Below are 72,089 nucleotides of genomic sequence, written 5' to 3'. Positions count from 1 at the left end.
CTGAGCTAAGGTGGCGTTGGGCAAACTTGTGCACTTCGTGTCTTGGTTTCTCCAGCCAAGCAGTTGCACATCTCACCCTCACATACACACAGAAAATGCAAACCTTGTGTTTGCCGCTGCTGTAGTGAGGTGAGACCGAGCCTGTGCTGGGCAAAGTGAAAGCTAAATGCTCAGTGGGAAAATCTGTGTATCACTGATCAAATTCAACTAAGACATAGTTAATTTTAAAACTCTGCCTAAATGTTGGTTTGGGCAGGTTTGTTGAATGCATTTCAGGATGCGCCCTGCTTAGCCCGTATCAGTGCTGCACAGTTACAAAGCTCAGAGCTTAAGGAGGTGGGTTTGCATGCTTCCCTGAAATGTCTGAACACTGAAGGGATAGGGAAAGATGCACCGTGGAGCAAATCTTGATGTTGTGAAACCACTGTTCTTACTCCATTCTCAATTCTTGTTATCCTGCTGGGTGCTGTGTTTTGGTTTCTATATTCATCTGTATGGAGTTTTTCTTAAAGAATGCCTGTTGTGGTCAATGTGGAGACTTAGAGTTGGAAATCATGTGGCAATCAGTGTGGACAGGTCAGAGAGGGAACGAGCAAGCTCTCTGGCAGCATTCATTTCTCAGCATATCATCTGTGACATTTGTTTGACTGCCAGAAATACCACCTAGTTGTCTCCATTTACTAGTTTGTATTGCATTGAATGGTGTGAAGAGCTGGGAGCATGAGTGGAAATGACTTTTAGGCAGCAATGTCAGCAGAAATGCAAAACTGCAGAAATGAACTGTCAAACTCAAGCTTTCTTTGTAGCACGTCCTTTATTTTTGTGTTTGTGAGATGGTAAAGAAGTAGTAAATTGTTGTGTGTGGTTTTGGGTTAGCTGCTTTTGACCTGACAATAGCACTAGGGAAAAGCTGGTGTAAGTGTTGTGCAGTGGTTCTGTAACAAAGCTCCAGGCATGCTGTTTCTGCTCCAGGCATGCTGTTTCTGCTCCAGGCATGCTGTTTCTCTGCCACTTGCTCTTCTGTGCTAAATGTGACCAGAGCTCGTGTTCTCACTTCAGACAGAAGTGCCTTTCTGGTGGCAAGAAGCAGCACAGCCAGCACCCCCAGAGCCAGTTGCTGGATTCTCAGTTGAACTCCTGGTTTGCATGAAGGAGAAATGAACTTCTTTAATGACACAGTGAAAATTTTTTTTCTTTGCGCAAAAACTTCTTTACAGCGAGGGTGAGGGAGCACTGGCACAGGCTGCCCAGGGGGGTTGTGGAGTCTCCTTCTCTGGAGATATTCAAGTCTTGCCTGGATGCCTACCTGTGCGACCTGGTGTAGGGAACCTGCTTTGGCAGGGAGGTTGGTCTCGATGATCTCTAGAGGTCCCTTCCAACCCCTACAATTCTGTGATTCTGTGTGAAAATACCTGCATAGGGCTGTGTTTTTCCCACCTGCCCAGAACTGGTGGGCAGCATTTGCTTCCTGAACTTCTCTTGGCTTCTCCCTGAATGCCTGGAGGAGCGAGGAGGTGAAGGATGGCTGTGTACCTCCCTGACAGCCCCTGGGTGCCCAGCTGCTGTTGAGCTTACTGCAGTTACTGTCTGTTGGTTCAAATGGATTTGTTTCGTGTGCTGTTCAGTCAAGAGCATGACAGTGTGAAATCTCTGGAATCCACCGTCTCCTCTTTACGTTCAGGCGTGGGCCCACAGCCTGCCCTCTGTTAGTGCTTTGGGTGGCCAGCACCAAGATGAGCAGTGCTTTGAGAACACAGCCTCCTTGTGTTTCTGAGAACTTGCGTGTCCTCCCTCTCTCTGGCAAAATGGCTGCTCGCTGAAATCCCGCCTTTTGTCTTCCAGATTCCGACCTGAGCATGCGGACTCTCAGCACTCCCAGTCCAGCACTGATATTCCCACCGACATCTCCCGGTTTCCAGAATGGTCGAGGCTCCTCTACTTCGTCATCCTCAGTCACTGGGGAAACGGTGGCCATGGTCCACTCTCCCCCTCCCACCCGCCTCACTCACCCCCTCATCCGGCTGGCGGCCAAGCAGCAGAAGGAGCAGGCCCACGTCGACCGGCTGCCCGACCAGTCCATGATCCACATCTTCTCCTTCCTGCCCACCAACCAGCTGTGCCGCTGCGCCCGCGTGTGCCGCCGCTGGTACAACCTCGCCTGGGACCCCCGGCTCTGGAGGACTATACGCCTGACCGGCGAGACCATCAATGTGGACAGGGCTCTTAAAGTGCTGACGCGAAGGCTTTGTCAGGATACACCCAACGTGTGTCTCATGTTGGAGACGGTAATTGTTAGTGGCTGCAGGCGGCTCACAGACAGAGGACTCTACACCATTGCCCAGTGCTGTCCGGAACTGCGGCGGCTGGAGGTGTCTGGCTGTTACAATATCTCCAACGAGGCGGTCTTTGATGTCGTGTCACTGTGTCCAAATCTGGAACACCTGGATGTGTCAGGTAATGGGAAATATTTAAGTATGGATGCCTGGGAGTCTAAAAGCCTCATGCCAGTCAGACACCTGCTCCCCAGAACTGCGCACTTCCCCTTTCTGTGTTACGTTTCAAGCTAGGAATACAGATAAACTCACACTGTTTCAGTGTGCTGAGCACCACTGGGATCTCAGTGACCCACATGTCAGCAGCAGCTCACAGACAGAATGGCTCTGATGGAGGCATGCTGGCAGAGATGAGCCATTCAGACAGCCAGGACGCTTCTAGATGTTTGCATAAAGCAGCCTGTGCTAGGCTTTTTGTCTAGGTATTAATATCAAATGTCATTCCTAGTGAAACTTCAAAGTCTTCTAGTTTCCTATTCCTGTTCCTATTTTAACCAGGTGCAGCTAGCTGAGACTTTCTTTTATAGTGTATACACTTGCTTAGAGACTTCATCCTTTCACTACAGTTGCAGTATATCACTGCTGCTGTTTAGATCAGCAGAAATGTTTGAGACAGTTTTCCCCAGATGTGTCTGGGGGTACAAGATATTTATTTCTTTTTCTATTTATTTCTTTTTCCCAAGGTCAGCCACACACAGTTTCCTCTTGGAGAATGTGTTGGTATTTAATTAAAAGGATGTACTGAAGCAGATCTCCGAAGTAAATACAAATTTCAGTATTTATTTTGTGATCTCACTTTGTTATCAGTCTAATGCCTATAATAATCAGCTAGACCTGATGTCCAGATTTGCCATTGCAGAGGTATGGGTGGCTATACAAAAAGCAGAGCACAGTAGGAATTGCAAACGATGTTGATGAGTCACTTGTACCCAGATAAGCTGATTTTTCAAAAAATTTCCCAGCGGGTGCACATTGCTTTGCTTTCTTTTTTCTTTTTTTTTTTTTTTCAACTAATTTTTTCATCTCTTTCACTCGCTATTTCCCAGGATGGCAGAATGTCAAGGATAGCATCAAAACAAATAGTAACAAATCAAAATTATTCACTTGTTTTGTGACCTCTCTCTGCAGTTGACAATTGATTAGGGATTCTGTCCCAGAGAGTCTATTCACAGTCAGGTTATATCTGAATTAGTTGTGTCAGCATGTGCAGACAACAGCTGGGAGATGCTACCACACATTTAGGTTGAAGCATCTCCAGTATCAGGAGTAAATGTGTATGCCTGTGTAATTTAAACCTGGAGCTTCATATCACTTTGAAGGTTGGCTATATCCCATGCATATTTATATTTCTCTAACGTACATCCTCTCATGTGGCATAGAGAGGTCATTAGCCCAGTTGCTGAGCTGAGGGTGAGGTGTGAAGAGGGGAAACAGGTTTGAGGTAAAAGAAAGTATAGTTGGTTTAATGAGCAACACCTTAACGACCAGTGGAAGAGAAAGCCATGGATGAGCATAGTGATGCTGTTGAGCAGATTCAAACTGTTTCTTAACGCATCACCTTGTCCATCTCTGGGGATTTTTCTTATAAAGCAAATTTGCTTGCCCTCATTCTTTTTTTTCCTCTCCATTTTCTCAAACAGAAGGAATGATTCCTGAACTTAAAACAGGAACAGCCATCTTCCACAAAGGCTGGGGGAGCCAGATTCTCACTATTCAGCATCGTTGCAGTTGCTGAAAGAACTTACCTGCCTCGCTGAGCCCTGCCTCAAGCTATGCCAGGGCTGCTCTCTTTTATTTCTCTTTGGGAAATAAGTGTTAAAAAGAAGGTATGTCAGGGGAGGCCAAAAAGAAGGAGGAAAAAAAGACACCCTGCTCTTACTTTCATAGCTGAATGCCATATTAAAAGAATTCCAGGAACAAGATTTCAAACAGCAATTTTAATTGCTGTACAGACTGTCCCTGGACTTGTCTGAAATGGGGTTGCATTCTAGGGCCTTGGATAAATTTGGACTACTATTAGGAGATCTCATGTGAGAAGTTTGCTTCTGTAATCAATCCAGGGAGTAATTAGAAGGACAAGGCTTGCATACATGTTTGGGCAATTCTCAGCACAGAAGGAGTTCACTGATCTGATTTTATAGTGAACAAGAAAGGTTGGGTACTTGTGCTGGGGGCTAATGCTGTACTTGTAGCCAGTTAGTTAAAACCCAGTTCACATGAATCCCTCTCCTTCTTGGCTGGCTATTTGGCAGCAAGAACATACCAAAATCTTTAATGTCAAAACCAGACATTCTTATTAACTTCCAGAGTTCTCCACAGTGGAAGTTCTGTCACTTTCAACATCCACTTTGTGGGCAAGTCTGAGATATCTCCAGAAGCTGGTTGAGCTTGACTGCAAATTATTATCTGACACGCTTGCCAACAATTTTTTAATCTGTTTGGAAGTTACTCCTCCATTTTAAAAATCGGTTTTACTTCCTTTATGGAAAATCCTGCTACAGAAGTTTTGTTTTTACATTTTTTATTATTTAGGACAGAAAAATTGCTACAGACCGAGAAATCTGTCATTTTGCCTAAAAATCAGGTAGTTGCGTATCAGTATGGACTCTTTCTCTAGTGGAACCATTTTGAATACTCTTTCCATGAAATATTTCATGTTGCAGCCAAAGTAACTAGACAAGATGATGCTGAGCTGTGATCACACACTTATGCACCCTGACTCCAACCCTGCTGAGATACTTCTGACCTATTCACACTATAATTGTGGTCATTAATGTTCTCCCCTTTCTTGGATCCACAGCAGACTAAACATTCTTCTTCACCCCATAAGCCTTTCATTCTCACTTCACCAAATTAGAAAACTGAATTCTAGTCAGCATATCCAGAGATATCCTGAAATATTCAGACTGATGCCTTAATCCAGCAGCCTTGTTGTGCAAACACAACTGACAGATCTATGCCTGGGTGCCAGCTTTTTCTATGAAAACCCAGTTCAAGGATGGGGACACCTCCTGTGCATTTAGTATCAGCTAGTATAACGTGTGTATTTGGAGTGAAATTTTAAACCAGTCAATACTGAACTGTACTCCTTTCCTTCTACAAAAACAAACAAACAAACAAACAAAAACCACAAAAACTTTGCTTTATATCTGTGTAGTATTTATTTGAATGCAAACATTTACGAAAGTTGCACCATAGTATAGATGGATCTGCAAGGCAGTCTGAAGGGGAAATAGTTTTAAAAAGAATGTGATCATTGAAAAAAGTGTTTTGCTTCAAGGTCCCAGAGCTTCTACATGACCTGTGGACAATTTGCCAGTTCCATTATTTGAGGCCTAAGGTAAACTTTGCATCTGTTCAACTAAATTTGAAGCCTAAATTAAAATTCCAGCTGCAAACTCAAGTGAGGAATGTAGAAATCTTAACTATAGATCGTAAACTGTTTCAAGTCCGTATTCCACGCTGGACATCTGCGTGAGCCTCCTGGATTATCTGAAGATTTTTTCTTTTTTTTTTTTTTCTTTTTCTGAAGCATATGCAATCCTTCTAATAAATGTCTGAATAAGACCTGTTGTATCAAGTGATATGGGTTTGGATCATCCATGTTCTTGAGGAGATCTCTATACAAAGATTGGCATGCCTTCTTTTTTTTCAGATTACTGGACTTGTGCAGCATTTATGATCCATGGGGCTGTAAGGTTGTCATCTTAACTTTTCTGTTTTTTTCATGGCTCAGTTCATTGCTTTTGGCCAGTGTTCCAGCAGTACGGAAAAGCTCCTTCTATCCTTTCCTGAGGGCACTTCCTCAGGTATAAGTTGCAGAATTTGAGTAGACATTTGTGGCTGGAACTGTTGGGCCTTGATCACTTGCTGGCCAACCCTTCCTTCTTTCTTGCAGCTGTTTCTAGCCACGTGAATGCAGTGAGCCCACCTGAACAAGACACTTTCAGGGAAGACTTTCCCTTCAGTAGTCTGAGACTGCAAGTTTGCAATGGAGCAGAAACAGCATTTTCCAAAAAAGCTTTCACCAGTATACAAAAATGGAGAAAGTCTGTGAGCGTGTTTTTCCTTTTAATCTAGGTTTGTCTCTTTCCTTTGCAAGCTCTGGTCTTTCTCCTCTAGTCTGGTTTTATCCATTTGTGGCCGGACTTACACACTTCAAATAATCCTTTTCTGTGCCTGTTCATGTCCTCCCATGCCCTTACAAGTCTTAGCTCCTGCTGACTCTCCCCATTCTCGTTACACTACTCAAATCTCCACCCTTCTGCAGACCAATGGTCTTGCCATAGTTTTGCATCCTTCCTGCACTGTGGGCTTGGGGCTGGATTCACATCTGTTCTCCAGATGCATTTTAGACTGTTTGTGGGGTTTGTCTTCTTTTTTATCACAGGATTTGATGGTGCAAGAGTCTCTGATGTTGGTTTACTAACTCAACCAGTGAGCAATGAGAGTGCCTCTGATCAAAAAGCTGCATGGTTCTCATGTAATACCGTTTTCTCAAATTGACACTGAGTTTCTATTATAGTAACATGCTGTCGAGTTTCCCTAGGTAAACCTAGGGCCATTATTTCACATTTGTGATTCAGGCAAAAGTGGCCCGTGGTTTTGCTGGTCCTCAAAATCCAAAGAAACCTCACTGACTCCAGTGGAGTGCCTTTGCCTGGGTAAATGGATGCATCACAGCAAACCCAGACTAGTCAGTCAGGATGGCTGTTCTAGTAGATATCTGCTCTGGAAGATGCCTTTTTGGCATCCAGCATGCCGTGTCACGCGCACCTTTCTGGTCTTGCTGTCTGAGTTATCCTTACTGCTTGCTTAAATTGACTGTTTTCCCACATAGGCTGCTCCAAAGTAACATGCATCAGCTTGACTCGCGAAGCCTCCATCAAGCTGTCTCCCTTACACGGCAAACAAATCTCCATCCGCTACCTGGACATGACGGACTGCTTTGTCCTGGAGGACGAAGGACTGCACACTATTGCCGCCCACTGCACTCAGCTGACCCACCTGTACCTGCGCCGCTGCGTCCGCATCACCGACGAAGGTCTCCGCTACCTGATGATTTACTGCACGTCCATTAAGGAACTGAGCGTGAGCGACTGTCGCTTTGTCAGTGACTTCGGCATGCGGGAGATAGCCAAGCTGGAGTCGCGCTTGCGATACCTGAGCATCGCCCACTGCGGCCGGATCACAGACGTGGGCATCCGCTACATAGCCAAATACTGCAGCAAGCTGCGCTACCTCAATGCGCGGGGCTGCGAGGGCATCACGGACCACGGCGTGGAGTACCTCGCCAAAAATTGCACAAAACTCAAATCGCTAGATATTGGCAAGTGCCCTCTGGTCTCAGACACCGGCCTGGAGTTTCTAGCCCTCAACTGCTTCAACCTGAAGCGCCTCAGCCTGAAATCGTGCGAGAGCATCACTGGGCAGGGCCTCCAGATTGTAGCTGCCAACTGTTTTGACCTGCAGATGTTGAATGTGCAGGACTGCGATGTTTCTGTGGACGCTCTGCGATTTGTTAAACGACACTGCAAGCGCTGTATTATAGAGCACACCAACCCTGCCTTCTTCTGAAAGAACACCCTGCTGTTACAATGCAGTATTAAAAACACTGATGTATAAACACACGCTCCCATATTCAGTAATGCTGTTTTTTTGTAGCTCACGGGAGTCAGCTTTTCTTGTATGTCGTTGATGAGGGAGCATTTCTAGAGGACTATTTTGTTTGCTTTATGTATGATCACTTTTTTAAGGTGCGGTGGGTCTCCGTTGAGAACCTGCCTTAATGCACGACCAGTGAGTGCTCAGCATCCCTAGCGGAGTGCCATTTCCGTAACAGCCATGATCGTGTCCCAAGCTAACGTAGCTACCTCCAAAGGAAATAGCACATAATCCCTCCTTTGGAAAGGCTGCTAAGCTGTGTCAAACACATCTGAATTCCAGCTGTGCTCTTAAAGCTGACTATGCAATATGTGTCTCTGTTCTCCAACTTCTCCAATATGGCTGATAAAGCATCCCCTTATCTCCAAGTAGTTTTTCCTCGGTAGTCACTCATTGTAATCCCTCAGGAAATACTGGGAGGTGTTTTTAAATATACTTCACTGAGGCAGAAGACCTGCTGGCCTTTGCTGAGCACTCTGCTGCACAAGCCTGGAGATTGTGCTGAAGCATGGTTTCTCATGGAAAGCTCTTTTCCAGGTCACTTATGTATCATCACTACTTGCCTTCGGTTCTAAATCTGCCCTTACCTGCATCTGTAGTAGCAGCTCCTGGGCCTGATAAGCAGTGACATTTTCACTTGAGTGAAGGAAAACAGATGGGATATTGGTGGCCTTGCAAAGGGAGAAGCCAGCAATCCAAGAGGCTATTACCGTTCTGCAACAAGCTGAGTACACTGTGTACTGAGCACTGCAGTACACTGGGGCCCCTGTGATGCTGAGGAATGGCTGACACAGGCAGTGCCCATTGCTGCACTGTACTGCTGTCACCAGAAGGCCTGTCTGCTCCTTCATGGTGCCTCTTCAGCAGCCGTGGCACTGCTGCAGCTGCCTCTCTCTGTACAACCCAGGCACATGTGTTGTGGTGTATTCAGTATGTGCCTTAGTACATGTAGAAACCTCACCCCTTGCTGTGGCCCTCCAGTTTAACAGGTAGATGGCTGATCTCAGGTCTTCAAAGAGGTTAGCTTGTTGTTAGGTGACATCCTGGGAGAGAGAGGGGCTTAGAATGTTATTCACGTCAGAGTCTTGTGTTCCCAAAGGCTGGATAGATGGCTGCCAATTACCACACTAACATTGCCCTGTGACACTGCAAGCCCACTGTACTCTCGTGATCACTCTTGCTCATGCAAGAGCAAGCAGGGCTTGGAGTTTCCCCTCTGCTGCCTCTCTTCTCAGAGCACACAGTCATTTTGTGGTTCCTTTCTTCACTGTTTTCTGGCAGCCGTTTCTCTGCAGTTTCGCATTTACTGCTCAGATTGGAAGCCAAAGATGTGAGGGGGTGATGATATTTTCAGGCAGGCCCCCTGTGCGTGACTGACAGGTGAATTCATACAGTCAGCATTGTGAATTTATACATTCATCTCAAATGCTATAAATGTCTTGGTAAAGAACATAAGAAGGGAAGCACCGTGTCTGGTTTTCATAAGCAGTAGTTCCATCATCTCCAGACAACACTCATAAAATCATTGATATGAAGTGAAAATCCACATGCTCACGAAAAATACATAATTGCTGAGGAAATACTTGCAGCAGTGCTCTCTCAGATTACAAAAAAGCAATGCTTTGGGCACGTCCCTGCAGAGGGAACTTGTCCTGCTTGTGCAAAAAGTCCTGTAACGTACGTATGTTCCTCCAGTTTGGAGTTTCCTAACTTCTGGGATGTCACCACCTGTGAATTACAAATGCAATTGTACTGAAGCAAGGAGGGCCAAGGAACATGAATTTGTTATTGCTACTGTTACTGGTCAGCAGGTAGCAGAGAGTAATCCCATCCTTTGACCAGTTAACATCACTTTAGTTTTCCTTTCTGTGTTTTTAAAATTAGAGATTCTTTTCCAGCCAGTATTACAGCGTATTTTATCCGAGCCAGCTATACTCTCTGTTTATCCTTTATCTGAAAACGGCCCCAAGAACAGTTAAATGTTGAGCCCATTTCTGAAGATGGTGGGATTTAGAGCCATTTGCACTCATGAAATATAAGGCCTCATTAGTAACGTTTAACTGTTTATTAGGAAAAAAAATCTACTTTTCTGGCTAAGCTAAATTGAGTGAATAGTGCTACATGGTTTTTAAGGTTTCTAATGTTTAAATTGGCCTGTACTGTACAAATCTCACTATAAAGCCTTAATTTGCTACCAAGAAATAAAGCAATATATTGGTAACTGATGAGAGTGCATCGTCATTTGCACTAATTGATTAGCTTATTGTGAAAATGAAAAATTAAATACTTGTAAAACTTTGTTTTCTTGAATTCAAGCAGACAAATGAACAAATCATTGCAATAAGTAGGTGGATGATTATAAAAACAACAGAGGATTCATATAGGTTATGGTTTTGCCTATCTGTCTCTTTAAAATTTTATTTTCCTCATGAGGATCTTCTTTACTCTGAGACATAATCAGTAACTGGAAGTGTAAGTAAAAGAAAAAACAACATGTAAAAAGCTCACGTATAAAAGGTCCAGGAGGGCCTCTGCTCTGAATTAAAGACAAGCTAACATACTTATTCTGAAAAGTAAAAGGGTAAAGCACTTACTTATTAGTGCGGTGTTCCTTTTGAATGTCCCAGAAAACACACTCTGGGGGGCACTTGTGGAAGATGAATAAAAGTAATTTTTCAAAGCCAAACAACTTACACAATCTGATCTGCCATCCTGAGACTACTACATATTTCAAGAAAATGTGAACTTATTGATATAGCTTGCTTGTTTTGACTTCTAACCTTTTTCCAGTGTCTGTCTGCAAAATGACACAAGCAGAAAGGAAAATGAAGTATTATATCTGGAGCTGAGTTTCCTGGGAAGGATGCAGCATATGAATGAGGTGTCGTAGTTCCAGTTTGAGGTTGGCAAAGACTATCAATTTCCTGAGCAAAAACATTGTTGATTCTTGAACCATAACATTCAGGCTGAGGCAGTGAGGCTTCCTCTGCTCTGCCCCTCTGCAATCTCATTGAGGCAAGCAACCATGGGTCACGTCAGTCAGGCTGGCATTTGTTTATGACTCAGCAATAACTTGTGCCACGCAGAAAGAGGTCTCTTTGAAAGGGCGCATCTAAATCACCATGCACTGTGATTATACCCAGAGCTCTGTATCAGGATATTAAGTTTTCTCATTCCCTTGCTTTTCATAAAAAAAGTGGAACTGTATTTTCCTGAGGTTAGCAGTGTGCAATTAATGCGAAGTACGACACTTTTGCCTTTCTCAGCTGTGCACTTTTAGCTTCCCACAAAATGCGAAACAGCTTCTGTTGGATGTCTTGAGCCTTCTTCAGAACCTCAGTCTGTAACCTTTCAGTAATGGTTTGACAAAACATCTACCCTTTGAACTGGAAAACTTAAAAAGCTAGTAAAAGGCCTAATTTTAGACGAGGCTTGAAGCAGGTCCAAAACCCCATTAAAAAGAAATGTAGTGACCGTTTGGACTGCAGACTGGCTGCCCCACAGCTGCCAATGTTAGTTACAAGGGGAAAAGCTCTGTGAGAGAGCTGGTAGCAAACAGTTCTTCCCTGCTTTCAGTTTTTTACAGTTTTCTCAGTTTTTAGCTGTTCAGGCTGAAACTTCCCATGCTGGGTTTGAAAATGTTAGTTGAAATGGTTCATCTGGCTCTGTAAATAAAGCTAGAAGGAAATGTCATCTTGCTCACGGTAAACTCTTGGTGACCTTTCCTTTGAAAACAGTCCATTGCTCTCCATCTCCTCCATGGCCTTCGGAGCAAGAGTGTGAGCCTTGCCAGGAGGTCAGCTTCGGGACAAGGATGTGTCTTACTAATCTCCCATTAAAATTCACCCTAGTTTAGCTACAGTACATGTCTTCAGACATCTCTGACTTCGTGATCGGGGAGAAGAGGGCCACGCTTGGCTATGATGAGGCTTGGAGTCTGGCAAGGCAGAGATTTGGCAAAGCTGAGAAGCGTTTATCACTCTGGCAGTGTGAAGGAGGAAATGGCCTGAATTATGTGGAAGCTGCCTGGAAAGTCAGAGCAGGGTTGAAAGACAAGATTTGGAGAACTGGGACAACAGAGGGATGAAGGAAAAGAAATTTCTTGGGCAAGAGGACTGTGACTGGGATGAGACTGAATGATTTTCAATAAAGAAATTGGGTCAGGTTAGGAGAACTGGGTTTGTATGACTTATTGGACAGGGAGCGTTGGATCAGAGAGAATGTGAGTCAAGTATTGAAGAATGATGTTTGGGGCAGGAACAGAAACATGAAGAAAATGGCCTGAACACTAAGTAAATAAGTGCACTCCCTACACGGTAGGCTCAGAGCAAGGCTGGCAAACTCTTTCTTTTAGTATGTCTCAAATTTGAAACAGTATTTCAGAAATGAAATCATAGTTTTGGATTAGATGCATTCAACATCTACCCTTTATAATGATTTTTTAAGCTGGAAAAGCTCTATAGGCAGACCTTTTGCCTTTGCAAATGTGTACTGGGGTCTGCATGTCAATTTCAGTGTCTTGTTCCTGCCTTTACATCTTTGTGCAAGGTCGTCTACTGAGAAGAAGGTGGCAAGGCAGGTTTGTAATACCATGCTTCCTGCTGCAGTGGGTTTCAGCAGCACCATTTCTTCTGCTTTGCCTAGGTGCAGGCATCTGTGGAGGGTGAAATTCCTGTCATTTTGATGACTGTAAAAGGGTATGATAATAATAGGTTCAAGTTACTGCCAGGCAGTAGACATCAGAATTCAAATTTAGCCTTAACAAAAACAAATTGAACTGAACAGCGCTGCTGCGTACTATTAAACAGATTAAATCAATTTTCTCCATAAAATTGCTGAGGGATGTTTATTTTCATGCACCCCTGCTGTATAGCTGTGTGCTTCAGAGCAGATTTTTTCCTCTGTTTTTGTTTGCTGTGAGATCTGAACAGAAGAATCAGGTCATTTTTCCCTCGTCCTCTGGATGATCATTGAGGTGCATATTAGATTTACACTTGTGAATGGATATCTTTTCCAAGAAGGCTCTGCTAATACAAATTTTTAATACAGCATTAGAGTGCAACAATCCAGTTGGCCATAGATATGTCAAATTAAGTCATTATAAATACAAAAGTTACAAAATAGACACCAAAGGGAGAACCAGACAAACCAGAAAAAGGGATGAGGGGAGGAGAATGAGTAGGAGAGGAAGAGGGAGAGAAAAAACAAGCTTTTCTAAGTGAAGTGATACTTCTAATGCAGAAGAGAAGCCTTTGCCATTATTTCTATGACTTAAGGCACTGTCTTCTTGGGTTTAGAATGGATTACTTTTCCTTTGTTTTTAAAAGAAACACTGTCATAACCTCAATCTCACATGAACGGTAAAAATGGAAAAAGCCATCTTTAAAAGACGAGAGAGAAGGCAAAGATGGATTTGTGCCAAAAGGAATGAATATTTTTAACAGTTTCATATTGCACTGTCTGTCTTTGACGGTTCCTAAAGCATTTTTTAACAATCAAGTAAATGGCCATTCCTGAGAAGTTTCCATTACTTCTTGAATATACTTCATTCATACAGTTGCCTCAGCAGACAGATAACTGGGATTTGAAAAGATTCATTTTTCAGCTGCAATACGCAAGAGATCAAGAGATGGTTTGCAACTTTTTCTTCTTTCTCGAGTGTTTCCAGATCTTTATCACTTGCCTTTTATCAAGGATATACCCTAAGCAACAGGTAAACTGAGTTCACTGCATCTAGTAAAATATTTACTAATCGCGGTTTGTTTCCATTTGGTGCCTAGGATTTGCACTGGTTTTCTGATCATGCTGTGTTTTATGCTTTGAAAGTACTTAGAAAAAAAAACAGTTTTCTGGATTTGAATTACACTGAGGAGTGCTTGAATCACACCATTGGCAGCGATAGTCTTCCTTGCAAACCCAAAATGTCTGTCCTTAAATGGTCTCCTTTCCTACTGTAGGCTGTGTTCCTACACGGAGTTAAGCTGCCTGACTGCATCCCTGCACTCTGCTCTGTTCACCGACACATATGACAGGGTGGGATTCCAGAGGGCTGCACTGCTGAAAGCTCACCTTCCTGGTTTGCCAAAACAATTAAAAAATACCTCATCCTATGCCTTCTTTGCACTGTGGGGATAAAGGAGATGGAGAGCCCCGACTGCTAGGTAGGAGGAATTCCTTTTGCTTGTTTTCTACCTGTGTTAAAGTCATAGCCTGGTAGCTCTCAATTTCTTTTGAAATTGCTTATAGCAAAGTACATCCATCCACAAAGTGCCATCGTGCTCCTGCCTTAAAGGAGCACATTAACAGGAGGGGGAACGGCTGTTTATGAGGGTGGATAGTGATAGGACAAGGGGGAATGATTTTAAAACTGAGACAGGGAAGGTTTAGGTTACATATTAGGAGGAAGTTTGTCACACAGAGGGTGGTGACACACTGGAACAGGTTGTCCAAGGAGGCTGTGGATGCCCCATCCCTGGAGGCATTCAAGGCCAGGCTGGATGTGGCTCTGGGCAGCCTGGTCTGGTGGTGGGTGACCCTGAACATAGCAGGGGGTTGAAACTAGATGATCATTGTGGTTCTTTTCAACCCAGGACATTCTATGATTCTATCATTGGGATGAATAATGCTATTTTAAACTGGGGTTTGCACTGAAAAGGAAAAAGGGAATGAGCATTATGGAGGCAAACCTTTGAAGGACCATGCTTTATAGTGATCCATTACTTGACTGAGTGAAGCTTCTTCTGTTTTACTGGAGGTAAACTACAGGAACAAGCACTAACTTCAACACCAGCTCTGATGAAGAAGCAGGCCGTTTCTCTGTGTTGTTCTTTCCTTTCCTCTTCTGACCTTAGAGAGAAATCCAAGCTCCTGTGAGAGGCTGAGATACTCTGCCTCTGTCGACATGGGTAATGCAAGTGGTGAGTGGATTGGTGTTCACAGGATAAGTTCATTTGCTTGGCAGCAATCTGGGTGATGGACTGAGGTGATTAACTGCAAGTCAGTGACTGCTCAGTGGCCAAATCTTGCTCACATTTCACACTGGAGGTGGAAAGTATGCATCAGTGTCAGTAAAGACAACACTTACCAGTGCTTGTTCTTTTCACATACTATGATATATTATATATTATAAAACTACACAATGAAAGATGAATCAACTGGAGGGGAGGAGGAGGGGAAGGGGCAGTGTTGATATATTCTGATAATTAAAATCCATTGTCAGAATAGCATAGTAGAAAATCAGGTGCACATCTGTCATGAGCCACGAGAACTTTCACTGATTCCAGTGTAGGATTGGGCTGCTGGTGAGTTCATATAAAGTTGCTCAGTGATACTGCTGTAGCAGTGCTGGTGTGGCTTCTGCTCCTTCTGCTGTTGTAATTCCTGTGCCCGCACACCACAGAAATGATCCAGACTTTCTTTGATCATCTCTGCCTCCAGTAGACAAGCAGGTTGTGGTGGTTTAACCCAACTCCAGACCTGCTCTTTGCCCTTGAGAGCTGACAGAGTGTTGTGGAGGCTGAGTGTTAAGTCTGTGTGGTGTGGCTGGTGCGGGGTCTGTGCTGCAGGCGCTGCCAGCCCTGTTCTAGAGCAGGGAGAGAGAGGGAGGAAAACGTGACAGTCCTCTGAGCTGGGATAAGGCAGAGGCAACCATGCTGCGATAATCTGAACCTAAAACAGCTTGCACTGGAGTTCCCAAAACGGACAGACCATCTCCCTGCTGCAGCTGCAGCAGCCTCATCTGCTGTGATGGCACCTTGGCATTTCCACATCCCAGCAGCTGACACAGATATGCTCAGAGCAGGGACTTTGTCAAGGCAAAGCCATCACCTGGGTGTAATGAGGAGGAGAACAGTGGCTACCTCACAGCTGTGGCCCAAGAGCTGTGCTTAGCACTCCACCGAGCGGCCATACTGCCCCTCAGGAAAGCCCCAGTCAGGCACCATCCTGGCTTCCTGGCTGGCAGCAAGGGTACGAAACAGAGAGCTCAGGAGTGACTGTTGTGGTAGGGACCAGTGCTAAGAGATTCCAGGCACTCTAGCCTTGTGTTACTGTGTATGCATGGTGCTGCTGCTAACCTCTACAGAAAACTGCCACACTCTCTAGAATTCACTGTCACCATATGTTACATTGGCAAGGCTTTCATCCTCATTGTTTGATTATAAATTAACATGAAATTTGCAAAAGATGGCTTCTTTGTTACTTCAGTGAAGCCCGGGGTGATCTAGATGTCAACAAAAGGTAGCATGCCCTACCCTGAAATTGTGCATTTACTTTTCTATGCCAACTAGGGCAGCAGTGCTGTTCCTCATACACATCATACCTCAAATGCACAGCCAAGGCTTTCTGTGTGAACTGTCTGGAAGTTTTCTTCCAGACTGTTTACGTATGCTATTTATCCCTGTCATACTGCGTTCTAGCACCTTCTAACTTCTGGTTGTCAAAAGGTTGCTTCTTTGTCAACAGCTCCACACCCAACCTGCATTCCATCATCCGAGGAGCCTGCTGTACAATAAAAGATCAGGCCTTATGTGGCTGGAAGTTTGAAAAGCTCCCATATGCCCACTCCACATCTGCCTAAAGGAGAAAGGCATCTTCCACACTAATATCAGGACTAATACTTGGTTCTAATGGTTTTAGCTAGATAATCAGAATCGTGAATATTATGCAGCTATAAATTCAAGCAAATCTGATCTGCCCTACCGCCAGCCTGACTCCCTTGTACACAAAGCCTCATAGAGTTCCAATTCTCTTATCTTTGTAATGCTTGAGATGGTGTGTGTGTGTTTTTTCTTAAAGTCTTTGAGAGTTGCTTGGTATTTACAATCTGTAGGGGAAACTCATTCAAAAGCATTATGAGACCGGCTTATCTTCAAATCAGAGTGTTGTCTGATTTCTGAGCATTGGTTTGCTTTTTGTAAGGCAAATTGATGAGGGCACAAGAGGGCTTTGGAGCCCGAGCTTCAGAGTTTATAAGCCTCTGGCAGGTTAAACTGGAGAGTAGGATAAAGCGGCCTCCCTTCCACTGCCAAAAAAATAAGAAAAAATGGGAAAATTGCATCAAAACTCCCAATGAAGAGAGTAAAGGAATTCAGGATTGAAAGCTGAGCTACCAACAGAAACATGTAATCCTGTGCTTAAAAGGTATTTTCTCCCCTAGGACTCAAATGTGCTCCAGTGCAGTCAGAAGGTAAATCAAAAACTATCACAAAGTTTATACATAGTGAGTGCATGAGTAGATGTGACAACAGGGAAGAATAAACAGGGCTCTCTGGCAAGAAATCCTCGCAGGGAGTCACCAAATAATGGGGTAACCTGTCAGAGGGCTCCATGAAGGCTGGTGGTTCACCAAGTGGGCTGGGCAGGGCCCATCTAACATCCCAGTGGGAGCATGGCAGTGGGGCACTGGGGCAGCCCCAGCCCTGGGCACCTGGCGCATCTCTGGGGACAGGGACAGGCTGGCCAGGAGCCATGGCCAGGCAGGGCAGGTCTGTGGGGAGATGCTGCCTGGCCCTGCTGCTGCCTTGCTAGGGTAGGGGCTGACAGCCTGGGGCTCCTGTGGGGGCCTGGGCAGGGACAGATGAAGTGATAGAGCCTTTGGGGCCATGAGAAGAAACATCTGAAGCAGCCTACTTGGATTTTCAAAAAGACTTTTAATGATGCTTTTCAGTGTAGGCTCCTATGGAGCCTGAGATAAGAGGGAAAATTCTTTCACGGAGAGATGATGAGATGGAAGGTAAAATAATTCTAAATGTTAGGCATAAATGATCAGTTCTCACAAGGGCGAGAAGTTACCAGACTTCCAACATATTCATAAATATGCTGAAAAGGGACTGATTAGTGAGGAATTGCAGGTTTTTTATAATAGTGCTGGTACAGATGAGCAACAGCAGGGTGAAAACCACAGGAGTGAGTGATAACATGGCGGGTTAAGCTCAGTGTGAGTGGAAGCTGCCACACGGTGAGTAGAAAACAAGTTTCTGGCTTTATAAGCACAGCACTGGACAACTGTGACCACTCAAGAGCAAGGTCTTGAAATGCTGACAGAAAATACCGACACAATACTCAGCAGTCAGAAAAGCAGCTTTGTATCAGGAGCTGTTCAGAAGGAACCAACAGCAAATGAGGGTATCGCTGTGTCCCCGCATCTGGTTTGGTCCCATTTCAGGTGTGCTGTCTCCCCACCATGAAAGAGATGCACCAGAGCTAGAAGAGGATCCAAGATGGCTGCTGCATGTGTCATCACAGTGTTGGCTCAGATTCCTCAGTCCAGAGAAGGGATAACTGGGTCACTGAATCATGGACAGCTTTAGGAATGAAAGGAACTGAACATTTGCCATTGTAGTTAGAAATAAAATCTAGGGGGCATAACATGAAGCTAGCAGGTTGTGGATTCAAAACAAACTGAAGTAGCTCGACGCCTGCCATGTATTAAAGCCTTGGACTCTTGCCATAGGATGTTGTGGATGCCAAATGTTCGCATTAGTTCAAGAGAAGAATGGACAAGTTCATGGAGGAGAAGTCTTTGTGCAGCTATTAAATATAACAGACAACCTCTGGCTCAGGAAATGCCTGCGGCACAAAGTGTTGGAGCCTGGCAGGCTATTCTGGGAAAATATGCTTGCTCTATTCTTACACTTCTCTCCAGGCATCTGTTTTTTGGCTACTGTCAGATAGACCATTCAGCTACACAGACCTTTTGTCAGCGTCTGTTTCCATATTTCGATATTGTCTCAGCCTATCCTTGACAAAGAACACACATTTACTTCTCAGTTGCAGTACCATAAGAGATCCTCAAAGTCCTTCAATCTAAATATTTTTGGCAGCCTCTTTTCAAAATGCTTATGCTCCAGAGTGCAAAACTCAGTCTGGTCAGGAGCTAACATTCTCCTCTACTGACTTTCATGGAAGTAGGTACTGGAAATTTTCCTAGGGGCTGGGTATTCTGCATATATAGGCACTATAGCTGCAACAAAAGTGACTCTGTATCTGAATCAAAAAGGATACAGGTGCTTTGCTTCGTAAGTCATTTTGCACCTGGCTTAAGGTGTTGTCTTTCTGTATAGTTTTCCCCAGTGCGAGTACAACTAATTTTCTTTCTATCTCTTGCCTACTAGCCCCTGAATCAAGTGGAAGCCAAGTTGGGCTTCTGGACTGTTGGTAAGGGGACTCTCAGCACGTGGAGATTTCCTTTCTGAGTGCCATTTGCAGAATTTGTGGTGACCTGTGAGGTTCCAGAGGTGGAGTCAGGGACAGAAAGTCAAGCCAAGGGCTGTCCTTGAAGCCAGTGGAAATTACACTGTGTAAATATTTGTTGCAGAAATCTCATGTGTCGAATAGTAGCTAAAAAACAGACCAAGAGCAAGAGAAGTATAAATGGAAGAAGTGATCTGACAAACACGAATGCAAAAGAAATTCCTACGTGTTCTGTGTTTCAGCACAGTAGCAATGTCCAGTGCATGAGCCATGAGTTAGTTCCTATAGCTCTGTGGTGGAGCCTTGCAAACTTTTCAGATGCAAAACTGTGACAATGCAATAAAACACTAGTGATTTATTTTTGTTTTCAGTTTCACTGCTCCCCATTTTCTATGAAGGAACCTAATACAGTGAAAACCTACCTGTTACTGAGCTTGAGACAAAGGTAACGGAGAAATAACTCTTCTCAGTTTCTTAAGGGACCATTTGAACAAAACAGAACAACAAAGCCATTAAAAACAAGAAATAGAAATAAATTTGTTTTCTCCTTTTTCCCGTAAAGCTCTCTCTTGTAGCAGATCTCGTGTAAGCTGGCAAATATGTCTCTGTTCACATCTGCTTGGAAGAGAGACTGGTTGAAGGGGAGCGTTTTGTACCCTGCTGGACTCTCACAAGTGGGGAAGTGAGACTGAAATAGCCAGTCACAAAGATACGCTGCTTTTTAGGTCTCTCTCATTCCTCTCATCTATAGGAAGTAGTTGGCACCCTCCCAGAGGTCTTGATTTCTTTAGGATGGCTGTGCTGTATCTTCATAATTGACACTAGAATTTGTTTGCAGCATCTGCTCAAGCAGAGAAATGTCTCGGCTTCCCTTTATTTGCTTTTAAAAGGATCTAACCTTTCCGATAATTTCAGACACAAGAGGCCATATAAGTGCAGCTTACTGATCCGTCAGTTGTTTATCAATATTTATATATTTATATATCAATAACAATTGATTCTGGAAGCCAGGGCACGACCAGTGAACAGATTTGGTCCAAATTGCAGTCACCAAGAGGTAGTTCATAGCTGTGTTGCTCCCAGACTTGCCTGAAGGAGGCAGGAATGCTGTTCAAATCAGCGATGCACAGTCGCTCCTCTCTTAAAAGCTTTTGCCTCCTACTGGCCCTGGGCCCACACAAATACCCAAACACAGCAAGGAATATAAACTCACAAGGGTCTCAGCTTTCATAATATGACTAAGTTGTTTTGATTTAAGAGTGCTGTTCTTGCCAAGACTGGAAAAAATAAGTCCATTCTCTTCACGGCTGGATGTCAAAGTACACCAAGGTTTTCAGACAAATGTCCTGAATGCTCTCACTTAGAGATTGGACCAAGACTTGAATGCTGGAGAACTTAACTCTTTCTTTGATACTGTGTTTAGGGAAACCTGCAGACAAACAAGAAAGACAAGACCACTGTCAATCTACGTTAAAAATACATCTAAATTGATGGGGAATCATTTATTTTTTTTATCATTCTCTTCTGAGGCCAAAATACACGTTCATTTGTTCAGGGCGCTATTAGGTAGGGCACAGAGCATTGGCAATGCTTGAAAGAAAAGTAGGAGGATGGGCAGTAATACTGCAGTAGGGTCAAGTCATTGCTTTGTTCATGGCTGAGATCATCCATACATTTTTAAAAGAAAAAAGAGAGAGAAAGAGAAGTAAAAGTGCATGCAGAATTACTGTGATGATTTTAGAGTACTAAGAGACTACCTGTAATACTCCTGGACTTCTCTTAATGTTCTTCATGAAAACTGCCTACAGTCCTGCAGAACACTCCTGCCCTTAACAGCCTGCACAGTAGGTGCTCTCAAGCATTGCCAATGGCTTGAGATGTCCTTACCACAGCAAACATGCTTCCTAAACTTACAGGGAAAATCTCCGTGGGATCCCTCAGGCTTTTCGCTGGGTCACAAGGCTGGATGTGGCTCTGGGCAGCCCGGTCTGGTGGTTGGCAACCCTGCACATAGCAGGGGAGTTGAAACTAGATGATCTTTGAGATCTTTTTAACCCAGGCCATTGTATGATTCTATGATTCTATGATTGGCTACGCCAACAAGTACAGAAATGGCTGTCACATGAGCCTGCCAGCACTCTGTAATGCTGGCTGCCACCATTATTATGCAAATATTTACTCTTAGAGAAAGGACAGTTCAGATTTCCTTTTCAAAACCAAAATGTTTCTGATGTTTAAATTAAAAAAAAATAAAAACAGACATCCTAGCTGTTTCTGCAGGTCCAGTAGGCCCCTCTCTGGGCTGTGAATGAAGGAGTCATCTGAAACCAGCGCACTGGCTCTGTCCCCAGCCAAAGGGGAGGGGATGTTGAGTCATAGTCTGGGAATCACTGAGGATATCCTAACACCTAAAATAGCCACGAGGACACAGCTCCGCTCTGTTCTAGGTCCTGATATTTAGCTGCTGAAGAAACAGCATCTTGTGTAGAGTCCAAGTTACAGGAGGAAACGTGGAGTTGGTTGCACCTTGCAGCTGGGTTCTGGCTCCTCTGCAGCGCTCCCCAGTGATGCTTTATGTCTCAGTGTGCTTCTGAGGGTGCTGTGAGGGATGGGGCCTGTGGGGCCTGAAGCCCAGAGCCCAGCGCTTTTTTTTCCTTTTTTTTTTTCCTTTTTTTTCTCTCCTGCTTCTACAGTGGCTTTCACATCCAACCTTATTTTTTTATTTCAAGTATGCACGCATTCTTACCATCAAACGGATGCTCTAAATGTCTCTCAGAAATCCTTGATGTTTTCTATTTTTTCTCTCAGCAGGCCTTACTGGGAAGATTTTACCATAACCCATTAACGGCATGCATGAAAGAGGAGCAAGAACATTGCTTTCCATGGTTTCAGACTATCAAACACTGAGAGCTATCTGCCAAGTGGTATCGCTTTCTGTAGCTACAACAGTTGATAGACCCTTTGCAAGTAAGGGCTGATTTGTGTGGAAAAATCTGGTGGCTGGTGACAGCATTAAACTAATTTACTTTTGTTTCAAGCATGAATGCCTTCCTGTAAAGCAGTCATCCCGGTTTGTTACCCAAGGTGAATGATTCATGTGAAAATGATAAATGTTTGTATTGAATTGTGGCATGTGTGATACTCCCTGAAAGCAGAATCAGTTATAGTTGCTAAGCAACAGAACTTATTTAAAAAAAAAAAAAAGTAGGGACTTCTGCATTCTCTTAAACTGTAGGAAGAGTATCCCCTTTCATTTTCTTACAAAGAGATGTTAATTGGTTTATTCTGCAGAGAGAATTTCCCATCTCTCTTGTTCCAGCCTTGCTAATATTGCTAGATCTCCTAATGAACATGATTATCAAATTGCCATTTCACTTAAGTAGTAGAAATAACACTAAATGAAACCATGCATTGTCACAACAGTGTTGGATTAAAAGCTGTGGCTGCTACAACAGCCCATTCCCATATTGGGCAGTTTACTTCATTAGGAAAAATCATGTCACTCCTTATAAGATACCTTATGTTTAAAATACCAGATTATACAAGTACCAGATAGTGTATATAATAAACATAAAAAACATTCTGTGTGCATGGCTGCTAAGTGTTCATGACAATTGTGAAAATTAGATTCTGCTGTTTGCATTTCTTCCATCTTGTAAAGCTGCTCTGTGGGCTTCTGCTACCTGCGTCTGGCTGAGAAAGACACCCCTGATGAGACAGGGGAGACTTCTTCCTGGCCTGAAGTCTGCAAGCAGTGCTCCTTGGGCTGATCTTTGCAATCTGAACAACCTTTCCTCTGCTGAAGACATGTTGGTATGCAGTGAGGTGTTTCAGTTCTACATATCCAGAAGTGCACTGTGTACTGTGGTTTTACCAGATTCACCCAGACACAGGTAATTCAGGATGAGAACACGGTAGCTTCACTTCCAGTTGGTGAAGAGTCTGTATCATGAGTAACTGCATCTTTTTGCAGAATTGCATGAAGTTTCATATTGATAGGAGCTCATAATTCATTGCTCACCCAGTCTGTGAAAGGAGCACACGCAGTACATGCATTTATCTTCATCAGGTATCCAAGTAGTGGCATTAGTTACTATCACAATTCTTGATTTTGTGGCAATGCTGCTGTATTTCCTTATAGCCTAAGCAGATTCACAGTGCACAGCGCTATCTCACTGAGGTTACTTCTTGGCCTACTATTATTGATAACATCTGTCTCGCTATTGTAATCTAGTTCTCTGCTGCACTGGCAGCCAAGAAATGTGGTGCTTCGGGATCAAAACTATTGCTGGTTGAATTCTTGGGGAAAAAAAAAAAAAAAAAAAAACAGCTTTTTTTAGATGAAACTATCTGAATCTCCATGAATTGTGAAATGAGATTAATTGCAGTGATGCAGAACTAAAGGATTTTAAAAACAATTTTAAATCATTTTAAATGTTTGGATATTTTAATCTTGGGCTTGATACAACCTGTGTTGCGTTCCCTTCCTCCCAACCTGCCCAACCTCCCTCCAAAAATGTCTCGGTTCACTGTTCAAACAAAAACACTTAAAAACAACTCAATGAGATGATAGCAGCTTCCAAATAAAACATTTGGAGTTCATCAGCATGTATCATTTCACTGGTTTTTAGTATGATTCATTTGGATGTATAGTTCAACCTCTGTGAGCACTTTTAAAATTGTTTTCTCATAGTTCAAGATAAAACAGAATTTAAAACCTGCAGTGTTTTACAGGAATATGGCATTTGAACCACTGTGTTTGCTCTTTCCAGAAGATGTAGCATTACCACTCACCATTCCTTTTGTGTACACGGCAACTTGTAACACCTTTGTGAGCATTTGGAAATACAAACGGCTGCTCCAAAAGTAATGCCTCCTATTTTATTGTGTTGGACCACGACTTTATAGGCAGATGTTGGCAATATGGCAGCAGAGATCAAACTTTCCCACCAGTATTCCATTACATGTTGTTGCCGCATGAGAGATGGCAGCTGAGGGGCAGTCCACAAAATGGTGCCTGACATGGAAATGTATATAAAGCAAAGGTGTGTCATTGAATTCCCCCATGTGGAAAAAAAAAAAAAAATTAGAATCACAGGATCATAGAATGGCTTATGTTGGAGGGGACCCCAAGGGTCATCAAGCTCCAACCCCTCTGCTGCAGGCAGAGCCACCAACCTCCACTTGTAATATTAGACCAGGCTGCCCAGGGCCCCATCCAACCTGGCCCTGAACACCTTCGGAGATGGAGCACCTCTCTGGGCAGCCTGTTCCAGCACCTCACCACTCTCATAGTAAAGAACTTCCCCCTGACATCCAACCTAAATCTTCCTTCCCTCTACTTAAAGGCATTTCCCCTTGTCCAGCTATTATCTACCCTTTCAAAGATTTGAAAATTGCACCTACTGACATTCATTGACACTTACTGAATGTTTATGTAGACCAAACAGCTGATGAAAGATGGATTGTATTGGCAACAGTTTCCTAGCAATGATGCTATCGCAGTAGCCATGAAACACTGGGACACCTCTGCTGGTGCAATTTGTTACAAGCATGGCACATAAGCTCCTGCTCATTACTGGCCAAAATGCATAGCTAATGATTTTGACTATGTTGAAAAATAGTGTTTTGGAGCAAATAATTTGCTCTGTCAAATAGTGTTATTGTGCTCTTCGTATCTGCTGTAATTTCCACGGAAATAAATAGGAGGCGTCACTTTCGGAGTGAGCCTTACAGAAAGGTCAGTGGGCAACATTCCTGGTAGTCTGAAGCAATGATGGGAAATTGGATCAAAACTGGAAGATTTTGCATATTCCTGTGGACTGTAATCCTTTTCTGCCCAAGCCCACGGTTGCCCGACAACTCAGCTCGCACCCTTTTAATATCATTTCAGCTCCCACCGCGATCCTGATCCCCTGCTAAGCCAGCCGCGAGCTGTCGGGCTCCATCTACACTTCCTAACTGTGCTGGCTTCTCTTGGAATTTGCTAATAAAACCAGCTCATTGAACGTAAATCTGCCGGAGTGAGAGCTCGCCCAGATAAGGCGTGCAGAACACCCGGCTGGGGCCGGCCCCGCTCAGGCCGCTCTGCTGCCGGAGGGGAGCATCCAGGCCGGCTTTGCTGGGCAAGAGCTCCGCCTAAGGGAGCTGAAGGACTGAAGTCTTTCCCGAGGCAACGCGGCGGTGTTGTGCGAGGAGGGGAAAAGCCGCTAGGGTTTCTCGTGCTCCACGTGAGAAAGAAAAGGTCTTCCCGTGCTGCAGCAGGTGTGTCTCTGAATGACACGGTATATTCTTTCCTGTTGTAAGCTTCGTTGAGACGTGTGAGAGCTAGGAACTGCTTGCACTCTGTCACCTTCTGTGCGGATAACTGCTCGTGATCTCCGCCATCACCATCAGCAGCACCATTTCCCCCGCAGCATTCCTGAAGTAAACATCTCCATAATAGGTATGATAAAAGCTCCCTAGGGAAGAGAAGCATGTATTGTCACACGGCCATGTTTCCTTCGCTTGCTTTCAGCACTGTCAGCGTTACGTCCTTGCAGCGGTGCGATTAATTGCCGGCCCTTAGCATGATGAGCGCACCCCCACTGGGCTGCCAGCTGGCAGGATAAGCTCACTGTAGCATAGAAGTGCAGCCCTTCTCTGCAATGGACAGCTCTCCTTCCCTGCCTCCATCTCACCTCTGTGACCCACTGACCACCTCAGGAAGGTTCAAGGTTCGGACCTCCCTGCCCTGCTTGTGCTGAGAAGGGCCTTCCTGTGCAGTTAATGGCATTGCCTTAATTATTCCAACTTGAAGAGGGCACCGCGCAACAGCAGAATCAAATGAATGTTCTTTTTCGTGAACAAATTGCAGGCAATTTAGCTAGTGGAATTGCGTATGCACCTGATATTCAATTACATCAGGCTCTAGAGGAGAAAACACTTATCAAGCAAATTGGATATCATTTTGCTGCTCCAGGAGCACACACACGGCTGCTGATGTGCAGTGGGAAGTGATGGGCTGCTGGTTCCTTACAGGCATTCACAGCAGCACCCATCCTCTGTTCTGAGCTTAGAGAGCGCAGGCAGGGCGGTCATAGCAAGTGCCATCTGACCAAAAATTCTCCTCTTTCTTCTTTTGGTGGTGGGGAATGAATTCTGCGTTCCGACTGAGACAATCCTGCTGTGATGTGAGGCAGTCCAAATCCCAGACATCTGGCTGCAGCCCCTACATCAAGCAACAGCTTGCCATACACGTTCGTTTCACTTTACAGAGCAGTTCACCTGGTGCCGTGTCATTTCTCTGTTCCTAAGATTGCTCTCATTACTTAAAGTGATCTAATCCTCTTTTCAGGCAAAATGACTGAGGATTTCACAGGAATGCCTTACTGAGTTCAGATTTTCTTCAGGTATTGGAGATAAGCAAATGTGTGCATACATGCTGGGAACTCAGTCCAGGCCTTGTGAGGAGCTCCTTGGTCATCAAATAACTGATGTGCTTGAGGACTGCGAAAACTGAACTTTGGCCTAAGGATACTGCCAGTGAAGGGAGCTTCGTTGTGAGAAATTGCCCATTTGCTTCTTATCTGCATGTACTGTTGCCCACATTATCACTACTTAGTTCTCAAATGCCAATTTATAACAGCTGATCTATGAGGAAAAGAGAGGAAAGCTGCCGCACCCCCAGTCCTCCAACAATGCGGCCTCTTGCTGTTCTCTAATTTCTCTCTTCTTCTGAAGCTTGAGCTCCATAGGAACAAAGCAGGCTCTGAGCACTGTGTCTGATAGAAGAACAGACTTTCAATGCCAGAGCAGCATTTACTGTTCTGGTATAATAATTTTGATTTCTAGAGAATTAATGTTAAGTAGGTTGAAATAGCCAAAAAATAGCCTCTGACATAGCACAGGTATTTCACTGTCCCAAACTGGGATAGCATACAGAAAGCTGGAGTTTTACTATTGTTTTTTGGCAGGTGTTGCTGAGACCTGCTGAGCTCACTGTGATGGGGACAACCGATGCTCTCCTGACACTGGAAGATGGCTGACATGGGTTTTACCTGGTAAGCTAGAGGGAGAGTTATCTGAGTTAAATCAGTGAGAGCTGTGCTCTGCTTGCCACCAGCAAAAGTCATTTTCATGTCATCATTACATTCTTTTAGATTCGTGTGTTTTAACCCTTCAGATGCCTCCAGAAATAACAGTCAGCCATAACAGATGGTTTTGCAGTGCACACAAAGAAACTTGGAGTATAGTGCTTCTGTCTTCTCATGTTCAGAAACAGAAAGCCACTCTGGGCTCAGGAATTTGAGTCTTCTTTAAATAAGCCTTGAACATAAATATCCTGTGATTTAATAAAGGCTCTGCAGAAAAATGTAATCTCTCCTACTTAATATTTCTCTCTTCTACTCTAACTTGTCCTTTAAATAACAGTATGCTGCTCACGGGCATTAATCTGTGGGCTTCTGAACTGCAGAAAAGGACAACAGAAATGACTTCTCACAAATAGAGTTATCCCCTTTTCCAGATACCATCAAGGTTTATTTATCTGACTCACAGATGAGACCAAGGTTATAGTTTGTATACCCCTGCGGGAAAACTGTTATTGTTTTTATAGCACATCTTTTAACTGATTGCACATACTGCCCCATAAAACTGCAAGCACACACAGCAGAAGTGTTTGTTTCAGGGCTGTGATTTCCACTCACTTGAGTGCACACCTTGTGCAAGTACTTCTATCATCATGTCCCCTTCCCCAGTGTGTCCATGCTCTTCTAGAAGAATTTGTTTTCAGTTTACCTATCAGTAAGTGAAAAGGGGTTTTCTTTTATGCTACTGGAGGAATATTGGATAGCAGTGCACTTCTGCTCTGAGGGTTAAAGTAGTGTTACTGCTAGCTTCTGTGTGCCAGAGCAGCACCGCAGGCTGTACTTCTGCAGAGGAAGCTTATGCAAGACAATGAAAGGTTACAGAGAGGAGCCAAAGTGCTAAGGCTTCTATGATTAATAATCACCTACTGCCTGTTCCACATTACCAAATGCTACTGAACATAATGATACCTTCAGCATAATGAATTTCCCGCAGCTCATCTGAAAATCTCTTTATCTGGATGTGTTGGCCGTCCTCCACTTTGGCTGAGCAGAACTGTTTCGTCATTGGGAAACCACTTGAGAATTCAAGTTGAATGGGACAAAAGGAAAAAACAAAAATCCCAGATAGCAAATAACAGCTCAGTTTGAAAGGGACTTCATGTATGCAGAGAGGACCAGGCTAGCAAAAGCAAAAATGCTGAAGCTCTATTATTTCTGTGTAAAATACAGATGACTGTTTTTCAGGGAATGCTTTATAAAAATCCATAATTTATTTTATTTTTACCTTTTTTTTTTTTTTTAACCTTTGATGCAGGCTTTAAAATCATAATCACTGCCTTCATATTTCCTTTTTAAGATACACCTGCAGTTATTATTTGTGCAATAAGGAAATAACTTCATCTTAGCCTGTTTTTAGATTTGAATATAAGGCCTTAGAATGACCCCCACTCCCTGGAATGTTTCCCCTGTAAACGGTTGTGTTTGAATGTGTGCAGCTGAAACAGGATTTCAACATGCCGGTATGTTTCTGTGGATGTTTTCCTGGAAGCACTGAGCCTGTTTGGCTGAATGTGTGCACATCTCACTACACTCTATCTTTATACATTTACTTATTGAATTAATTGAATTCAAACAAGCATCGAGTATGAGATCACAGAATCACAGAATCACAGAATTGTAGGGGTTGGAAGGGACCTCCAGAGATCATCGAGTCCAACCCCCCTGCCAAAGCAGGTTCCCTACAGCAGGTCGCACAGGTAGGCATCCAGGCAGGTCTTGAACATCTCCAAAGAAGGAGACTCCACCACCTCCCTGGGCAGCCTGTTCCAGTGCTCCGTCACCTCACTGTAAAGAAGTTCTTGTGCATGTTTGTGCGGAACTTCCTATGCTGCAGTTTCCAGCCGTTTCCCCTTGTCCTGTCTCCATTCACCACTGAAAACAGTCTGGCCTCGCCATTCTGCCCCCCACACCTTAGATATTTATAGACCTGGATCAAGTCCCCTCTCAGTCTTCTTTTCTCAAGGCTGAACAGACCCAGTTCACTCAGCCTTTCTTCATAGGAGAGATGCTCCAGGCCCTTCACCATCTTCGTGGCCCTCCGCTGGACTCTTTCCAAGAGATTCTTGTCTTTTTTTGTACTGGGGAGCCCAGACCCATGTTTAGTAGAAGTGTAACACTATCCTCGTGCTTTGGAGTGCAGATTCTGTTCTATTACATTATGTTACATTCAGGTTGGCTTTAAAAAGCAGAGGCTGCTTTTGATATGCTATGTGTGTGCAGCAAGAAAGCTGTATTTTAAAATAAAATAAAAAACCAACCTAAGAATCTCGAATGTCATGAAAGTACATAAAGAGTGAGGGGGATTGGGGTAAAGAGAAGCAAAGTGAGAGAAAAGTCATTGGGCAAGCTTGGATGAATGCTTCCATTCCTGTTTGCCCGTGCCCCTTTCCATCGATAACTTCTTTTTCCTGCATTGCCTTGGCCAATAACCAGCTGAACTGAAGAGGTCTGGAGATAAGCCTGTGAGTTCTTCAGCTAGATAATGGTTCATGCTTTTGGTGTACTTGCATATGTGGTTTGTGTGGGTGGGTTTGGGGAGTTTTTGATTGTTTGTTTTGTAAATATACAATTGAAATTGCTCGAAACTTAAGGATGGAATTATATGAATACATATCTATTTTTAAGAATTGTCAGGCAATGGGCATCAAATGATCCTCAAATGTGAATGGAAAGCACATATGAGACAAATTTTAACTAAAAATGTTGAAAACCAGAATAGGCAATTTTTCCAAGGACAGACTGGCACTGGTAAAAAAAAAATTGCTCTGCAATCCAATCAACCATTTTCTTCTTTCTTGTGTCTGATTGAGATTTACAGTGAAGGAAGTTCCTGAATTCAGATGAGGATAACCAAGATACTCTTACTGGCCCCTCTTACAGTTGACGGAGATTTTTGCATGGCTGGAAGACAGCATCATGTGCACCACAGGGTTCAGAATTCTCATGTGCTATCTTGCATCACATCCCGAGGGTATCATATAAATTGTGTTATGAACGATGGTAAATACTGTACATGTGGCAAAAAGAACCACTGTCCATTGGATGCAACATTTAAACATGAGTATGGCCTCTAAAAATGGCCCAATTCTTTCAAAGTGTTCAAAAAGCTGCTCTATAGTATAATTAAATATTGATGCTTCACCAAAAATACATTTTCTAAAACTGGATGTGCTGATCATCCCAAGTGTATTTTAAATAATCTCTGTCCATGTATTTTTCACTCGAGCTGTTCGTTTAGAAGTAGTTTCCATCTTGTGGTGTTGACATCTGGGAATCTTTATAACAACTTCTATGAATATAGAATCAATAATGTGGTTCCTCTCAGTAATGTTCTTATCTAGAAAGATATGTAGGAAACATTATTCACCACGCGGTCAGCTCTGGTTCCTCATTTTCAAACAAACTGTAGGTAGAAAGACCATCAGAAGACAAAAATTGAATTACAACTCATCTTGAAGATGAATTGCCCTGCAATTTTATCATACTTAAAGAGGAAACAAGGAAAATGGGAAAGGGGAGGGAGAAGTCAATACAGAAATACAAAGTGCAATTACAAAAGGACCAGGAATCTGGAAGCATCCATATGTGGGCTGGCTTATACCCTACTCAAAAGAAATGGGTGTCCTCTTGATATGAAAAAAAACTGTTCTTTTTCAGGCAGCTCTGCAGTTTAATGCATACTACAGATTGGAGGGCAAGGGCCACACAGCAAATCAGGTTTGTAGGTTCAGTGTTCTCTGAAAGCTTCACCTCAAAATGAATTTCCAGTCTGTAAAGGGGTGTGATATGGTAGCTTGCATCAGTTTTGCATGGAAATTTATTTTATAATGGAATGCCTAGCAAGGCTTCATTTCTTTTCTGATCTGCTCAGAAATAGAATAAGAGTTTTATACAGGGGTAAGGTAGCAGTGATTGAAGAATCCTTAGAAACAATTCTTTAAATACTTGAATTAGTTTTGTGGCACATAAGTTGTTCAAAAGATTTTTTATGACGTATGGCCTTACAACCTCCAGGACAGAAAGGGAAAGCATAGCAGCATGTTTAATACTTCTTAGTTAAAGAAGGAATTGAATGCCGTCCTCCTGTGGCATGGAGGACAGAGCTAATGATGGAGCTGCTGGGTGCCTCATCTTTCACGGTGTTCCTTGTCATGCTCAATCTGACAGAGAAGCTTTGAGAGTATTTCCTGCAGGTGGCCCAACATGGGAAGGAGGGAGAGGACTAGCGACCTGCAGTTTGTGCTGGCAATTACATGTAAGCCTTGCTGTGTTGTTCCTTGTAAGTGATGAGACTTGGGCAGCTCTCATCAGTGGGACCTCCATAGCGATGACCAAAGTGATTCACATTCCTGGTGTGACAGCTGAACATAAATGTTTTAGACTTGCATTAAAAAGACAGGAAGGACTTACCTACCCAGAGGGGCAGTATTTCAGTACCTGAGATAATTAGCAGACTCTCTCAAAGCTCATTATGAGCAAATCAGGTTACCTTCACCACAGATGAGGCTCAAGGTTTAGTGCTAGGTCCAGGGATTTTCCTACAGGCAGGTGTGAGCCAGGCAGCTCCCTGCTGCGAGGGTGGGGAGAGGTGGGGAGGACAAATAGCTGTGACAGAGCACTCAGTAGCTGCAAACTGCCACACTGAAGTTTGTTGTCTCGCACAGAGCAGAGCCTGTGAGTCAGGACTGGCAGCCACCAAGTCTGGGATGAATCGGAGCAATGGAAATTGTATGTAAAATGCAGTGTATTGTACAGAAAATCAAAATGTGTTCTCAAAATCAAAATTGCATCCTCTGATCGTAGCCAATGCCCACACGCACAGGGACTGTTAATTACATCACTGTTCAAGTGATGGCTGCTATGTATACCGATGCCAATGAAGGCCAATGGTCAGGAGAAATCTGGTTTGAGTTCAATTCACCTGATCCTCCTCTTGATGATAGTTCAGACAATTTGGGACATCGGGAGGCTGTGCGATGGCCACATGCATGGGCCATCCTCAGGAGCCCCAATGCACCCAGCCACTTCTCTCCTGCTCATGGTAAAGCCAGTTGCGGTGGGGTCAGGAAGGACACGTCCCCATGTCACAGTTGGGTGCTGAGCAGAACTGTCTAGGTTTATCAGGGCCCACCCCCTTAACTCTTTCCTGATAATCAAGAAGCCTCAAAGAATGGAATAATGCCTGTCCTGCCATGGGTCACTGGCAGAGGCTTGTTCCTGCCTCCTTGCACATTTTTCACTTGATTAAAGAGGAGTGCAAGTTATATTAAGTTTTCCATTTTGAGACAGCTGGAGAATGTCTTTCAAAAGAAGCAGGAATGCCATTTGCTCTTGCCAGAACATTCTCCATGATGGAAAGCTTCCCCTAGACTTGAGCAGGGGAATGGTCAGTGGATAGTAAAAGACCCTGCATATATATATTCCAACATTACAGTGAACATATGATTCATGCTGTGCCCAATGCTGCCATTGCTTTCCCCACCCAGAAATGGTAGAAGGGACAAGCAGTGCCTGAAACCCATGAATGCTTTGGAGATGCCTGTGATGATTTGCAAACAGATTCAAGGGTAATAGCCGATCAGCGTCGTTTCGCCACCTGTTTCCTCTTGGCACTAATCCCAGCCTACCACAGCCTTGTCTCAAGTGGCATCTGCTGGGATTATTTCATGTCCCCCCGCTATCCCCCACCTCCCTGCCCAGACATGACCTCTCCAAATCTGCACAGAGATTTGTTCATCATCCTCATGGAGTATTTTTTGAGTTCACAGAGCAAAAAACAAAACAAAACAAAAAAAGATGCTGCACTTCAGCCACCACAGCTGCTCTCCTGTTACTGAAGGGCTGTGTGCAATGAAGACCCAGTGGGCAGTGAGTAGCTTTTTTCTCCAAAAAATCTTGTTGTAAGTAATTTTCCTTCTAGAGATGCTACTGCACTTTTCTTCCCATGGGGCAAGATGAACAGATGTACAAATGAGATGGAAAAGGCAGAATGAGACTTGTCAAACAACAGCCTATTCCACTAAGTTGTGTAATAGATCACAGAATCACAGAGTGGTCAAGTTTTGAGGGCAGACAAGAGGACATCTGATGGTTTTTGGAGGTCAGGATGTGTCTCAGCTCCTGAGGTTGTTGTGATGTGAGCAGTGCCTGTATCATCTGAGGAGAGGAACAACTGCAGCACGAAGCCCGTCTGGCTGATACCTGGGAGGAGACCACCTGAGCTCTCTCCCTTCCAGTCCAAGGGAAGGCTCCTGATCTGAATGCTAGTTTCACCTACATGGTGAGTTTAAAGCTCTTTTCATGCAATGTATACATCTTTGTGCATGAGGGATGGCATGTCTCAGACTCTTCTAATCTCTATGGATTAGAAGCTGCCATCAAAAGAACCCTGAGAATTTGGGAAGAAGACAGGAAAACTGATTTATGACTGGAAATATTTGTTACTTAATATGAGATTGTGTCTGTATTCAAAAAAAAAAAAAAAGTGTTTTAATTGATAAACAACAAGAACAAGAAGTACACTTATCTCTGTTGGAATAAATGTGTGTTTTATTAAATATGTAAAATGCAGATTAATGCCCTATGAAGGTGTTATACACTTGATGATGTCAAGATAAATATCGAGCAGTTTCTTGGAAACTCTTGTTTCACGGATAAATGCCAAATTGTCATTAGTGGCAAACTGGGACGTTAATGAATTACCTTAATGCCTGGGAGAGAGAGCGAGCCCAGATGTGTGGAACAAACGCCTTATCCCACGTACTCTGAATGTCAGGCATCAGCTTGAAATGTGTGTTGCTAGTATTTGCCCGCAGAAACTGAAAAGTTTTCCATTTCAAAGCTAAAAGCTTCTACGGATTCTTTTCTGAAGTTCATTAACACAAGCTGAACTTCCATGGGGCAGGGAACAGCAAAGCCTACCAAGAAACACTATGCAGACAGAACCAGACTGTGTCTGGATGATAGATTTCATCTTATTTGATCAGGGACCTACTGCACAGGTTGGGGAGCTGTTTCTGAGTGGACAAAACACCCTTTATTAAAACTATCTGGGCCTCTTCTGGATTGAATTGCTTTCTTTATAAGAGACATGAAACAGCTGCATTCAGAGATGCTCCCTGATAGGAGAAATGCAGCAGGCACTGAGTTTGTGACCTTACAAGGGACTCCAGCTATTACTCATTTTGATTGATTGCATTAGGAAAAAATCAGGCTGTGGCTGAGACCTGCTGCAGGCACACGGGTGAAGACTTAACAAAGGCCTTGTTTGCAGCACCAGAGGCAGCCCCAGAGGCAAGGGAGCCCACCAAGGCACCCAAGGACTGAGTCTGTTCCCAGACAGCTGCTGGAAAGTGCTGCACTAGGTAAAATCTTCCTGCAGGGGTGTGGGAAGGGCGACATCACTCATTTCGTTTGTCTCCTACAGCAGAGTCAGTTTCCTCCTCCCCTTTACAGACTTGGCTGTTCCATTTCAACATTTTAAACTCCAGCAAAGTCCTGATGAGGAACGTCTGGTGACTGTGATATGCTCACTTGGAAAGACAAAGTTCCCTGGTTTTGGCTGCATTTTCCATTCCTCCTCTTTCAAATCTGGCAAAGCAAATTATGCAAAGATGGGAGGGGAAAGGCAATTTTGGAGGTTAGTTGTGGGGTTTTGTTTTGTTTTCAAAAATGTAGCAAGACCGAGAAAACAGGACCTGTGAACTCATGTTATTCCCAAGATCTTTGCTTTCTCAGGTTTGACTGTTTCTCTTCCAGCCTTAGTGTAGGATGAAGTGAGGCTTTGGGCCAGGAAGTGAGTCTGGGACCTGAGAAAATCCTAGTCACCAAGAAAGCCACTGTCTGAGCCCCCTCCATTTACCTTAACTCTGCTCCTTGCAGTGACTGTGGTGGTATTTCTGGTCCCTGCCATGGCTGATTCTGTGCTCCACACCCAGCTGTTACCAACAGGTTGGGCCTGACCCAAGACAGCTTGCTTCAACAGGTGTTGAAATAATTCTGTGTCTGGCTCCAGTCAGCTGCTTCATGCTGAAGATGTCACTTTATGAGGCTCTTACAAATGTTCAGCCAGCTGATGTGTCTTTTATCCTACGCAAGAAAGCTTTAAAGTCTCGGCTTCTGAACTAAGGGAACAAATGGAGACAAGTCAGGGTCAGCTTTGGCTCGAGGTGGTCCTCAGAGAGACTCCAGGGTAAAAGGGCACTTTCAGTCTGTCCGGTGATGGCTCATTAAGAAGGAGGATGATCATGGGTTTCTACATGGCTGCAGCATGGCTGACTGGCCACAGCAGGAAAAGACTATGCTATGGACTGCTCTTTTTCTGTTACCTGTGGTTGACCTTTGAAAGGTATTTACGCTTCTCAGTGGCCTGTCTCCCAGTGCTTCCTTCTCTTTTCTTTTTTGCCCTGAGTTTGGTTTTAAGGTATGCATTGCCTTTAACTCACATGGTGGTTGCACTCTGCAGCACATTATAAATCTTCCTTAAATCCAAGAAAAGAGGCAGTATCCAGCTGACAAATTTTTGAATGTGGAAGGATCTGAAACCTAATCTCTGATTTCAAGAAGACAAAATACAAGTATTACCTGTTTTAAAAGATTTCTCTGGTATCCCCTGTAAAGTAGTACCTCAGCCCTAAAGGTGGCTTTACTTCTTAGATGGCAGCTGAGAGGTAATTCTAAAAAATGGCAGCTCACTGGGGATTCTGAAATTTCGATGAGGCTTATGAAAATAAATTATGTAAGGCCAACAAGAAAGATTACATGGTTTTAATGGTATCTTCATTTGTCCCCTGAAAACTTCCTAACAGTGCATTTATTTCAAGTGTTAGAAAATTTTCATGTTTATTGAACATCATTACTGGAGTCACAGATCTGACAGATACTAACTGAATTTTTGAATTTAGTCCTGTAGAAATCTAGAGTTATCTTTCAAACATCTGTCACAGTTTTAGAGGGAGAAGTACAATTCTCCTTACAGGAGAACCAGCTAGTTCTGTCCTGTGCTGCTGTAGCTTTCTTTGAGGTAGAAAATAATGGCAATCGTTCCATGGATATGTCATTAGCAGAGCAGAGCTATGATAAGCTAAGATATTCCATTCTTAACAGCTCTTGTGAAAATTTACAATCAAATCATAAATACCTTTGTTTCAATGAGCCAAATTGCTGTTGCAGTGCAGTCCAAGCAGCATCTTGGATCACTGTGATTCTTCAGTGGCAAATGCCAGTTTGCTCAGAAATCTCAATGTGTCCAGTGGTACCATGTTAAATAAATCAAAGCATTCCATGAAATAGTTGTGGGTTGGTCTGGAGTGTAACCAGACTGGCACAGCTCAGTGAGTTTCAGTGAAAGTAGGGCTGCTATCTTGTGATTTATGCACCAGGGGAGGCTAATACTGGTGAAACGCAGTTTCAAGAAGGGAATATGTGTAAAGGTTTACCTTAAATATTACATGAGTTGCTTTAATAGTGAGTTAAATTTTAAAGGGAAGAACTGAGAATTCAGGGAGCTAGTTTGTAGAGTTCCCATCAGATTAGCTTTCTGTGGTCAGAAAACTGTTTATGAAGCAACTTTATTTCTCATAATCGTTCCTACCTTTTTTTTTTCTAAGTAAAAATGGGCTTTTTATTGGTTTTCATGCTGATATCAAGTGTTCTTTAGTGTGTCTACCCAGAGACTCTGCTGAATTTGACTCCCTGAAATATGCACCTCTAATAGTAATCTAATTGTTATAAAACTTGAATTTTTACTATAAACTTCTAAAAATGTTATATATATAACAGTGACTGGAGATGGCCTTGTCCTTGAGAGCCTTGGAAGGATACATTTCACCACTCAATAGTTTTGGGATAGGCACCTTCCCTTTAAGCAGCAAACACTACTTGGTTTCAATGAGCCTAATCTCAATGGGGCATTTCAAGCAGAATTCTTGCTGTTTCTGGAATGTCTTGGTAATGAAACTCCAAAGTTGTCCTTTCACGTGGGCCACCCCATGTGCTGGAGATCAAGGAGTGTTTTGGTCAATGCTTTCAGGCATAGTTTGAATTTTGGATGGTGCTATGTGGAGCTGGGAGTTGGACTCAGTGATCTTTATGGGTCCCTTCCAGCTCAGAATATTCTATGATTCTTGTTCAAACAGTAACCTGCCAGGACCTGTGATAACCTGTGGTTAATAAGAAGACACATCCTTATCACAGCGGGGCTTTGTGGGACGGTGAGACAAAAGAAGTGGAATAGAAGGAATATGCTCTGGTTACAGGCAATAATTGGAACTGGCTACCCAGAGAAGTTGTGTAATTTCCATCCTTTGGAAATTATAAGACTTGACTGCTTAGCCCTTAGCAACCTGGTCTGAGCCTAGAGCTTACCCTGGAGGTTGGACTACATGTCTTCCCATGGGCCTTCTAACTTAAATTGTTGTCTGCGCTTCATTTTATGAATATTTTAAAACTATTTGAATTTCCAGATAAATTGATTTGTGGTCTATTTGTGTCCTTGAGTTCTCGTTCTTCTTAGTCTTCATTGCCTAAAATTTTATTTGCAATGTAGTAGCTAAGAACAATAACATTCATTCAACTTTTGTTAAACAGAATAAGCAACACTTTCCTAATTTCCTCGTGTGAAATACAGCCCCTGCTCCTTTTTCATTCCCTTCTCTGCAGCTGTTCTGAATTGAATTCATTTATCTTGCACGTAGGTTATTACAGCACTGCAGTAATGCACAAATCCAAATACAAGGTCAATGAAGAAATATTTGTATCCTGCACTACTTACTCTTGCTACTAAAAACATTCTGCAGTACATCTCATCATAGATTTCTTTTTTTTTTCCATAACTGCACTCTGCCCATACTAATCCTGTGACTATTTATTGTTTCCTGATCTCACTTTCTATATATAGAAATTCATAGGCTCAGACATACGTAATATCGTTGTGCCACAGAAATGATTAAGGATGACAAATCTTGCTGTTAAAAAGGCTTTTCTGGTATTTGCCCAACACATTTTTCTCACTCACTGATTTTCATTACTCTTGGTCGAACCATTTCCCCCTCAATAGTTGTTAAGTGTTCTGGACACGTGTCATTCAGACATTTGAACACAGAAATCTTTTCCTCTCTTAAATTGAAACTGTTGATCTTTTCTGGTGAGTCATTCTCATCCAGCCTAGTACTTATTTGGATGTGAATGAAGAAGATCTCTTTACAACAGAACATTTTAAGACACTTCTCATTTTTTTTAAGGTTGGGTTAAAAGGCTGCTAAAATATTCTTTAAATCACGGGTACGTAAGAGGTGTGCGATGGAACCTTTTAAGTACATAGAGGAAGGAATTAATTACTCACCTTGTGCTGCAAGTGGCTTTGAGATACAAACTCCGATTTCAGCTTGGTCATGTGGAATCGTGGTGCTTCTGGGAAAGGCAGCTTTTTTTAAGTACTAATTAGGAATAATTAATTCCCAGTGATACAGCAGATTTCCCCTGTCATAGTTCCTCTCATCTTCTATTTCTCCCCTCCTTTGGGAAATTGCTGAAAGCTAATATGGAAAGGAATCCTCACAGTTCTCAGTGAGATTGGCAGTTGTATGTTGGCAGTTTGTCATGGAAGATATAAAGTACCTTTGGTTGATATTGCTTTTGGCCGATGATGGCTAGCGTACTTTTCACTTGAACTGCTTAAAGAGAAGTAACTCATCTGTAGATTTGGTAAGTGTAAATTTGAGCTCCTGAGAATTAATGCAGAACGCTGGACCCTCTGTAGTGTTCATCAGCAAAATGAACTCTACAGAGTTTGGGAGAGCCTCGGGATGGGGATGGGAGGGCACAAGGCGGCTGGGAGCCACCAACAGCAGGAGAAACAGCCTTGTCTGCACCTGGGGGAGAGGAGGAGGGCAGGGTGGGCTGCAGGCACAGCCAGAGTGGAGAGCTTCCAACAGCGCTGGGCAGGGCTCTCCCTCAGCCCCTGGGAAGGCCCAGCTGGAGCAGGGCACGGTGTGAGGATGGGGGGCCGGCAGAGAGGGGCTGTCAGATACTGACCCGATTCCCCAGCCCTGTACTGCTTGGGGTCAGGAGGTGGAGAGGTCAGGGATGGAGGAGTGAAGTTGTGCCTAGGAAGAAGGTGGGTGGGAGAACAATGATTTAACTTTATTTTCTTACCATCCAATTCTGTTTCAATTGGCAATGCATATAATGCCCATTTCTTTTCTATTTTAAAGAATATGGTTGGGCAGTGGCTTGTAGTAAGAGTGCTGCTGGAAATTCAGAGGCTGCTAAATGCAGCACCACTGTTTGGAATGCAGTGTGATGTCTGTGCATAGGAACAGCTCCTGTAGTCTGCAGATCTTGGACATCAGAGAGGAATTGCTCGCTCTTCCCGTCTGTATCTTACGTCTGTCTGACATTAATGTCCCCCTGGTACATTAAAAGAAGAGCTGGCATCTTCCCTCTTGGTTCTAAGAACAGCTGGTGGACTTCCTGCTTAAAGGCAAGGGACAATGTATCTCTCACCTACTTTCACAAACCCAAACTAAGCTACAGACAACAAAAAATGATAGAAAAGAAAGAGTACTTGACTTGTGTCAGCATTTTTTTTTTTCTTTTTGAAACAAATCTCTTCAGTTTAATCCTCATGAAAGTGGGAAAAATAATAACAGTGGGTTAAAGCCAGTGTTTAAGAAAATACATTTAAATATATTTTTTTACTTAAAAATGACTTTCTTCAGCATTCAAAGACCTAAGAATTAAACTATAATTGTATACACCTTATGTAACAAATTGACAAAAAATTTAATAAACCAGACTATATAAAAAGCAAGAGGTTGGGTGTTGGTTTTTTGTTGTGGGTTTTTTTTTTTTTTTTTTTTTGTCAGAAAAATGCATTTGTGATTTAGCTGATCATATAAAAAGCATTAATTTTTTTTAAAAATGTGTTTTTTTGTTTTTTTCTGTTTTTTTTTCTCAAGCGTTAATGGTTTTACCATTCATTGTAGCTACATTCCAAACCCCTGTAACATCAGGGCATATTATTCTTATCTGTGTAGCACAGTGAGCTATATCTTTACACTGAGGTCACTCTCATTACTACTTCCCCAGAGCCATTATCCTCTGATGAATCTTCCTGAGGTCTCATGCGGTTGAACAGATGTAACAATACGTAGCCACACTGAAATCTTAGTGAGGTTAACTGTGTTGGGTGAACTAAATTTCTGTTTCTAAATGCAGTCAGTGGTAACCACAGTGTTCTTCCTGCTGAGGATTCTCCTCGATTGCTCTCTTCTATATCTGTAGCTTTATCGTAATTTAACACATCCCAGTGTAGATTCACAGCCCTCCATCTCTTAAACACTCGATAAACAGGTGCACCTTCATGTACTATGAGACCTGAAATTAAGAAGAGAAGATGTTAGTTTGTACAAAATGTCACAGGGTACCATCTTGAGAGCAAATACAGATTTAATTCGTAATGCCAATCTGTAATGGATCTAGCCACTATAACTGACAATTCAAATAAGTTGACCATGTGCGATGTAATATTCATATGTTCAAGACTGGGGAAAAGGGAGCATGCACATGAATTCTGCACTTCTATATTTTTTGCAATTTTAAACTTTGCCTTCATATATTTAAACAAAATCCAAAAATTACACAGATTTCCCAGTCCTGCTTAGTAGGGAATAAAATTGTTCTGAACAGAAGCTCAACATAATGAATATTGGAATTATCTGAGCATGCCTAACTGAAAAAAAGTATTTATGTGTAAGTAAAACACTATCAATCAACTTTACCAGCAGATCTGGAAATTGATTGTTCATGCTAGTGTTATCCTTGTTCAATGTAAGAGTGAGTATTATTTATTGAGAATTGTAACAGTTTAAGTAGATCTTTAAGTTGGACCTTCTCTAACGATCTTAAATTTGTTCAGTGGTGTTTTCTTGAATGCAATACAAACAAATGGTACTGTTTTTACATTCTTATTCCAGCCTGGGAGCACAGAAAAGTTAAGACAACTTGGAACAGCTCTAAGAATAATGACTTTCCTTTCTTGCTTCAGTGGAGAAGGAAGAAATTACATCTTATGATTAACTATGATGAGCATGGCAAGGATGATGGGCTTTCTTCTTAAAATTCAGCAGACAAAAGTACAAACTTTTTTGCTGAAACCCCAGAGATCTTTTAGATGGTCCTTTCAAGGAAAACACAGTTTATCTGAAGTTCTGAATGGACCAATCTGCTTCTGATCTTCCACGTTGGCTCATGGCTTTTGTAACCGTGCAAGAAATTTGTTTACTTAAATGAAATTCTTCTTTTGTCATAGGTGTGCATATACTTTTATTAATTTATGCTTATATGCACATTCTTCAAGCAGGAATGTTTCAAATATGAATTTGTGGGGTTCATTGAGTTTCAGCCTTATTAGTTTTTTCTTCTGCTCAGACATGGCAGTTTGTATGGTTCTGAGTAATGTTGCAATCTAATAGTTGTCTGATGTGTTTCTTGCTTAAAATTTTCCCATACGTTTCAAAGTCTGTAGTATCCTCTGTTGCACCACAGGCTACATTTATTTATCAAAAAAGATCATATATTACCTGTTGTTACACAACAAACTTGTAATTCAAGCATTCAAGTCTCTTAGGGATAAGAGATAACTAAGAGTTAACTGATACCAGAAAAGAGTCATTCAAAGAGAGATGGCACAAGTAGGAAGGATGATAAAAGAACTTATATGAGAAGCAAACCTCCAATTCAGGTGCAATGATTTTCAGATAACAGCACGTATTCAAATAGATTTCTAAAGATTATTGCATTGGAAGATGGATAAAAGCGAGGTTGCTTCCAGGACACATGACAGCAGGTGTAGTAGCCCTCTCAAGTCACCAAGAATTCCTTGAAGCATCTGATACAGGCAAAATGATCTTTGATCATATACGAAGTCTACAAACCAAATAAGCCAGGGTTTTATTGCTGTGATGAAAATTCCTTTTTTTTTTTTTTTTTTTTTTTCCTGCTGCATTTCCTACAGAATGAGAAGAGCATAATAGTAGTTCCCCTCTACCTGTTCCTGGATCATAATACTCTTCAGTCCAATTTCTCCCAAGACTGTAATGAAGCAAAATTGATTGAACCTATTTTTCCCCAGTCTAAAGATTTCAGATATCTACCTGCTCTCCACTGGTGCCCAAACAGCATATTTTAGAATGCATCAGGAAGAAATTAGGAAGGATCAGTGAAGTACGTGAGGTACACCTAAAGAGTCAAAAGCATCCCCCCAGAGTTATGACAGAATAGTCATAGAACTGTTTTATTTTAAAGAACTAATTTTTCCTGTTTAGTGAAATTATATTTTCAGATTTTTCTCAACAACGGTAAGGAAGATAAATTTGCTTTAAAATGGAAGCTGTTATTCACATATGCTCTCAAAGAGCTAAGTAACAAAGGATCAAATATTGAATGGCTTGAAATAAAGTTGACTGATTTGGCAATGCTGAAGGAAAAAAAGAGCACTTTCCTAACTTTTCTCTTCAAAAGGTTGATTTCCCATCTGATGAAACTGCAAATTCAGAAGGATCTATACAGAAGAGGCAGAAAAGTGCTAGCAGACAGCCTGTCTCTTTTGAAAGAAACTTTTGGGCAGAAAAAAGATAAAACACCTCTCTACACCAAAAGTTCTGAGACCATAAAGAAGGGGAAATCTGGTTTAAATGCTGGATATAATTTTCCAGTTACAGAGAAGTTCTGATGATCAGAATATAAGCAGTTAGGTAATCACTAAAATGAAGCTGCATCACACTGACTCTTTTTCTTAAGAGGTTCACAGCAGTGAATGGGGATACAAGAGAAGAAAAAACAAGGATAAATCCCTGAATTATACTAATTTGTTCCAAAACCCATAGTTTCAACAGCACAGAGAACATACGCAGTCCTAGAAGAAAAAATCACAGATCAGCAGAATACTTCTGTCTGACCTAGACAATCCCAAGAAGTAGTGTTAGATTTCAGTGCTATTAGCTGTTCCAACATTCTGTCCAAATAGCATCTACAAGGAACAGAGTTTTGGGAATGAGAGACCTGGCAAAATGTGCTAAGGCTCCAAAAAGGCTTTATCTTCAGGATTTATTTCTAAAACGTAGTGACTGTCATGGGAGCCAGACAATAGGATTATGAGGATATCATTTTTTGTTTGTTCATTGTAAAGCACTGTGAGATTCTTTCATTTGCTCTGTCCAAAGGCTTTCATATCCTGAACCACAGAACACTTGAGCTTTTTCATACTGAATGCCTTTACAAGAAGGACACGTTGTTCAGATGTGGCATTAGGCTCCTGTGCTGTCTTACTTATCACATTCATTTCTCTTATAATCATTCAGGAATTATCATCTCAGAAGCCTAAACATATTTTAGTGGGGAATTAAAGACACTTTTTAAAAACAGCCTTCACCCACTGGACAAAATTGTCAAGACTCACCAAAAAAAAAAAAAAAAAGCAATAAATAGGCAAAGCATTAAAGTGAAACATCCACTTTAAAGGAGTAATTTAACTATTTCTCAACTATTTACGGTTAAATAGAAATGTGAAAAAACCTGTTTCTGACTGAAAAAATAGTGTGTAGCTAGATGTATCCATTATAAAAAAACCTCTGCTAGTACAGTTTTGCAACTAAGGGAATCTGTGGATGTTATTAGGTATTTGCAATGGTGGGAGAGAAAAAGGCATGAAAGAAGGCTTGAAAGAGAACTATTTCATGGAAAGGTCAAAGACAAATGGTCTGAGAAGAAGTGCAGGCTGGAAAAGGAGTGGAAGGTCAAAAAGGAGCAGCAGAACAAAACAGAGAGCAGACGAAAAAAAAAAAGATTGAGAAAAAATAAAAGACTGAAAAAAATGGAGGTCAAAAAATGGAGTAGAAGGCTGAAAGTAAAGTTAGAGGGGAAAAAAAAAAGAAGGAAGACAAAAAAGAGTAGGAGGTCCAATTAAGAGGTTTAAAAAAGAGTTGGGATGACAAAAAAAGGGTGAGATACCAAAACAGTAGTAGGAGACCAAAAGGGGTGGGAAGGCTTGTAAAAAAAATTTGACAGGCGTAAAAAAACATGGAGCTTGAGAAAGAGGGAATGCTGAAAACAGGTGGAAAACCAAACACTGTAAAGGGATGGGAGACTAAGGAAAAGTAGAGGCTGAAATAAAGTGAAAGCTTGAAAAGGGTAGAAAACTCAAAAAAAAAAAAAAAAAAAAAAGTACTTGAAAAAAGTAGAGGCAAAAAAAATGAGTAGGAGGCCAAGAAGTGGTGGGAGGCTTAAAATAGATAGATAGATAGATAGATAGATAGATAGATATAGATAGATAGATAGATAAAATAAAAATAAAAATGAAAAAGGAAGGTGGAAAAAAGGTGGAGGCCAAAGAAAGGGTGGGATGCAAAAAAGAGATAGGAGACCAAAAGGGGGTGGGAGATCCTGTAAAATCCACTATTGTTGGGAGGTTAAGAAAACAGTGTGAGAAAAAGTGGAGACTGAAACAACATGGGAGGATAAAAAGTGGAGAGAGAAACTATGTGAAAGACTGAGAAATAGGTAGATTTGGAGAAGAAGTGGAGTTTGAGAAGGAGTGGGAGCTCTGACAAAGTAGGAGTCTGAGAATAAGAAGCTGGAATAGGGCTTGAGGCTGAAAAGGGATGTGAGGCTGAGAAAACCATAAAAGATTAATTAAAGGGTCCAGGCTAAAAAAGGTTGAGAGAAAAAGAAGGGATGGGTAGCAGAGAAAAATGTAAAGGCTGAGAAAAAGGTTGAATGTGAAAAGGGCTGCTGAGATCAAAAGGGAGGTAGAGGCAAAGGAAAAATCAACTAAAGCAATGTAAAGTCAGAAAAAAATACACGACGAATGAGTACAGGCTGAGAAAAATTGGAGGCCCAAGAGTAGTGAGAGGCAAGAATAAAAGCTGAAAGGTAATGGGAGGCTGAAGAAAGGTGGAAGCCTAGAATAAAATGAGGCTGAAATAAGTTGGGAGGCTGAGAACAAAATATGAAGCTAAGAAAAAGTACTGAACAAAGAGGTAAAAAAAAAAAACCCACCAAGAAAATGGTGTCTAGCTCAAAAACAGCGCCAAAAAAAAAGTTGAAGCAAAAGAGGGGTAGAAGGCCAAGTATGTACAAGTATTCAAAGTATAAATATGTGTAAACATGTCAAAACTTTGGGGCAAACTGCTTTTAAAATGGTAACAACAAAATACTTCAAAAAGTACAGCTATTTAAACTTCACAAACGGCCAAAAAAATAATATTGTTTGTGCAACAGTATAGAGAGGCATAACTCCAATGAACTAGACTGAATCTTGATTGTACCACCAGCAACTCATCCACTTGTCTTGGAACAGGTGCTGCACAGGCAAACTCATATGCAAGCACAGTTTGTGAGTGAAATAAACAGAGATTTTAGTGGGAGTATAGGTATAATTGCAAATCCTTTGTAAGACTAAGCTCAAACGGAGGGAATGTCATGGATGACTAAATACAAATGAGAGCAGAGGACAGACTAAATGAGAAGTAGCTGGTTGTAAGCATTACAAGCTTTATGATACAAGAGATTATATATGATATCCAATGGTAAAAAGCGTATATTAACGTCTTTGGGAATTCATTAGCATAATTGGCAGTATTGTGTTTTTACGTGATTCATAAATAATAATTACATTTGTCTATTAGAGAACGTTATTCAAAGAATTCAAATTAAAACTATCAATCTAAAATTCCTCATTTTATGGTACAATTGAATAGAATTGAATATATTAATAAATATTTTGAAAAGCTACAAGAATTCCTGGTATTACAAGCTCACAGAATACAGATTACTTGAAATTACATGTAGACTGTGTAGGCTGAATGTCTGCATTATCAGAATTTTTCAGTGACCAAAGTTCTGTTTCTGAATTTCCAGATAATGGAATTAGACTGAATTTAAGCATTATTAAAAAACAGGGTCCAAATATGTTTAATTATAGTCAGTTTCAGAGCAAGCAACACAAAAGTTTTCATATATTTTCTCTGATAGGCCTGTAAAACATACATCTGTGTGATTTAAGGCATGTCAGACTTCCAGTCCGGAGGTGGCTTGAACCTGGTTGACTTAAAGGGCAGCTACCTAACTGCATGAAGTTATTGATGTCATGTTCATGTCTATTGAACACACACCTTATAATAGTTTATTTATGTAGATCACTAGGATTTTGGCTCATCCACAGACATTCCCTGTTGGTTTTTAGATTGATTTAGTTGTTTTAACAACATTCAAACAGAATTAAAATAGTTAGAAATAACTGGTTGTTCCAACTATCCAGTGCCTATCGAAGTAAATTTTTATAATTTGCACAAAAAAAAAAAAAAAAAAAAAAAAAACAAACATGTAGAATTCCATACAACTGAAAAGCTTAGAATGCCTGAAGCACCTTTTGTCTATACCTGGAGTTTTGTTTTGTTTTCTTTTTCTAACAAAAGGAAAAGCCTTTGAGTGCTCAGCAGGAACAGGGATGTAGGTGGTCATGAAGCTGAGCTTTTTTTTTTTTGAGTATCAATCCAAAGTGTTGGAAATTTCAGTTGTGTTCACTTCTTGGAGCAGATTCACAGAAGAAAATCTGTCAAAAAATATTCTAGAGTGGGCTTCTCATAAAATTTACAAAACAAATAGAAATGGCCATCAGCCATTTTGATGTGGCTCTGGGCAGCCTGGTCTGGTGGTTGGTGACCCTGCACATAGCAGGGAGGTTGAAACTAGGCGATCATTGTGGCTTCTCAACCCAGGCCATTCTATGATTCTATGATTCTATGATTCTATGATACGGTAATGAAATGACAGTAAAAGACAATATGGCTTTATGGTTGAAGCAGAAGTCTTGATATTGGGAATCATTCTGTTTCCTTGAGCCTTATTGAGCAGAATTCAGCACTGCCCTTCACAATTCCCATGTAAGAGATTGGGATAACACCAACATTTATCACTCAGAATTTCTGAAATTTGCTAGCTGTCTGTATTTTCAAGTATTTGAAACTGATCCTATTCCCATCACTAAGGTACTTTGATCGGACTGAGAGTAAAGCCTCTTTTGTTCTTTTCTCTTTGCAGTATCAATAACACTGTAAATAGCAATATTGGTATCAGCTGAGAATAAATTGGAGAAGAACTGGAGTGATTAATTAGAGTGACCAATTAGAAAAATAGATAGTCACAGTCTTACACCACAGTCTGTGCTTTTTAAGTTTTTGAGCTTACCTATGCATACTAGATCCATAAAACCATACAATCCATAGCAGGTTTGAAAAAGGCTGTCCTTTCTTTGCAATACTGCATAGGGGCTGAAGGCTGACCATAGAAGCCAAGTCACACTTGCTACTAAGAACAGAGATCCTAGGATTACAGCAACCATCTGCACTTTCTCAACCAGTGTTATAGTAATGCTTTGCCACTAAAAGAGAAACAAAGGTGTATAAGATAAAAATGTTATTTTCTGTGATTGTACATTCAACTCCATTTTTTTCCTGAAATCAGAAATTACTTTAAAATTTATACATATCTTCATAAAATGTTACTAATATTTTTGACACTAGCATTTTAGAGAACTTTTTTACCTATTTCACTTTAGCTAAAAGTGAAACTAATAGTTGCTTCGCCATCTCCTCCAGCATCACTACCATCACCATCTAGCTGTGAACTTCAGAAGAGTTATTAGTTTATTTCTATTTTGAATACATAGCACAAAAAAAATTAGTCTTAGGAGCGGAACTCAGCCCTTCTTATTTGTATGCTAACAAACAGAATACAAAGAAAGTTGGGAAGCCAGTCTTAGTCTGTTTTTATGTTAGTATAACAAGTTGAAAGTGACAGTTTTCCTTCCCATCCCATCCCCCTCCAAGTCCAAAGCCATTTTCCACTTTCCTGCTGCTCATCAAAGAAGCTCCTGGCTGTCGCTTGGCATGCCAAGGGAGATGAGGTTCTGTGCATAAACCAGTGATAACAATACAAAGAGACATCCATAGCTTGGTATGGAGGCAATCTGAAGACTTGGGAAGAGCCCTGAACATAGGTAACACGCAGATTTCTTTCCAGTGCACATTACCTACATCTGCCTTTCTTAGAAAGGCTGGAATGTATGTATGTAAGATACTTCAGATTTGTGATGTGACAAGATTTTAATATAAAGAATATGCTTACTGAATTTTGTCGAGATATGAATAGAAGACAAATTTTGTTAAAATAAAAGGTCACAAAAGCAAAACATAACATGCCAAGAAAAAAAAAAATCATCCTAGATTGCCCTTAATGTCTGTGGTCTTTCATAGACAATTATTTGTCTGAATTAGTTTGGCAGAATCCCCACTCTAGCACCATGATCTGCTCCAGAGATAATAGTGCCAAATCTTTAGATTGACATCATTTCTGTTCCTAATTTTGAAAATATCTGCCCACTTCCAGGGTTGCAATAAGGACCAAATGGAGAAAGATCTACTGAACCAACAGCTCTATTACTTTTTACCCATCTGGTAATAGTTTTTTCTGTTAGTTTATAAAAGCATTCTTTTTTAACAGCAGTTGGGTAGTCAGTATTGTATAATTGTAAAATGCTAGAATAATTCAGGTTGCAAGGGACTGTGGGAGGTCTGTAGTTCAACTTTCTGCTTAAAAGGGGGTCAGAGATAGGATCAGGCCAGATTGCTCAAAGCTTAAAAATCTCCACTTACGAAGACAGCTCAACTTCTCTGAGCTATCTAGCGCACTTCTTTACTGCTCTAAGGTCATAAAACTTTTTTCTTACATCCAGTTTGAACCACAATTTAAGCTCTCCCATCAAGTCTCACTGCTAGATGAGCAATGAGATCCTCTCCCCTTTTCTACCATTTCAGCTTTTCCCATTAACTTTTTTAACTGGTGCGTAATTTGCACGCCTGATCCTGCTCACCTCCTCTTGTTGCAGCCTTCTGAGTACAACAGTACAAAAAGGTAGCCATACAATTTGTGAATTTTGTATTTCAATATGCTGTTCTTTTATAATTAACTTATTAAACTCATACTAATCATTTCAATGAAATTTGGAGGTTGGATTGGAGCTATTTATATTAAATAATAAATTGTTTTTTTAATAGTAAGCCAAGTATGGATACTCATTTCCTTTGTCAGGTGTCATGGAACCATGACATCAGGGAAGGTCAGTTACTATTGATGCATGAGAGAATGGTATGAGCTTCTCATGATTCAGATATTGTACATGGGACTTAAATATCAGGGCTGAAATTCATAGAGCTCTCTTTAGACTTGGTGGGGATATGTTCAACAAAATTATTCTTCATTTCACAGCTAATGCTACACAGTGTGACCCAGCAGAAAGCTGTCAAAAATGCTGTTGGTTATATATTTCTATTTTCTTTCATTATCAGTATAAGACAGCCCCATAATGTGTTTGTTCAGAACGCGTGAAATCATAGTATGTTTACATGAGGTAAAATTTAGTTTTATGCATTAACTGTCATAAAATGTTAAACTACCAAATTCATGGAAGAAGCTAGCAATAAACTGAAAAAAAAAAAAAATGTATCACTGAAATAAACAGCTGGTCTTTCACAGTGCAATTCCTTAAGCTTAGTTCAGCTTACTTTGAGTTTTATTTTATTTTTTACTTCAATTGCTCTTAATTATTCTTCAAAACTAGCACTGAGCAGAAGGAAAAGCAGTCCAAATATTCAGGATAAGTAACACAGAGTGCAGTCTAGATATAAAGCTTACCCTTTATTCTAGCATTGCCAGACACACAATTTCTATGCCTGTTGTCTCCCATTCATAACCACACTCAACCATTTCTGCTTTTTTTTTCTTCCTTTTTTTTTTCCCCTTTCCTCATGTAAAGGTCTCACTAGGGCATCTATTGACTTACCCCAAACTTCCTTCTAGAAAATCTTCACCTTTAAAAGTCCTAAGAGACATAGATATGATCTCAGTCTCTTCCTGGCATCTTCTTAATAATGTGCTCTAGTCATTTTGTTGTTTGTGAGATCAGATGAACGGGCTGTCAAGAATGTAAGCAACAATCATCTCTCAACCTCCGTGAATTTAGTAATTCCAAAAATTCAGCATACTACTATGCTACCAACCAGGAAGGGGAGCCACTTCAATTACTGAGAAAATGCATAAGCTTTCCACAGATCATGGTTCCTAATTCCTTTGCCTTTAAAAATCAATGAGCAATTAAAACAAAAACAAACAAAAACAACAACCAAGAACTCATAAAGGGGGTTGGATGTTCTTTACTATTACTCAGCTGCTTTGAGCTTTGTGGTGTCTGTTGCCTTTCTTCTGTACAAAAGAAACTATACTCCTCCACCTTCCTGAATATGAAGGTCAGCAGTTTCTAAGCAATTTACATATTTTATCTTCCTATCAGTACAGTTTCTAAGTTAAACTAATCAGTAAGATTCCACAGTAGACAGGGGAGGAAGGGTGGTACATGTAATAGGGAAGGCACTCAAGGAGCCCAAACAGTTTTACACAAAACTAACTTCTCTCTTAGTGCAAGGCTGTCTGCTGTAGGATTACATCAACATAACAGTGACAGAGTAGATAGGTGTTAAACTCTACATGATCAGATTCAGGGCTTTGGTTACTGTGTATTTAGCTCTTTAGTGCCAATGGCAAGAAGACCTCGCATGATACTGATGTCTAACCGACCAGAAATGAAACTTTCTTCTCCCTGGCCCTCTGCCCCTAAGCAATTTTGCTTTAGAAACTTAGTCTGAGATTGCCTCTCAGAAAATATATGGCTTCATTTTTCCTTTGGCTTTTATTGTGTTTAGGTATGAATTATAAAGAGCAAGCAGATTGAACTGAGACAAGCATATTTTTCACGTAGAGAAGGTATTCTATAGTTATTGCACTATTCGTATGTAAATAAGCTCCAAAGATTTAGTTCTTTACTTAGCCATAGACAATACTAACCATTAGGCAATGAGAAGGAACTACATGGGACTGTACTGTTTGGTTACACTGCATTTTATAACAGAATTTATGAAGAGGAACGGCAGTTGTAGTCGCAATGCCTTCTACTGTCTGAAGTCTCATGCAAAGTGTAGTTACAGTGTGTGAGTGCCCACTCTGATAAATGCTTAGGGATAGAAGAATTTTTCTGTTTAAATACCAAAGACATTCAAGCCTTATTTGATTTCTTATGATCATTCACCTTATTGCATGCCCTGCTATGTGTTCTGTTCACTTCAACTTTTAGTATTAAAGTAACTGTTTATGATAAAGAGGTCACAAAAGTAATGTGATAAAAGAATCAGCAGTAAAGAAATTGCATTTAGAATTTAACAGTCTGCATTATTTAACATCTCAAATTGAAAGTATCACTGTTGGTATGTCATAATTTAAATCCATTATTTCCATAAAATTATTGCACATTTTCTTCATAAAACTTGCTTTGTAACTCTTAGTTGCTCAAGATTATAAATTATGACTTCCTAATTTGTCTTTGTCATTTGCTGACTATACATCCCCATAAACACTAAGTTCTTTTAGCTAAGTTGTAACAAATCAGAAAAGTTCTATGCAGCTTTTCTATTGTAAGCTTCTATAAAGTACATAACCATAAAAAATAAGTATTTTGATACAAACTGGCATTTTGCTTTAAAATCAAAATTAAAAGAAAACTTTAAATATTTTGTGTCTGACAAAAATAATAATTTTTCATAGATGGACTCTTCAAAAAAAAAAAAAAAATCTCCTTTAAATTTCTGTGAAATAGTATCCCGTTTGATATCGATCCCCATCATATCTGTAATGTTATGAGGTACTATGCCATACCCAGACTTCTGATTTTGATATAGCACTGCTTTTTCATCCCTTGAGAATTCCCTATACTCTCACTTCTGCTGACATTTTATTATGTTTGGCTTTGGTAATCTTTTATTTACCACTGCTCTTCCTTTCATAAATCATTTGGGAGTCTGGTACGTTTAATGAACCCTGTAGTTCTGTTTCTAACCCCAAAACCATTGTTCCCGTAAGTGCTCTATTAAGGATAAATACTGCATAATTTCATATTTTTTCAGGTAGAGACTTCCAGAAGTTGAAAGAAACATATTGCTTTGAAGGGCTAATTGCTAAAGAATAAAGTTAATGAAGAAATACGCATGTTATATACTAACATAAAAATTGATAGGCTATTCAAAGATTCATCATCTTCAATGATAAATCGATACTAACTTATCTTTTTTTTAATTGTGCCTTATAAAAGCTTGTTGATTGTCATAAAATGCATGGCAGAAAAGTGATCTTAAAAGCACTCATTGAGACTGAAATTGGACTCAAAATACTTTATATGAAAAATGTCTGCAGTGAAACTACAGATTTTCTTACATCCTTAATAAAGAACATATGAAAATTCCTCATGGCTGGCCAGAATAGATGACAGAGAGTAATCCCTCTGCATATAGTTCTACCAACTCAGGAAGACTAGCAACAGGTGATGAAACAGAAAACTTTCTCGGAGGTGTTCGAGGCCATGTGGGATGGGTCTTTGAGCAACATGGTCTATTGGCAGATGTCCTTGCCCATGGCAGGGGGGTTGGAAATAGACGATCTTTACATTCCTTCCTACCAAACCATTCTGTAAGTCTATGAAGACACACGTGGACTATTCCATGTTTGTGAAGGGTAACATTATCTTTTGAGTATGTATACCTTTACCACTTACTTAGTTTTTGACTCAGTGTTGGGTTTTTCAAGCAAGTGATCATAAACAGTGGGTTCCCTTCGCTTTTTTTTGAATTCATGTAGTAATCTAGAATTCAATGCAACTAAGGTTCTGAGTTATTATAAAAATGTGTCTAATTTTAAAATATAGTAAGGAGTAGCACAGCTGTGCACATTGGTTCATCATCAACTTTATCATGTTGGTATTAACCTAAATTAGGTATAGTACTGAACAATAATATACCAACTAGTCTGCTCTGCGACATCTAAATTCTCTGAAGATGCTTATAATCTCTGCTGAATTTTGATGTGGTAGTTTGACATGGCTGCCACCAACTATCTGCTCTGTCACTTAGAGACAGCTTATTTAGATGCCATCACAGGAATGAGTGTAGTTGATGGTAGGCTCTTGTTCTCTCTAGTCATTCTGGAATGTGTATCTATTGTAAAAGTAATTAAAATTAGCTGGTGGTGAACCAACCTTATGGTGACCTATTATAACATAGTTTGATTAACCTAAAGATGTATTAATTATATGACTTCAAAAAGATTTTTATAGAATCTTCTACTTTCTCTGGCTGTTAGAAACAGGTAGCTGTGACAGAAACAAGTCCTTAAACACAGACATTCATTATGCACAATAGGATTTGCAATCTGTTTATGAACAGAACTTAAAGAAGTAAAAAAACTCCATGATTCAGGTCCAATATATCATTTTTGAAATGTGTATTCACTGTAGTCTAAATGATCAGATAATTTTTCTAATTTTGCAGTATGCACATAACATTATCTGCATGATTTAAGATGCAGAGATATTATCAACTTATTGACCTACTTGGACAGAAAATGCATAGGATTGAGTATACGTATGTAGACATTTGAAATGCCCTTTTCACCATAGGCTTCTATTTTTACAAGGGCTTTTCTGAAAGTAATACCTCTGTATGGGAACTGCTGAATCATGGCCTGAACCTCTAATTGATCACCTGAGGCGAGCAACGAGTGAGCCATGGAAGTACAGGTGAAGACAATTCAGCTGTGCTGCCAGAAGGGGTGGAGCCTGGCTCACCTCTCCTAGACCCATTTAAGAGCTGACTGCCAATAGGGAAGGATCTCTTCTGGAGATCCATCCTCAGGAGTTTTATAGCAAGCCTAGGATGTGGGTAAGCTATCTATCTATTCTCTTTTTGCTATTATAATCTGCTTTGTCAAACTCTCTTGTTTAGTTCATAATTATAGCACTTTTATATTCACTGAATATACAGCCTCCTGTTTTTTTATACTGGCCTACAATGTCAGAGGCAGATGCTGGTAGTATGGCATAAGAGGTTGAACCTTCCCACCAATAATGCATTCCATGTTGTTGCTGTGTGACAGAACGGCTTGTGATATGGAAGTGCTTATCAAGTTATCAAGCAATGGAAGGCTTTTAGGTCAAGAATACAGATAATTCAACTTGCATGCAACTTCTTGGTCTGCTTAGAGAACGGTACTCATACTTTGGACGTTCTGAAAGCATAACATTCACTGGGGAGGCCTATTCCATCTATGCAGCCCGCAAGGAATTTAGCTGATAGTTCCTGGAAGTGTTGGCTTATTGCATGTGCCTGGCAGAGTAGACCATCTGCACTTGCATTGGATGCGTCATGGATTTTTGAGTGACCAGAAGCCTAGAAATCCTGGAAATCTAGTTCGCTTTGGATACGAAATAACAGTATTAAAAAAACTCTGGAGATGTATTTTCTTTCTCTTAGGAGAAAAGAACTAATTGCAAATTTTAGCTAGTATGGTTGAGTAGGTTTAAAAGGAGAAAAATAAGCTGACCATAAGGATAAGATCATGTAATTCCTTAAGATATTAGTACACTCATCAAAAGTCTTGAAAAAACTGTTCAGCAGGGAGGGAACAAGCCTCACCTGCAGAATGCCCTGACCACCTATCAGTGTAAAGAGGGATCATCTGTTCTTGACTGTTTTTGCTTGTGCCTTCTTGTCTGTGTTGAAGTGTTCAACTATTAATTCCAGTTCATTTACTGAAACTCATGTTTCATCTGCTAACTGGACTTTCCAAGAGTGTTAGCTCCTATTTCTCTGTCTTCTTGACAATGTGAATAATTAAATATTTTTTACAAGATGAAAGATAAAGGGTTTAACCTGAAAATATTCTACATCCTAATGGTTGATGCATTTCCTTTTGCAAGGCCTTCATTCAAACCCATTCTTCACCTGAGTTAAAGCAAGATTTTAAACTTCCACCTTGTAAGATGCTATTTTAATGGCTGATATTGACACATTGTTCAGAATATGCAATGACTTTTCAAAGTCATTTACTGGAATACTTCCAATTCATATATACCAGACACACAAGTTTGCTGAACCAAAGAGAAAGCAACTTAATTGATTCCTGTACTCATATCACCTCTAAGATTGAGTAGGGACGTGACTTTAATACTGCAAAAAGCATGAAAACCTATTTCTGACACTGGTCTACCTCAGCTGTACTGAATGCTGATGAAGAGGCTATGGTCTTTCCTGAAAAAGAATGATAAAAATGATGTGAAGGTGGAAGAAATGCTTTACAATTCTAGGGAATTGTAGGGAATTCTAGAGTTCAGAGTTTTGAGTTTGCTGGAAAATGACTGCAAGGAATTTTTTATATCATATCAGTACTTTAAGAGTTAAAATGCTAAGTATTAATATATTTTTCCAATCTAGGCCTAACACACAATTATGTTAACCGTAGAGATAGAGACAAAAAAATGTAGGTGTACAAACAAATTTGACTGGATAAGCATGATCAAGAACTTGTTAAGTATCATCGTGTTTCAAGTATGCAGAGTTTTAGTGCTTTCCACCATCTTCATCTTGTTTGTTCAAGTCCGTAAGACAAGAAATCAAGTAACACATCTTCATCTGTTGTCACTGGATTCTTTTACATCCTGAAGAAGCTACATACACAGCTGAGAATTGGGCTCTTTTCAATAATTTTGGCACAAACCAGCTCTTTAGCATCTGTTAGGTACAGAATTTGAAGGACGTTCACTCTCCAGTCTTCTGCCTTTCGTTCTATGGCAACTACGTGTGTCAGTAGTGAAAAGTACCTCATAAGAAAACATCTGACTGTAAGTATTGGGCTCAGGCCGTTTGGCCTTTCAGTCATAACCAAGAGTAATTCATAGAATTGTATCAACATTTTCATGTGACCCTAGGAAAACCTTTGAGGGAAGACTATGTTTCTTTGTGATATATAAAATAAGGGCACTTCAGATTTTGAGGGCAAGGTGTAAAATAAATAAATAAATAAATAAATAAAAATAAATTAAAAAAAAAAAAAATGCTTAGTTCAGAGTTAAGGTTGTTGCCTCACCTAATCCCTAAGCAAGATGTATATATGTTGGGTAATGGTTAAAAAGTAGGACAATAGATATGGCAGTGTAATATCAACCACTATGTAATCACGGAGAAGGCAATCCTAGGTTCTGGCCTGCACAAAATCTGGCAGAACCTGCTCTAAAGTTCAATTAGAGATTAATGTACTAGATTGACAAATCAATTAGATTGACTGTGTAATCAATTACATTTGCAATAAATCTTCACTTGAAGACAACAGTCATAATTAGATGACTTCAGACTACGCAAATTAATATAGTGAGCAGCATATTGCTTGAAAATTTGGCCAAATAGAAAAATTCATTTATTATGCTTCCTTTTGTTTTAATTATTATACATTACACACAATATCTAAAACATGATATAAAAAGATGCACAATGCATCAATGATTATACCTATTAGTATGATGTATGCATTTTACAGTTTCTAGCAGCAATAATTATTATTATCAATTCTAATTTAATAAGCATTAATATTTTAAAAATCAATTGTCTTAGTAAGTTTTTTAGGTATTACTACATAATCATGGCCTCAAGCTGGTAGGTACTATTGTTTGAATTAGCAATCAGTTTTTTCTAATAGTTTGGGCTGGCCACTGGAAATACACAGCTTTCTTGCTTACTGTGCATCAACATTCATAACACTACAAGAAGCAATGGTCATAATAATAAAACTGTTATATCCAATTCATACTGCTGTGCTTGGTAGCCTTTAAACTATAAATTGCTCTTGGTCTAACAGTGGTTATATGACTCATACATAACCTATGTACATCCCTTCCAGTATAACTAAATACATACATAAAAATACCCTTGTTTTATCTCAAATCAAGATGTACCTAAGGGAAAGAACGGTATGTAACAAGCTATACACAAAGAAAATACTTGTATCAACGAATTACTGTGTAGTTAGTTAGAACTACTGCAAACTATTTTTCAAGTATGTGTCGGTATGTATTTTGGTTGTCTCTCTAGACAGCAGTCCCCTCTTTAAATTCAATAATCATATATGACAGAGGTGTTGGTTTTCTTTTCACATCAGCTGCTCTACCTTAAAATCAGCTGTATTGCATGAGTCCTTAACAATATTAACAATAGGACTTGATGTTTGTTTAGGTTGCTCTTTGAGAAATACTCCAGTGATCCTATAGGAAGTCCTTAGACAACTTGAAAATTTGAAATGTCCTGAGACACTTCAAAAAATTTTCTACTTAGAATGCTCTTGTTCGCCTCTCTGGAACAGACAGAAACAGGTAAGCAGATCTTCAAAAGTCCCTTGATATCCAAAGTTTGTAAGCAGCTCATATCTTCAAACACTGATAAAGAAAGCATGCCAGATAGAAATCTGGCATTGCCCTGGTCAGGAACTTCAGTTGAAGTTATTTTATGGCATGGGTGATAGCCATAGGAAACCATAAAATCTAAATGAAAAATTCAGTCAACGAAACCACAAGTTTATCAATAACAATATAGATCCTTATCAATAACAATATAGATTCCTTTCCACTACTGCTTCTTTCATAAGAACAAAACTCACAAGTCTCTCAGAAACATCACGACTGTAAACTAAGAAAGTGCAGAGCACCTAAAAGTGATAAATGAAGACAGAGCTAAAGGAACACACATCATATGCATTGTGAAACAGTTAGTATAAGATCTTATGGCTCAAAGAATGAAAGAGATAACTGGCTCAGACATCTAGTACGGGGAGAAGCTAATATTCTTCAAGGAGGTTTGCCCAGTCATGCAGATTTGGTTGACTGTTACTAACTTATCTACCATGCAGTTCTGAAGTGGAGAATGTTGGCTGTGGCCTAATATCACAAATGTATGAAAAAAGATCAGGAAAATAGAATAATAGAATCACAGAATTGCTCAGGTTGGGAAAGCCCTTAAAGATCATCAAGTCCAACTGCAACCTAACCATACTACCCTAAATGGACACAATTCTGATGCTGACACCAGACATCTCTTGTTGTGCTCTGCTGAAGAGGACCAATTCTGCAATGCTAGCCTTAGCACAGAAAAGATTCCAAGAAAAGGTCATGGGAAAAGGAATTAATCATTTCTCTAGAAGGGGAACTGGAAATGATTAAGCAGCCCTAACACCACAAGGTAAAGGTTGTTGTGTTTTTTGTGACTATGAAAACAAGCCTTGGAAAGCTTCTAATGGAGGAGTAGCTTTTAGAATGCTTACTCATGGCCCAGCCTCTCAGCTAAGATGCCAACTGAGTCCAATGGTAGAATTCTCCAGTAGGCAGTCAAGCAGCTGCCACTAGGGGACTCTTAACGCCCCCAGAGATGTTGAATGCCACAGACAGACCATGCAGTACGATCAAGCATAGCACATACATATTTTTTCAGAAAGTGTTTTGATTTATTCATGAAAAGAAACATGAGAGTTGCAGATTAATTACTCTTTTAGAACAATGCAAATTACCAGGTGAATTTGAGCTTGTAAGCTATTTAACTTTCTAAAGTCGTTTTCCTTTTCATATCATGAAATGTATTCTATAATGCCCTCCTCCCTGAAAGAAAATGTTATTAGACTTTTGATTACTGGAAAGAAAAAAGACAGTTTAACTTCTGCTAAATGAGATTTCTATCCCAAGAGTCTTTCTGACTTCTTTTATAAACTTGGAAAGGTGGTGATCAGTGCAGTTACTGAGGGGAGTAGAGAGTGACAAGTTCAGTGTCATAACCAAGGTTCACAGGCCTTGGGATTCGTAAGTCAGAGGCAACTGTGGTTCATCTGTGGTTAGTCTGGTCAATTCATGAATGAAGTTAGGAGAAGATTAAAAGGTAGGAGAGGGTGACACTGAGACAAAGGCATGGCATAACATTCACACTTTAGATGTGCTAATTCAAGTTCAGAGACATAGCACCGTGGAAATGCTAGATGAGTTTTAAGTGAACAGAATTGGTGCCTGTACTTCTGAACCCAAACAAGGAAGAAAGGAACCTTCTCAAGATTATCGTGAGGAGCTAATGCATGACAGTTCTGCAATAAAGACAAAGATTCCCTTATGTCATGTTGTAAACAGCAAGGCATCCGAAAGTAACTGCATCTATTCAGAAATAATCTAGGCTAGGAGGCTGAAGTTCTTAGATCTTATAGGTCCTAATTGCCATGGCTAGATTTATGACATTCATAACAAGATCTACAAAAGTATGAAGACAATAGCCAGTGGATAGATGAGTTTTTGAAACCGCCATAGCCATAAACTCTTCTAGTGAATCCACAAATCTCTGAACACATTCAAGTACCTGGTAACTGTATCAACTCTTACTAATGAAAAATCTCTGAAGCAGGCATCCTTTCTATCTAGTATACATATTTCTGTATCTTTTAACCAAAGCTATAGAAAGAATAAACTTTTGAAATTTATAAGCATTTGATGCTCCCTTGCCATATAATGAATGAAGATCTTCCCCTCAATTTTGACAGACATCAGATGCATCAGTAATTAATCAAATTACTATTTGGTGCAAGTTTTCAGAAAGCAGTGAGATGATATGCAATACTCTGTGACACTTGAAGAAAAAAGACTCTCTTTATTAAATCTTATGAGGATTTAAAGTCATCATTGTATATTTCAGTACGAGCAAAGTGTCCTCTTTGGAAGATGATATTAAATGATTGGAGTTTCAAATAACTCTTGAGGCCTCTGAAAAAAGAGGTTCTGTGGAGAACAATGTTGCAAGTGTAGGAAAAGACTGCATATATAGGACTCCTATATTCTATTAATGTTATTCTGACAAGATACAGTGAACAACTGTGTTATGCTGATTCCTTCAAGCAAAATATGTCAGATTGCTCTCCTCCTATGAAACAGCAGCCCTGAAATTGAGATGCTGAATCTTGTCATCCACAAAGGAACACAACATGCTGGAAGTAACCACAAGGTATAGTAGATTGTAAATTGCAGACTGCTCAGATAATGGCCATTAGAGATATATAAAATGTCCCAAAAAGAAGTAGACTCTCCCTGACCGTTCTTCCCTAGTGAGCAGAAGAAACTTCCCTAGCATTAAAGAAGAGAAGGCGTATGGAAGTGTACTCTCATTTTCTCAGAATACAGTTTCCTGGATAACAATGTTATGGCATTTATCTTCTTCAAGATCTTTGTCGTGCTCAGAGGACTCTTCTTCCAGTGTTAGCATAGTTGCTAAATATGCATGAAGCTAGCAAGCATGTTATCTTGATGGTGAAGGTCATGACTGTCTGAAACAATTAAGGAATTACTTTTGGAATTGTATTTGTTGTTTGGGCATTAAAGACCAGGGGAAAAAAAAAAAAAAAAAAAAAAAAAAAACCTTAATTTAGGATATGGCCTTCTTCCAATACTTTAGTTTGTGTGGGTATCAGTATGGTATCCCAGTGCTGGGAATACCAGTGCTCATCACAGAAATGGCAAAGTTTAATACTGCCCTAGAGGGAAAACACTGCCATAAAAATATCTAAAAATATAGAAAGGGGAAAAAAGGCTATTAAGTGGAAAGAAAACTGTGTAGCTAAAACTCCAAGACTCATTCTCCACTGGCCTCATTGAAATGTAAACAAACGTGACTTGGAGAAGAAATACAAAAATGGAAATAAAGAGGAAAGATGAAATAAATTAAACAACAAAAAGCAAAGAACCCTATGGGAAAAGAATCATGCAGGAAAAACAATGCAGAGAGAGTGCTCTGACTCAGACAAGTACTTCAGAAGAACTGAGGTCAAATGGTTCTTTCACTGTTGCACTATTGGCATGAAAAGAGATGGACTGTCTTCTGTACATTCTGCACAAATAACAAGAGTCTCCAGTCCAAATACCAAACACTAGATTTGAATCTGCATGTGGGACAAAAAATCATAAAACATGTGAGTGCAATAGTCTGAAAAGCTATCTCACCAACTGAATAAGAAAGCAGTTAGCAATACCACTGCTTATTTACATAAAGCTTTGAAGACTTCATTGGAAACTGACAAAATTCAAAATCAAGAAAAATTAAAAGGAAGTTTTAAAATGAAGTCAACAAAGCCAAATTCCTTCAACATATTTTTGTTGTGGAAAAAACTACAGTAGCATTTCACAGGTGACACAGAACAAATGGTAGAGAAGCAAGGAGATTTTGACAATGTTTGGTGCCCAGGCTACTTATGCTGCCAAGCAAGCATGAGCAAAAGAATCATAAACGAAGTACAAAAGCAGTACACTATCATTTATTAACAAGTTTATCTATTAAGAGGTAGAAGAAGCCTGCTGGGGGAAAAAATAATAATAATAATAATTGGTTGTAACATTCTTTCACTAAGCCCTGGTGATGGGAATTAAAGAAATGAATGATCGGGATTCTGGACTAGAGAAAAAGAAACTTGTATTTGGAAAGCTTATATACCTCTCACTGCTAAATAAATTTCATTGATGTTAGGCTAGAATATCAAGCTCTTTGGGAAATATCCAATCAATTAGGAATAATTAAGAAAAAAAGACAAAAAACAGTAACTCAAAGAAATTGAGTTGTTTTGAGTTGACTAGCAAGTCTCACACCTTATCTTAGGCCTTCTCTTTACCTAGATACCCTAATTTAAAATTTAAGCATTTAAAATGCCAGAAGCTATGTTTATGTGGTTAATTGGATTCCCATCCTTGCTATCCTTAAAATTTGTTAAGTATTTTTCTAAGTGAGATGTGTAATTTATGCTTATACTTGCAGTAGTGACTTTTATTCAAGATTCTTTCATGACTAACGCTAGCCATTTTCCCCCATGAAAATTTTAGTTATGAAAGAATCCACTATTTTTCCTTAAAGTAGTTAACTCACTCCATAATACACCAAGATAACAACACTCTTTAAGTATACATATATATATTATCACTGGATCAGGTTGACATCAGCAATTAGTGTTTTATATTTTCAAGCACAGTTTGCAGTCTGCATAATGTTAATTGCTCTTCCACACTATGCAAGCATTCAAAGAATACAACAAGAAATCAATTGGTTTTTCTTATGAGCAATATAAAGTAAAAGAATAACATAGAAGGGGAACATCCTCACACCTTAATACTATCCTGTTGTTGGTGCTGGGTTTTTTTTGTTTTTGTTTCTGCTTTTTTTCCGAATGCTCTACTTATTTCGTGTATGTATTCAATTATTTTAATGCACAGTTCAAAATAATGACCGATCTGGCAAGAACACAAGTGAGCTAGCTATGGTAAGTTTAAAATCATTATCTACATATTAGTACAAAATTGTTCTCTGTGCTATAATTAAAAATTGTTTGCGTAACCTATTTTTTACTGCAAATCCTCTATCTTAAATAAACAGACATAAGCACCAGAGTGGCTTGTCTATCTCCCTGCATGCCGTAGCTGATGTTCCGACAAGAATGACAGATGTCCTATCAGCTAAGATGCCAAATTTGACCAAATGTTCCATATAGCAAAGTATGAGCACATAGAGAATCAGGAAAGATAATCACAAGAGTTTGCTGGTGACACTACAACCATTCTAGCAATATCCCAAGTATTGAGTACACCTTTTGGATTACCACTTCAATTTTCAGCTTTTCCAACCATCAAGTAAGCATATTTTTTTCACCATATACCTCTAAAATCCTGTCTAGATAGGAATATGCAACTTTCTGAGCTGAATTATAGTTTTCAAACATATGATTTTCCATTTTTAATGATTCTCACCTAAATCTACCCTCTTCTTTACTTTCAGCTCTCTCATAGAACTCTCTAGTACGAAATCAACTTCCTTCCCTTCCACCAAACTTCTATTGTCTATTCTCTTAAAAACATTCAGTTTCAGCCTCTCCTTTCATCTTCAGTGTTGTTTTTACAATTTCCCATGTTCCTTCCTGATGGCTTCAGCTCCTATGCTGATTGTCACTCTGACCTCTTAGATGAGTATCATCTCTCTTCATTGGGCTTACAAATAAGGCTCGGTGTTCACAGTAAACAAACAGCCATTCCTTGTTTAGAATAGCTTGTCTCCTAGGTCTACATCCAGTGTTTGTTATCAATTCTTCTTTATTCTTACCAAATCATTACTGTGATATTACCGTGACAGAATTAGTCCATTTGCTTACATTTTGTTCTCTGTTATATTATGACTTTCAGATCACTGCTACTGATGTTCAGCAGTTTCCACAAGTCACTGGAACTGCTCAGCTTGTATTAAGTCAAAAGTTTCACCTACTCTAGTAGCTTCTCCCTAGAAGTGGTTGCAAGTAGGTGCTTAGGAAAACAAGGAGCTTGAAATATACAACTACTTTGTCTAAGCTGAATGACCAATCTTTTTTGTTTCAGATTGCTCTCCCCTTTCAAAACTAATGTATGTGGTATATATGGATCTCAAAATTTTCACGTTCCAGCCTTTCTCCAACCTATGAATCTGTTCTGTAACCCAGTTAATATCTTTTTAAATATCTATTTGGGTCTTCCTGTTCACAATGTTTCTATGGCACTTTCTATACTACATATATAATACTATATTTAAAAATTTAATTTCTCATCATCATTTTCATCTTAGGTCTCAATTACTGTAACGCAGCTTTTAAGCTCTTGACAAATGTAATTTTCTCAGCAAATATGAGACTGCTTGAAACACAATTTTATAAGCCCTCTACTTTGACCATGTTACTGCCCTTCTGTCACCCCCGTACAGGTTCTTCTCTTCTCCATCACACCAAATAAAAAAAGATTTGATTGTTAAGATGTACTTTCAGGCTTTTACTGATGTATTAATTACCTTCTAATGATTACTCAGACACTGAGTCTCACCTCTGTTTAGTTCGTAATACCTATCTCAGCCAAGTATTTTTTTCTAACATCCCTTCCTTGCTGCTTTCACATTCAAAAGGTGCCTGCAAACCCTATTTTCTTCTCGGGAATCCTCTTAAGACTTGTCATCCCCTTTGAGATGCCAAAAACACAACAAAATTTAAAAGCGGTTACTGTTTAGAGACTACGGCTTATTTCACAAGTTTTATATATCCACACAGATTTTTTCTTTTTCTCTTAATTGAACTGCTTTGTAAATAGTCCAAGATACAGTGAATAACACCACGTATCCTCTTGGATCTTCATTATAGGCAATGTAATAGCACTAATACTAGATTATTGTTAGAACATGGTATGGTTTAAAAAGCACAAATGGAGATTTGAGCCTTCACCCTTTCCCTTTCTTAGTTATGGCTTACAAAAAACAAATGCTTTGATACAGCTGAGCACAGTCATTAGAGATAACTTTTATTACACATTTACTGTATTTACTACACTGGCCTCGAAATTTAAATATCTAAAGAACTTAATAATTTCTGCATTTTTTAATATAAAGCACACACATATACCTACATTCTGCTACACAATCCTTCATCTAATTAATCTGATAATTCAGATTAAGTGAGAACTATTCACAACAACAAAATTTGAAAAATTCAGCCTATAATTCATTGAAACTATTGAACATCATAATTTTTATGTTGAATATCTTAGACATTAATAATCACATTATAAGCCTCTAAGAACCACGGAACTCATACGTCATATTCCACCTCAAGTAATTACATACTTGCTTAAATAACAGTGACTACCACCCTCGATTTTTTTGGTCTGTATTCAAAAATCAGACCTAACAATTAAGAATTTACTTTTTTAAAATAACTGATTGTTTTACTGCTTTCAGAAAAGAGGTGATGAAATGCCGTGCAATTAGCTTTTAAATTATCAAACCAATTTGCTGTACCAATTTTGGAACAAGTCCAGTTCATCTGAAGTACCAGAACATAATATGTTAATGAACACAAATGCAGAGTATATTAAATACCTCACACAGTTGTAACTTTATGACAGACTACAGTAACAGTCTACAAGAATCCCATTCTCTAAATATATTTATTGCTAACTTTTATAGAGGGGATGTTTTTAGCACCAAAGCACATTTTCCTAATCTTTGTGTGACTGTGTTCCACTTTTAAATATTATTTCTGAATCATACAAAGGAATTAATGTTCTGCAGATATATACACATTTAACTGCAAACCTTGTGAACTAATTTAATAACAGCTTAATAATTATGCAGCTCTAAAAAATAAAGCAATGTTTATATTTTGTTTAGGAAGGAAATCCTTTCAAATTGTAAGGCCTAACAAACCAATATCAACATTATTTCCACTAGTACTTTCTTTCCACTCATTAATCTATAATGTAATTCTAAGTGATTAAATTTTCAAGTCAGACTCTTGAAGTTTCTCCTTTCTTTTTATCTCAAAAAACATCCAAAATTCCCTGCCTAAGCTACTATTTGTTCCATCTCCTTTTATAATTCTGGGTATTTTTTTGCTACTGATTTCTTAATATAACCTTCCCTATTACTGGATCAAATTTCTCTTTGCTATAAGAATTAAGACCAGCAACATGAACATGTGCATTCATTAAAGGATTACTCCAAGGTTGAATATGTTTCTTTGATATGATGCTGAGAAGAATGCTGAAAAAAGGGATCAAACTGCATTTCTCTGTGAAATGTCATATCAGATGTCACCAATTTGTTTATGCACTCATCTTCCACTCTAAGCCCATTGGTTAATTTAATTTTTTGTTTGTTTAAGACCTAGTCCTGTATGAAAATTCTGTGTGCTTCCACTATTGGCTTCTTAAAATGGAATTAAGTAACAGTCGCTGAAATATACAAAGTGGTGCTGAAAAAAATCTATGGAAATAGTCACTTAGCACAGCAAATTCTTTTCCTTGAAAGTACTGCCTCCAAAGAGGTCCCTTAGGGATTACCTTCCCTGCCATGAAGCAACAGAAACCATGGAAAATGTTAGATTTTAAGTGGAATATTCACAAATATTCCAATATTCTGTATGAAAACATAGAAAATTTATTTACTTTGTAAGCATTGTGACATTCCATAAATAACTGAGATAAAAGTAAACCTGAGGACCTGGTGTAAATTTGCATAGACAATTTAGTTGAGGAAAAGTTACTTTGGTAGATAACACTTTTGTCTCTTTGAAAGATCAGTTTTCACAGATGTAATCCATAAAAGACTGGTAGAGACAATTCTGAGGCATGGACTGAAGCATACTGGCAGCTGTAGAGACAGTGAACAAATCCTATGCAAATATTGTATCTAACGTAATGCTTGCTTCAGAACTTCTGACTGCATTCACTACTTCAATGAAGATGTTGTAAACTATTTCTGTATTGAAGTGGTCTAACTCTGACCTTTAGGTTTTTATAAAACCTGACCTAAAAGTTACCTTAAAAAGGACTTTAGTGTAGTTAAGCAAATGATCCAGAACCTGTCCAAAAGCTTAAACAAGGGCAGATATTAAAAATGTCATAGTCAATAATATAGAAGAGAGGTGAGGGCACATTAAGATTGATTGCCCTTAACAAAATACACAGATGTCCCTCTGAAGAGTTATAAAACCTTTTGAGTTTCAGGAATCTGATCCTAGGAATGCAACAGGAATTGTGATTTGAGTATGCAGCTCCATGAAATCTTTTTGTGCCCTGTCTTGTCAAGAATAATGAAAAAAATAAGTCATTGCTATAAAAAAGAAAAACAGCATCAAGAACAAGTCAGGTATTCTTACAAGCTATAAAAAAAAGATACCTGAATCTAGTTCCCTGCTCCGAAAAAAATAAATAAAATCTGCTATAACTGATGAAAAGAATGACATTATCTTTTTGCTCTTCAGGTTGTTTCTATTCTCTTGTAGCTTGGCCAAATGTTGCTGTTATCCACTGAAACTCTCTTCTTCTGTTTTGCACAGGTCCGAAAACATTTCATATATACCCTGGTATCTCACTTGGCCTCTGCCTCTGTTCCAGAGCCCCTTGTAAGTTATGTTATATCTGCAGATACTAAGGCTACCTTTGGGGATCTCAAATTGTACCAGTTGCCAGCTTGCAGGAAACTGCTCCATGCCCTCGCCGTTAACGTGCTGTTTCCAGGGACTATCACTGCAAACAGTTTATAACAATATAAATCTTGCTAGGAAAAAGGATACAATTGCTGTGAATATACAGGAAATAAAGATTTTTAACAGATTTTAAAAAGCCAATAGGATCAAACAGAATATCATGCTGAGCTGCCAAACTAACAAGTCGATGTAGAAGCAAAATCTACTACCTTCAATTTCTGAAGGCTTTTACAAATACACGACTTTTTTTTTTTTTTTTTTTTACATTATCTAGGTTCTATTCAGAAAAGCTTATAAAAAATTCCTTTTGTGGGTTCATTAAGGAAAGCCTTGAAGTCACAAGTGGCTCTGAAAGAATTTGTACTTAGTATGAACTGCTGTACACAAATTTTCCAGATATCCTACATCCACAAATGCTTATCACTGACACAAAACTGCTGTTACCATGCAAGTATGCCTTTTCTACAAAGGTCCTCTCAAACTCATAAATTACCCAAGTGCTTTGGCCCTCAGGAACTCATAAGATCAAAATTAAAAAAAAAAAAATTAAAAAAAGATAGAAGTAGCTTACTAAATGTGTTCCTCAGATATATGAAATTCAATTTCTAGGGTGGAATTTAAAGTCTCTAAAGAATTCTGATATGCAAAGTGGAGTTAAGACTTCCCAACAGATCTCCCAAAGCTTTGAATTGTCCCTTCCCTCTCCCTGAACATGCTACCACTGTAACATTTCAACTTCCAGCTGCATGTTGCATTGCTGATGCAGGTATCTGTGAAAAAACATTATGGCACATTTCAGTTTCTGAATCAGCCATTGGTGGACAAATCTTAAAGACCATCCTTCTATTCTGGACTGTGCTAGGACTGAAAAGTCAACTTGTTTTACTTTTTTGGACCTCAAACTAGAAGAACGACTGAAATTAACTTCTGACTGAGTCTTTGCCAAAATATGAAATATTTTTAAAGTTTAGAAAGACAAGCAGGGAAGTCCAATTTTTTCTGCTGTGTCTCAACATGACTTATCTAATTACAGGATTTAGCAACCTCTCAGGACCAATTATCTGGCAAGACAAAAGCTACAACATACCAGAATCAAACGACCGCAAGTTTTTGTATACAACTGCTCTTAAAACCTAACCTCAAGTGGGTGTGCTGGTGCTAAACGGTGAAGCATATAGACTCTCTCCAAAATTTTTTCAAAACATTTAAAATAAAAGCACTATTTTGTTTTTCAAAAATTACTGGAAATGCATATTTTTGAAAACTAACAAAAATTACCTGGCAAGGCTTCTTCATTTTAATTGCTATAACATGGTATCTGTAACAGCAGAGTTCACAGGTCCATGACCCTCTTTCACTAATCCACTTTAACAGGCAAAGTTGATGTGTGTATCGTACTGACCCGTCACAGCGGCAAGGATTTAACAATTCACCCTGAAAAGGCAACACAAAAGCATGAATTGTACAGAAATATTTTGTGCATGTGTGTATTCAATACAAAAGCATTTACACCTCTGTGATTATGAATCGGCTCCAATTTCAATTCACAAAATAATAAGCACTATTCTTGACCATGGTAATCCTCAACAGATAACCCGTCTTAAAAAGATGTAAGTGCTACAGAGCAAGGTAACTATCTATGCATGCATGTGAATCTATGTGAAAAAAAAAAAAGATTACTGTGCATCAGGCAACAGTAGCGTACCTCAGATAAGTACCTCCCAGTGAGGTGGTGGAGTCACTGCCTCCGTAGGTGTTCAAGAAATGTGTGGATACAGCACTGAGGGACATGACTTGGTGGGCATGGTGGTGATGGGTTGACAGTTGGGCTAGATGACCTTAGTGATCTTTGCAGACTTAATGATTCTATGATTCTATGACATGGTACCAAAAGTGGCTTAATGTATTCCCCCAGTCATTGCTAGGAAAGAAACTGATGTCATCACAGGGAATCGTGTTCCTCGAGTGGGGTTTTATATTGATCAGAGAAGCCAGCTATCAGGCAGAAGTAATCTAACTAAACACTTCCCTCACAGCTCATATATTTCAGCATTTTACAAATTGGCTATTTGCTTATTTCCTTAGAAGGATTCTTTCAGCTAAACTAAAAGACCAGGTAGAAACTGCTAGTTGCAGACCCTCTGCTGTAACGTAATGACCGTGAAGACACTTGGACGCCTTTTTAGCGTTATCTGCAAACAAACACTCTAATTTTAAAGGACAATAGGAACCAGAGAAATTTCTATACTTAAAGTCTCTGAGGGGAGAGACAGCGAACGTGATGACCAGAGGACAAGCGGCGCATAAGCTGATCACGGCAAACCGCTGCTCCCCGCCCTGCCCCGAGCTTTCGGCACGGCGCGCCGCTCTGCAGCCGCCGCTGGCGGACCCAATGGGCAGCGCTGCCGGCGGGCGGCACCGGGCGGCGGGCGGAAGGCGCCGGGCGCTGTCCGCGGTGCTGATCGGGGCTCGCTCCGCGAGGTGCCGCCTCACCTGCTCGGGGCCCTGGAAGCAGATCTTGCAGATGGGGCCGGCCCCGCCGGGGTGGCTGCCGCTGCCGCTCTCGCTGCTACACACCGAACGGGTCTCGGGCTCCTCGTCGGCCGCCGCCCCCGCCTCGCCGCCGGAGCCGCCGCTCTCCCCCTCCACCGAGGGATCCCCGCTCGCCTGTCCCGCGACGGCCGGCAGCTCCAGCGGGACGCCGGGCTCCCGCTGCGGCTCCCCGGCGTGCGGAACGCCGCTCATGTCCGGGGCAGCGCGCACCCGCGGCGGGGAGAGCCGAGCGCGGCGCGGCCGCCCTGCGGGCTGCGAGCGGCCGAGAAGGTGACCCGGCGCTGCCGCCTCCCTCCCTTCCTCCTTCACCGCGCCCTGGCGGCCGGGTCCGGAGCCGCCCCGGCGGCGTGCGCGTGTGTGTGCGTTGCGGTTTGCGAGGCCGGCGGGGCGGGGCGGGAGGAGGTGCCGAGCGCGAGCGGGGACCGGTACCCGGCGGGAGCCCCGCAGCTGTGGGGCGGGAGTCTGTGAAAACCGCCGGGGCAGCCCGGCGATCTGGGGGAGTTGGGGTGTGCTACTGAGAGGCTGAGGGAGCTGGCGAACATTCAACAGGTGTTCCCAGGGGCAGAGCAGTGGCTTACCGAGTCTCCTGTGGCTGGCTTATTATTTTTTCTTCTTCTTTTTTCCTTTAAAAAATGCATTACATCACCTCGTTCTCAAAATTAAATCTGCAAAAAGCATCACGACCGTCTCAAAAAAAAAAAAAAAAAAAAAAAAAGCCCACAAAACAACACAGCATGCCAGCTAAAAGTTCCTCAGACTTTGGCTAGGGACCATATGTGTGAATTTCAGCATCTAATCTAACACCAGTGCACATTTCACCTCGTGAAAAATGACAGCAACTGCCTGCATGGGGGAAGGAGAAAATGCAGAAGACAATTGTGAAGCCACACGCTCCTGTACAGCCAGATTTAGATCCAAGAGGCAATGAGCTTGCCTGCCCTCACAGAATGCACTGGTGGCTCTGTGTGTGCAAGTGGGATGAAGATATGCCAAGGTGAGGCGAGGTGCTGCCTGCCCCAGCAGAACTTCGGTGGCTTTCTCGGTGCAGATGTTTTGTTGAGAGACAGAAGAGGTGTGTAGAGATAGAACACTGCTCGCCCAGAGGCCATATGGCTGAACACCCACCAAACACCTCTCCATCCCTTGTTCTGGTGGCTCTTTGCTAGCTAGGCCAATACTGACCCTTGCACTTGGTGTTAGGGAGAAATAGACCAAGCCTAGGATTTCTGTTGTTCCCAAGGTGGTGGTAAGTAGGTGACTGACATGGATTTATCCTCATTTGGTGAAGCAAAAGAAAAATATCGCATCAATGGTGACATTTTGACCAACTGTCAATGTAGATATTCTTCTACATTTAATTTTCTCATGGCAAAGTAACACCTGGAGAAGTTGCCAGAGAGACTAAAGGGCAATAGGGACAGACTTAATCAAATAAATTAGTTCTCCAAGAAGAGGCGATCACAAAGCCCAAGAAGTGTCAGAAAAAACAGATGAGCCCAAAGTGCTTGGTAAAAAGAGAGGCAGAACCAAAAGGAAAAGACAAGGAAAGCAACGTTGTGAAAAGAAAAATGAATGCTAATAAGTTACTCATCTGCATGAGAGAAAAACAGCATGCCCTTGCTATTTGTTAAATGTGTGTTTTATACTATTTTTCTTTCTCATCCCTTTGTATGCCATCACAAATTCAATAAATAACACAGCTTTTGAGAAGAATGCAAAGAGAAGATAAAAATGTCATCAGAGAAATGGAATGGCTCCTTAATATCAGAATAAGAAAGATGTGACTATAGAGAATAATGCACTGTATTAGGAAAGTTAATCTTTCCTACTTAATCTTGCTCAAAATAAGTACGCAAAATGACTCTTAAAAGGGAACACATCCAATCTGAATTGGAAGAATGATTCTTTCTCACATACGTAATTAATTTGGAGAGTTGATGGTGAGTGGGTATTTCATAGACATGAGGTTTTTAATACATCACCTGTTTGCATGTCTATCAGCAGCTAGTGTTATGCCAGCTAAAATAAAAATGCAGAGGCTATTGATCCTCATGTTTCAGAGCGTATTAGTGATACTTAGCATGCCAGGGTGGGAGGAGATGCCAACAAAAGAGCAGAAGGGGTGAAGAACATTGTATAACACATCCTCCAACCGAAGTAACATTCAGCCTTCTGCTGAGTG

At 40.5% G+C, this 72,089-nt stretch overlaps 2 protein-coding genes and 1 long non-coding RNA gene across 4 annotated transcripts in view; 2 read left to right on the top strand and 1 right to left on the bottom strand.

Moving 5' to 3' along the window:
- FBXL7 (F-box and leucine rich repeat protein 7) overlaps positions 1–10,283 on the top strand; it is a 163,936-nt gene extending 153,653 nt beyond the window's left edge. For both annotated transcript variants that reach the window (XM_042870063.1, XM_042870065.1), the window contains exons 3-4: positions 1,843–2,454; positions 7,174–10,283. In XM_042870063.1, the coding sequence (XP_042725997.1) occupies positions 1,843–2,454; positions 7,174–7,910 (1,349 nt within the window). In that variant the 3' untranslated portion in view covers positions 7,911–10,283. The remainder of the gene's footprint in view (positions 1–1,842; positions 2,455–7,173) is intronic.
- A 16,551-nt stretch (positions 10,284–26,834) lies between these two features.
- On the top strand, positions 26,835–27,548 carry LOC122179466. The gene is made up of 2 exons (XR_006178697.1): positions 26,835–27,232; positions 27,332–27,548. It is a non-coding gene; the product is annotated as an uncharacterized LOC122179466 (long non-coding RNA).
- Positions 27,549–40,373: 12,825 nt separating this feature from the next.
- MARCHF11 (membrane associated ring-CH-type finger 11) lies at positions 40,374–70,099 on the bottom strand. Its single transcript, XM_042868883.1, has 4 exons — positions 69,848–70,099; positions 68,633–68,788; positions 47,567–47,759; positions 40,374–40,696 (listed from the first exon to the last, which is right to left on the bottom strand). The coding sequence occupies exons 1-4, from the start codon at positions 70,097–70,099 to the stop codon at positions 40,374–40,376; spliced, it is 924 nt and encodes a 307-aa protein (XP_042724817.1).
- Positions 70,100–72,089: the final 1,990 nt, after the last annotated feature.

The sequence above is a fragment of the Lagopus leucura genome, unplaced genomic scaffold (assembly GCF_019238085.1).
Source record: "Lagopus leucura isolate 7727_CA_CO unplaced genomic scaffold, USGS_WTPT01 Super-Scaffold_100002, whole genome shotgun sequence".
NCBI classification, from domain to species: Eukaryota; Metazoa; Chordata; class Aves; order Galliformes; family Phasianidae; genus Lagopus; species Lagopus leucura.
The sequence above is the reverse complement of the archived record's forward strand: the minus strand, read 5'-3'. Positions and strand labels throughout refer to the sequence as shown.

Coding starts and splice junctions, on each gene's coding strand:
- MARCHF11 (XM_042868883.1), bottom strand. CDS start 70,099: ATGAGCGGCGTTCCGCACGCCGGGGAGCCGCAGCGGGAGCCCGGCGTC. Junction 68,789..69,847: donor GCTTCCAGGGCCCCGAGCAG/GTGAGGCGGCAC, acceptor TTGCCTTTTCAG/GGTGAATTGTTAAATCCTTG. Junction 40,697..47,566: donor TATGGATCTAGTATGCATAG/GTAAGCTCAAAA, acceptor TCTTAATTTCAG/GTCTCATAGTACATGAAGGT.